Genomic DNA, 72,089 nt, shown 5'->3' on the forward strand with positions numbered 1-72,089 from the left:
TACTAGCCCTTTATCTTATATGTCATTTGTAAATATATTTTCCCATTCCATTTGTTGCCTTTTAGTTTTGCTGATTGCTTCCTTTGCTGTGCAGAAGGTTTTTATCTTGATGAGGTCCCAATAGTTTATTTGTGCTTTTGTTTCCCTTGCTTCTGGAAATGTGTTGAGTAAGAAGTTGCTGTGGGTGAGGTCACAGAGCTTTTTGCCTGCTTTCTCCTCAAGGATTTTGATGACTTCCTGTATTATATTTATATCTTTCATCCATTTTGAGTTCACTTTTTGTGTATGGTGTAAGAAAGTGGTCCAGGTTCATTCTGCATGTCACTGTCCAGTTTTCCCAACACCATTTACTGAAGAGACTGTCTTTAGTCCATTGGGTATTCTTTCCTGTTTTGTCAAAGATTAGTTGGCCATACATGTGTGGGTCCATTTCTAGGTTCATCTAAGTGTCTGTTTTTGTGCCAGTACCATACTGTCTTGATGATTACAGCTTTGTATTACATCTTGAAGTCCAGGATTGTGATGCCTCCAGCTTTGGTTTTCTTTTTCAGGATTGTTTTGGCTATTTGGGGTCTTTTCTGGTTCCATACAAATTTTAGGATAGTTTGTTCTAGCTCTGTGAAGAATGCTGGTGTTATTTTTGATGGGGAATGCACTGAACATGTAGATTTCTTTTGGTAGTCTCAACATTTTAACAATATTTGTTCTTCCTATCTATGAGCATGGAATCTTTTTCCATTTTTTTGTGTCTTCTTCAATTTCTTTCATCAGCTTTCTATAGTTTTCGGTGTATAGGTTTTTTCACCTCTTTGGTTAGATTTATTCCTAGGTATTTTATAATTTTCGGTGCAATTGTAAATGGGATCGATTCCTTGATTTCTCTTCTGCTGCTTCATTATTGGTGTATAGGATTTCAACCAATTTCTGTGCATTGATTTTATATCATGAAATTTGCTGAATTCATGGGTCAGTTCTAGCAGTTTTTGGTGGAATCTTTTCGGTTTTCTGTACAGAGTATCATGTCATCTGAAAAGTGTGAAAGCTTGACTTCTTCCTTGCCAATTTGGAGGGCTTTTATTTCTGTGTGTTGCCTGAGTGCTAAGGCTAGGACTTCCAATACTATGTTGAATAACAGTGGTGATAGTGAACATCCCTGTCATGTTCCAGACATCCCTGTCAAGGTTTCAGTTTTTTCCCATTGAGGATGATATTAACATTGGGTCTTTCATATATGGCTTTTATGATCGATTAATCTACTATTTTTATTATGCTTGTATTTACCTGTGAAATTTTTTCCTTTCCCAATTTTCTTCCTCCTGATTATGGCCTTTCTATTACACTCAAAGAATTCTCTTTAAATTTTTTTTGTAAGGCTGGTTTAGTGGTAATAAATTCCTTTAACTTTTGTTTGTCTGGGAAACTCTTTATCTCTCCTTTGCTGTATTCTTGGCTGCATGCTTTTTTTCTTTTTAGTGCTTTGAATATGTAATGCTAGTCACTTCTGTCCTGCAAATTTTTTTTTTTTTTTTGCTAAAGAGTATAAGCTGATAGCTCAGTAGAGTTTCCTTTTTATGTATGTAACTGTTTTCTCTTGCTGCTTTTAAAGTTCTCTCTTGGAGCACCTGGGTGGCTCAGTTGGTTAAGCGTCCAACTTCGGCTCAGGACATGGTCTCATGGTTTGTGGGTTTGAGCCCTGTGTGGGGCTCTATGCTGACAGTTTAGAGCCTGGAGCCTGCTTCAGATTCAGTGTCTCTTTCTGCCCCTCCCTGACTTGCACTCTCTCTCTCTCTTTCTCTCTCAAAAATAAATGGATATTTAAAAAGTTAAAAAAATAAACTTCTATCTTTATCACTACCTTTTGCCATTTTGATTACTGTATGTCTTCGTGTGGATCTCCTTCAGTTGATTTTGTTGGCGGTCTCTCTGTGCCTCCTGGATCTGGATATTTGTTTTCTTTCCCAGATTAAGGAATTTTTCAACTATTGTTTCTTCAAGTAAATTATCTGCCCCTTTTTCTTTCTCTTCCCCTTTTGGTATCTCTATAATGCAAATGTTTTTCTTAATGTTCATTTATTTATTTTCAGAGAAAGAGAGAGCATGTGAGTGGGGTCAGAGACAGAGAGAGAGAGAGGAGAGAGAATCTCAAGCAGGCCCCATTCTGTCAGTGCAGAGCCTGACATGGGGCATGATCTCATGTGAGATCATGACCTGAGCCAAAATCAATAGTTGTCCACTTAACTGACTAAGCCACCCAGGTGACCCATCTAAAATGCACATGTTATTACACTTGATGTCACCAAGTTCCTTTAACACATTTTCATTTATTATTTTTTTGTTCAGTTTGATTGCTTTCTATTGCTGTCATCCTTCTTGCTGATCTATTCTTGTTCATTTTCTAGTCTATTATTTATTCCCTTTAGTATATTGTTAATTTATGTTATTCTTCATCTCTGATTGTTTATTTTGTTACATTTTCAATCTTTTTTGAATGTCTCACTGAGATCCTCCACTCCTTTCTCAAGTCCAGTGAGTATCTTTATCACCATTACTTTGAATTCTCTATCAGGTATATAGCTTATCTCTGATTCATTTTGCTTTTTGACTGTGTTTTTTTTTTTTTTCCTTTTCTTTCATTTAGGACATATTCTTCTATCTAACTCTCTGTTTGTTTCTATGTATTTGGAAAGTCAGCCATGTCTCCTGATCTTGAAAATACTGGTCTTAGGAAGAGGTCTTGCAGTGCCTTGCAGTGCCATGTACCCTTGTGCACCAGAACCAGGTGGTTCAGTGGTGTCTCTTATGTGTGTTGCATGTACCCTACTGTTTGGTTGAGTTGTGTTTGTCTTCAGTTCAGTCAGCTGCAAAACCTCTTTGTTTTGCAAGAATGGTTCGATCCTTGTGCTTTTAATGGGTCAGGCTGGGACACTTTTGGGTTGTAGTTGGGTCAGACCAAAAGTATGCCCTCAGCCCATTTGCTGAGGTTTCGGTCACATTGAACTGCAGGGTGCTATTGCTGTGTTGTCCCTGAGAGGCTTCTTTTGGTGGGCAGGTCTTGCCGTCAGACCACATGTCTGCCTACAGTACATCTGTGGAGTTTTCAGTGACTTTAAACTACAGGGCTTTATTTTTATGCTTCTTTTTGTGAGGTTTTTGTTGGTGGGCAGGGCCTGAAGTCAGTTCAGTGATCTGCTTCTAGGCCACTAATGGGGATAAAGTTGAACTCATGTGGGTGTTTATCTTCCCGTTTTTTTTCAGGGCAAGCATCACTTTGGAGGGGTACTAGTCACTGTTGGGGTATATAGAATGAGAGCTGGTCAGAGCCACTTTGGAGGAACTCCTACAAGTGGGTTGGGTTTGGTGGGGCAAGTCTGTGGGAGACCATGGGTATGGTGAGCTCAGTGTTAGCAAGCTATGTGGCAAGTGTTCATGCTGGTTCATGCAGGTATCTGGGTATCTAGGTTGGAGGGTGGGTTGCAGAAATGGTGCCTACCCACTCTTTTGTTCTTGGATAAATCTTCTAAAGATTCTTGTCCCTCAAGTGCAAGTTCTCAGATTAGTAAATAAATCTCCATTCCATATAACCAGGTATTTTTCAGTTAGCTGCTTCTATGGTGTATCTTGCCAGAATTGTTTATTATGCTGTTTTTTTAAGGGTGGGGATTCATTTTCCTATCATCCTCCAGCTTTCCCAGAGCTAAGCCTGCTGATTTTTAAAATACCTAAAGTTAAGCCTCACTGATTGTAATAACTCATGAAGTTAAGCTCCACTGGTTTACAAAACCAAGTTTTATGTGGACTTGTCTTCCCATTGCAGGTCCTCATGTCTGGGGTGCCTGTTTTGAGGTCTGTTCCTCTTCTTTCTTTGTGTTTGTGGTATCCCTCTCATTTGTGGTTAGTCTCACCAGAAGTTTGGTTTCAAACTGGGTGTCTGACTTTCCTGCCATTTTTGATGTTGCCTGCTCTCTACAATTAACTGTGGACAGTTTATTCTTCCAGTCTTTGGGTAATTTTCTGGGTTAGTTGCACTGAGGTGGCTGTTATTTAGGTGTCTCCATGGGATGGGGTAAGCTTAGGATCCTCCTACTCTGCAATTTTCCCAAAATTTCCTCCATGTTGCTGTTTTAGTATTGGACCGAGGCAATCTAACCCAGGATGTACACATGAAGATGAATAGAATAAGTGAGCTTCTTTTCCTACCTCCAGTACAGTACTTACTAAAAAGGGCCAACAAATTTACATTGCTCTAAAATATAATCTCATCTTTCAAGTTCCTAAAAAATTTTCACTGTTGGGGTTACTAAAGGATTAGTAAAAGTTAGATATTGAGGTATATATTTAATTATCTCAAAAGGCCATTTAAAAGTCAATTAAAAACGAAAAATCTTTAGAGTGAAAGCCAGGTGATTTTGAGAACCCCAAATCCCAAAGTTTAGAGTCTGAGATGAGTATACAAAGCCATTTATGTTTATTCTGGAGAACAAAATACAAAACATTGCTTTAACATTTGAAATCGTTTTTTGAGATACAGACCTATATTAGCTGAACAAAATTAAAAAAAGTCAAGTGTATAATGAAAATGAACTTGAATAGCTGATGGGATTTCAAAGAACTGTTATAGACCAAATGTATGTGAAGACTGTGTCATGGTAATGCCACAGGGTATTATATAGTCATTAGAAATTATAAACATTAGAGTCCTTCTAATGTCAATATTCTAGGATAGCATACAATATTCTTAAGATTTTTTTTCTAAATAAAATCATAGGCTTTAGTTCATGGTTCATGTGTTCATGTAAAGAAATTAAGACTGTAGGTTATTTAAATGTATTTTGTCAAATAAACAAATAAATCATTGAAAAAACCCTTGCTTCTACTCTTTATTTTGAAGATAGAACATGGTCTAGCAGGGTAGCATAGAAAATTAAGGAATTGAGCTCTGGAGTCAGACTACCTAGATTTGAATCTTAGTTCTGATCCTTACTAGCTGCCTGACAATGGACATTTACTTAATTTATTTGTGCCTTGGTTCCTAAGTCAGCAAAACAGGGATAAGAATGTTATATATATCACAGGGCAATTGTAAGAATTAAATGAGTTGATATAGATAAAGCACTTAAAACAGAATAAAAGCTCAATAATTATTAGGTACCATGGTTAAAAGGCATATTTTTCAACCTCAAGGAATTTATAATCCCATAAAATGATGATTCCACTTTGGGAGAAAATACATACACATATTAAAAACAGGCAAATAAGTACTAAACAGTTTCATATAAGATACAAAAATAAATGACATTAAAGAATAACAAATCATGGTTAGATTGTAGGTGATTGAATTATGGTATGTTTCTATGTGGGAGAAAGTGGACTGCTAGTGGAAGTGAAAACATAGGAAAACACCTAGAGGTGGGAATAAGTAAGATACAAGTTTCTTTTATGTGCATTAGAATTTCATTATGCCTATATTTTGTTCTAATTCTTTCAAAATTTAGAATCCATGTAATAAATATGAATCATTATTTTTAACAAAACCATCTATATACTTTAAAATTATTTAAAAGTAAAGCTTTAACATCTGTATGTTAACATCTGTATGTATGTTATGATCACATTTGAGTTTCAAAAATGCCCTGTAATAAGGCAGGGCATTAGTATTCTTATTTTATAAATGAGGAAGCTGAAGATCAGAACTCATGTCACTTGCTTAAAGTTACACCACTTGTAAGTAATAGAGACAAGATTAGCAACCAGGTGTTCTAGCTTCCAATTTAGTGCTCTTCTACCACACTATACTTACTGAATAACAGAAAGCTTAGTACATGATAAATGAGGACTGATTTTTTTGATAAATAGTATGTTTGATCTTTGTCTCAACCAAGGAAAAATGGTATAGGATAAAAGTGTAGATACTGCTAAATCTCAGGTATGTTAAAAATAAAAATAAGTAGGCACCAGTTATTACTATGCCTTAGAAGTCCTCTTTATTTCTGTTTTGAGTGTTTTCCTAAAGGGCTGCAACATTAGAAGTGAAATAGAAATAACATACACATGGAAGATTCAGATAGAACTTCTCCTTTCATAACTTTCTTTTTTTCTTCACCATTATCATTTATTTCCTCTGAGGTAATGTGCCTTTTGAAACACAGAATAAAGGAACAGACCACACTTCAGCAAAACCTTGCCATTAATATTATATTTCAGCTATAATCAAGTTGTGTCTTAAGAACAAAGATTCCACTGTAATATAAAACCCACTGTAAATATATCCTTGATACTCCTGTCAATATGCCAATGAAGAAGTAAAAAGTATAAAACAATAATAAAACATAACTTCTACTCATAAATGTATATCATAGAGCAAAATCTCTGACATAGTTGTATAAATATAAGTACTTCTTAAAACAATTTGTAATATCAACATTCAAATTTTTATTCAGAAACCTATTGGAGCTAGTTTTGATACCAGTAATAAGCATGTAGAAGAAAAGTAGAATCCCTTCTCTCTTCTTTAGATAAATTTTAAATTACTTTTGTTCATATATGGAGGTGCCAGTTGTCTAGTTTCTTAAGGAAGGATTGTATGTCATATAGGGAGAGAATTACCTATAATAATGTCAATAAGCCACAAAAACTCCACTATTCTCTTTTGAGAGCCTGGGGTTAGGAGCAGAAGAAAACTGGACACAAACTGTTTTTTGACCAGGTTTATATTCTTCAGTTTCCAGATTGCACATTGCATGGGGCCTTTAGGAGTATTTGGTTGGATATTACTGTTCTATCACTTGCATATTCTATTTTGGAAAAAAAATTGCCCTACTTTGCCTAGTCAGTCAATATTACAAAGAAAGAGGGTGATGGGACATTTTATGTAGGTCCTTGGTTATTCCAGTTCTCATCTGATGACATGCCTGCAAAGGGATATGTTAGGATGATTGGGGACTAATTGCTAATTTTGTATCTTAAAAAGCTATTTCTTATCCTTTGTAAAGTTTTTATTTGAGGAGAAAAACTTTGATCTCAGATCCATTTTTTTTAACAATGCCAAGACAAAAATATTCTTCACCTTTTGGTGAATGATCAAACAAACCACTTATAATTTATTTCATGGTTGTGGACCGAATTTTTAACACTTAAAATATCTTTACGACCCCTAACAGTGTGGATTCATAAATGAGATATATTTATAGGCACACATTCATTTAAGTATTTGTAAATTATTAATGGAAATTCTTATTTTTATTACAAATAGTTTGAGATAATACTTGTTTGGGAAACTCTTTTCATTGATTTGCATTAGAAATAGGTTTAAATTATTCTTCACATATTTCTTCTTCTTTCTCTGGCAAAGAGGCCTTTTTCTTGGGTACATAAGTCACACTGGACAAAGAATGCTTTCTAATTGTAGACAGCCTTCTCCTAAAGTTCCCCCCTGAAAAGAAATATAGGAGAGGGTCAAAGCAACAATTTGATGCAGCCAGAGACAAGGTTATGACCACTGACTTTTGCATTCTAAGAACAGAATCACAGGGTTTAGTTTCATTGTGTAAAAAATGAAGGTGGATGGTGCGTTGAATATGATATGGCATGAAGCTGATCAAAAAGGCAGCTGTCACAACTATGATCATTCCTATAGCTTTTTTACGGCTTGACATTTTTTTGTTCATTGAATTTTTCAGTAAGGTTAAAATGATCATTGTGTAACAGACAATTATAATAACAAAAGGAATAATAAATCCGACAAACAATGACACATAATGCAAGACCAAAACATGATTTTTAGCCTGATTGTCCTGTGGAGGCTCAAAGCACTTGGTATTGTTTTTCTCATCTTTGTAAGATGTGGACATTAAAAATGGAGAACTGGTCAAAATTACAAAAATCCAAATGCCAACACACACAAATTTGGCTTTCTTATGTTTAACCAAATTAATGTTCTGGACTGGGAAAACAATTGCAATGCACCGGAAAAAACTCATGGCTGTCATAAAGAAGATACTACAATAGAGGTTGACATACAAGGCATAGGTGCTGAGGCGGCACAAAAAGTCACCAAAGAGCCAAATGCCTTTGTGAACATAATAGACCACACGGAGAGGCAGTGTACACACGCACAGTAGATCTGCTACTGCTAAATTAATCATGTATACTTGGAAAGCTGACTTCTCATGATATGTTTTTATGAGGACATAGAGCACAAAGCTATTGCCAAAGAAGCCCACAACGGAGATCATAGAGTACAGGGTAGAATACACTTGATTGCGGAAGTCATCAATGGTATCATTGCACGTGTTATTACTGGCAGAAGAAACTGTCAGATTTCCAACTCCATCCATATTTCTCTAGGAATGTCTGCTTGGTGCCTAAAATACATACACACATATATATATTTTTTTTCTTGCCATTTTTTACCAGATAATAAATTACAGGAAGTACTAAGATTTCACTTTGTAGTGTCATTATATATACTTTTTGACCATGGTAGGAAGCACAAGTGGTGGGGAAATGAAGAGATATTCAGCTGCATCTTGCCTCCAAGAGAAGGGTTCGGGTCCTACAGGCTCAAAGGAAACTCTTTTTCCCCTCTTTTTTCCATCCAAGTTTGCCTAATGGACTTACTCTTAATCTTCAAGACCTAGCTAAAACATCTCTGCTTTTCTTTAAGTCATATTACTCTAGTACTATTCTGTAAATCTTCCTTTTAATTGAGTTTGTTTCTCTATTAGATAAAATCTTTAAAGATAGTAGTTTCATAAATATAAATTTCATCTATCTTATATCTACCTATAGTTATATATCTATCATCATCTACCTATTGGAAGAGCATTGAATTCACTTGGAGAATATGATCTAGGTGAAAATGCTTGTTTTCTTCAAGAAAGATGCCTAGGTAACATCTACTGGTTGATGCTCATCCAATTGCTTTAATTAGAGAAAAAAGTTCCAGAGGTAAAACACATTTCTAAAATCTGCACCATAAGTTAAGGCTCTGAGGAAAGATGTAGCATAACTAGTTGAAATATACTTTCTGGGTAAGTGTATTGTTGTAACTGTTTATCCTTGTTCTCTTCCTAGACTCACTCTCAAAGTCATACTATTCAACAATACATTATCATTTCTCTTTATACCAAGGGGTTGTTACTTGGTCTAATTTAGTTAAGTTATATCAAGACAGTCAATTAAGGCAGTAAACAAGCTCTGATCAGATAGAGCTAGGGATGAGACAATGTAGAAGTAATGATTTCTAGTGTTCCTCCAGATTCTTTTATTCTTTAAGAAAGTGGGAGCACCTCATCAATGTATAATATGGTGGATAATTTTTTACTGAAGTCTTATTTCTTGGACTTTTACACAGTTTCTGCTCCCTAGTAAGAAAGAGTTGGTTGGGGGTTGTAAGGTGGAAAGACTGAATATAAAGAAGTCCCAACAGTAGAGGGGACTGATCTTGTCTCTGAATTATAAATACAGAAACAGACAGCTATGGTAGTGGTTGTAGGTGGGATATAACTTCCCGGGTTTACTACTGCTAACAACTTGGCCAGTTCCATTTTTTCTTTGATTAAAAAATTTCATTATTTTTCACCAAGAACTGTTAGTATATGACAAAAACAATGAGGGTGGATATCTAAGATCAAAGAGAAAAACGAGGTGACTATTCCCAACTTCTGGTTTATTTCTCAGGTTTTTTTCCAGCTACCCACCTCTTTCACCATTGGCTCCCTGAACTCAGGTGCAATTATGGGAAAAAGGGAAACCACCTAAGCTTAATCTAGTCTTTTTTTGTTAGCCCTATTACTAGGTTTTCCACAAACTGGGCAGTGTTATGCTGAGGCACTAGATGGTGCTGTTGAGATTTTTGATATAACTTTTGTTTTAAGAACTACACTTGAAAGATATTAGATAATTACCATCTGTCTTTCCTACCACCATCTTTACTCACTACATCATTATTTACAGAATAATTTCCCTATATTGGAGCTTTCAACTATGTCATGCTCTGTTCTAAAACCTTCAATGGTCACTGAGTGCCTTCAGAATAAAATCTAAACTTCTTGGCCTGATATTTAAGGATCTCTGCACTCTAGTTGCAACTGAATTTTCTTAGCTTCTCTTTCACTTTTCCCTTTTACACACTTTATATTTCTTTAAAAAAATGTTTATTTATTTATTTTGAGATAGAGCATGAGCAGGGGAGGGCAGAGAGAGGGAGAGAAAGAATCTCAAGCAGGCTCTGTGATGTTAGCCTAGAGCCTTATGCGGGGCTTGATCTCACAGAGAGATCATGGCCTGAGCCAATATCAAGAGTTGGATACTTAACGGACTGAGACACCCAGGCACCCCTACACACACTGTACTTCAATGAAACAACTATTTTATTATGCTAGGGACATGTGTTACATATTTTCCCATCTGCTATCTTTTTTCATGGTATTTATTTTTCCCTAAATGCTTTTTGTTTCATCTATGTATATGCAAAAACTACCCCCCCTTTAGCTCAAATTACACCCTCCTTGACTAAGAATTTCCTTATCCTCCTTCCACAGTAATTTCTATCATATTCTCTTCTGGGGAACTTTAAATTTATCTTTCAGATCAGCAATTTGTACATATGTGTTGTCTTCCCTTACAGACTATCTTGTTGATATATAAGAAAGCATGTCACACAGGGCTAATACATATATACCTTGACCATAAGTGCTCAATAAATTTTGGTTGAATGAATGAATACATGAATGGTGAACAAGTTTGTTATCTTAAAGTTTTTTTTTAAGTTTATTTACTTATTTTAAGAGAGAGAATGAGCAGGGGATGGGCAGAGAGAGAGGGAATCCCAAGTAGGCTCTACACTGTCAGAGTGGAGCTTGATGCAGGGCTCAAAATCCATGAACCTTGAGATCATGACCTAAGTCAAAACCGAGAGTTGGACACTTAACTGACTGAGCCACCCAGGTGCCTCTTAAAGTATTATTTATAATTTAAAACCACTTAGAGTTATCTTTGCATTGCAATATCATTTAAAATTATTCCACCCTCAGAGCCTAAAGCAAAGTTGCTTCCTAAAGTATTAAGGAAAGCACTAAATAATAAAGCTAACTGTAAGATTAAAAAACATTCATATCTTGACACAGAATGCCCATTTATTTTTCTGTTAAATATTAGAAATTTGAAATTCCCAGATCTTTGAATAAAAGATGCCAAATAAAACTGATAAATAAATTAATGAAAAACAGATGGTCATTTGTTCCATTAATAAACTTTCCAGCCCTTACAGACCAACTTAAGTTTTCCTAGTAATGTTTGTATTTAGTTTCAATTGTTTATTTATAATTAAGTCACATCCATGACTTATATTAGATTATAAAAAGAAAATTATAAAACTTTCAAACAAGTAATGAATCCTGGAGGAGTAGAGATCACTTAGTCTAGGGCACTCATTTCACAAATGATGGCTTTGCTTATCTTAAACAGCATTTAATTCATTTTTATAGAACTTACTATGTATGATACCCCAATAATGAGATCTATGCTGTAAGGATACATAGATACCTAAGATCCCATCCATGCCTTCAAGCAGCTCATAGTCTGTTCATGGAGAGGAGTGATAACTGAGAAGTATGGAGAGGTTACAACACAGTATGATAAGAACTATCTTAGAACAAAGCAAATGGGCTATTAATTGGTTAATATAAACAAGCAATAAACATACATAAAATTAATTTTTGGTGCAGATGACAAAAAAGGTTACTTTGTTAAGATAATTTGCAAGTTGAAGAAACAAGATTGATTTAGAAAATGGAGCCATACCTCTTTCTGACACTGCAGTGCCTTTCACAAATGTTCCTAGTTAGTGGTCAGTGCTTCTTATAATGTAATTTCAGATGAAGCCTAAGCTGAAATCATAAGATTGAAAAAAAAGTTAATGACATTAGAAGTATTCTGGAAGGGTCATGGGAGCTTAGTGGCCTTAAGTACAGATACAGAGTGTGTCATGGGACATCACTGCTTTAGGACAGATTTAGGGCTAGTTATTGGATTCCATGCTTCCTTCTTTTCCTTCCATTCATTTTTACATCCCCAGGGGAGAAACTTGGAATACAGGCCAGGGCTGATCACAGATATTTGTTTCTGTGTGCAGGAAGCTTCCATATCTAAAGATGAACACAGTATCATAAAAATACTCCTCTCTCTATGAAACCATGATATTTTCCCTATTTTCTTTTCTAAACCATTTGGTATTAAGTGTAAAGGGGAAATAATTTGGAAGTTCATATCTGAAGATATAGTTTGCTAGAAAGAAGACTTAGAACATTAAAAATTTCAAATATATCTGTCTGGAATGGTTTAGGGACAATTTTCCTTTAAGGAATAATAGATTAGAGGACCTTGGACTCTTCTCCCTAAAAATCTCATAATAGTAGTTATTGTTTATATCACTAATTTGGCATATATTATATACCTGCAGAAACCAACTGTTTTGTAGTTTGTACAGTTAACTTTTCATGAGTATATGCTTCTTCTCTTCAATTAAACCATATCAGAAAATCTAACAAAGTATACCAAATCTCCAAGAAATGAACAAAGAAGGGTTTTCATGAAACATTAGCAACCTGGACACTTCCCCCCTAAATTTGTATTCCTCTATGGCAATTTCATCCCTGTCTGCAAGGACTACGGAGACTTGCCACTTTTTTATTTATCTATGGTCTAAGTACCAACAAAATAAACACCTTCCTCCAGTTTATTCCTAGCAAGTATAAACACACTGGGCCTTTGTAAAGAACTCTGCTGAAAAAAAGGAAATCACAAGGAAAATAAAGGAAATTCAGAAATATAAAATATAGATATATTTAAAAGTAAGAATCTAAACCTATAGCTATAATATTGTGTTTTGAATCCACCCTGTGTTCAGATAATCATTTTTAAGATGTTCTCCAACTTCTTTTCCCTTTCTGAATTTCCCTCCTTCTCCAGGTAAGGAGTTGACATAGGTAATGTACTACTAGAAGTCTGGATGAAGTATGGACTGAAGGTGGGGAATTAGTCAAATTAGTCAAACTGTGTTGGCTTTTATTCAGCAAACTTTTTTTTTGCTTAGCTTGTCCTAGGTCTCTGTAATCAATAAAGGTATACTGACAGAATATCGAATGAAAAAAGTCTTCTCTGAACCTTAAATTATATAATTCCATTCATTTATAGAGAAAATTAACTTTGGCTCTGTCACAATTTTGTATTTAGACAAAACATATTTTTTCCTAGTGTGGAAAGAGAAAGAAAGTTTATGAATTTCCAAGACCTATCTGTGAGAAATATAATATTACCAGGCTAATGTACTAGTTATCCATTTCCATGGTAGCTGTGCAATTATAACTTAATTCACACTACATGTACAAATAAGTAAATGTCACATTGTCTGGGCAACAGTGTAGTGTTTCCTCAAGTTTGGGATTCTGAGGTGTCTTCTATTTCCTAAGAAATTCTGAGCTTTGCACATAGTGGGCATTCAATACTTTGACTCCTTACCTTTCTTTCTTTTTTTTTCAGTTTCCTAGAGGATTCTTGTCTCTGACAGCAGCTTCTGCCAAAATTAGATTCTACCATTCTTATCTGGGTGATTGGGTGGGTAGACGTCAGACAAAAAAGTAAGAGTATGAGTATGTGATTTTTTAATTTTAATTATTTAATTCAGGAGTTGCTCAGATCTTTTATTTGGGTCATTTGAAGTCCATGAACATGTGTGTGTGTGTGTGTGTGTGTGTGTGTGTGTGTAAATTTCTTTCCTTCAGCCCTTAACTTCCATTGAACCTGTAACATGGTCAAGCTCCAGTGAATGAGGGAAATAAGAGATACAGAGATAATCTGAGAATACAAGGTCCCAATTCATGTACCATAGTCTTTATTGTTGCTGCATTAGAACTACCTACAAACAAGAATGACTTATACACTTTGTGTTCTCTAAGCGTGGTCTGGGTAGAGCTGATGATCTACAAGTGTCCCTAGGCTTGTGTCTTCTATCAAATGAAGATAGTAATAGTGATTCTTTTTTATTTCTAATAAAAAAAGTCATTCCTGTTCTTCTCAATCTAATTTAGTATCTTTCTCCATTAAAGTTCTGCAGTATTTTGTTTTTACTCTTCTTGATCATTTTCATTTCTTGTTTTGTGTCATAGTCATCTCCTGGTTTTTCAATTTAAACTTCTTCATAATTCCCACCCCAGTTCCACTAGAATTAAATAACAAAAAACAAGTCTTATTCTTTTTGTATTTCATGCTATGTACAGTTCAATGTGTTTTAAATATTGGGTGATTTGAATTAATTTTTATATACTTTCATTAATGTCTTATGAAAATAAGAGAGAATCTTTGCATGGAGAAAGACAATGAACATGGTACAAAGTTTGTAGAACTGATAGGCATAAGACCTGGACCATCCTCAGACTATGGTGGGTGATTAATTGTGTGATCTTGAATAAATCACTTCCACTCTGTGATCTTTTCACTTATTTGCAATTAAGTAGGTTTATATTATATGATCTCTGAATTTCCTTTCAGTTTCCCATTGTATAAAACTATGAAGACCAGGGTACTTTTTTTTCCTTGGTTTACTTTAATCCTAGGGAAAAAAGAGCAAGTAGGATGAGAAATCTATGGCTTTACTGAAGAGAAATATGGACAAAAGTTGTTTGAAAGCTTGATTTAAGACTATTAAGATATTCCCTGAGTTTTAGGTTAACATCTGAAAATACTCAATTCTTCTTTGAATGTATTAGCTGCTCTCAGGATATTAACTTGGTCAGAACCTCTAAAGGCAACACAAGCATTTTTAGTGGTTTCTAAACTAGTGCTAATCTTATGATGTAAAGCTGTCCCACTTTCTTTTGTTTCTTTAATTTTTAATTGTTTTAAATTTACATCCAAATTAGTTAGCATATAGTGCAACAATGATGAAAGGAGTAGATTCCTTAGTGCCCCTTACCCATTTAGCCTATCCCCCCTCCCACAACCCCTCCAGGAACCCTCTGTTTGTTCTCCATATTCACGACTCTATTCTGTTTTGTCCTTCGCCCTCTTTTTATATTATTTTTGCTTCCCTTCCCTTATGTTCATATGTTTTGTCTCTTAAAGTACTCATATGAGTGAAGTCATATGATTTTTGTCTTTCTTTGACTGACTAATTTCACTTAGCATAATACCCTCCAGTTCCGTCCACGTAGTTGCAAATGGCAAGATTTCATTCTTTTGATTTCCAAGTAATACTCCATTGTATATATATACCACATCTTCTTTATCCATTCATCCATTGAAGGACATTGGGCTCTTTCCATACTTTGGCTATTCTTGATAGTGCTGCTATAAACATGGTGGTGCATGTGTCCCTTTGAAACAGCACACCTGTGTTCCGTGGATAAATGCCTAGTAGTGCAATTGCTGGGTTCTAGGGTAGTTCTATTTTTAGTTTTTTGAGGAACCTCCATACTGTTTTCCAGAGTGGCTGCACCAGCTTGCATTCCCACCAACAATGCAAAAGAGACCCTCTTTCTCCACATCCTTGCCAACATCTGTTGTTTCCTGAGTTGTTAATGTTAGCCATTCTGACAGGTGTAAGGTGGTATCTCATTGTGGTTTTGATTTGTATTTCCCCGATGATGAGTGATGTTGAACATTTATTCATGTGTCGGTTGTCCATCTGGATGTCTTCTTTGGAGAAGTGTCTATTCATGTCTTTTGCCCATTTCTTCACTGGATTATTTGTTTTTTGGGTGTTGAGTTTGATAAGTTCTTTATAGAATTTGGATACTAACCCTGTATCTCATATGTCATTTGCAAATATCTTCTCCCATTCTGTTGGTTGCCTTTTAGTTTTGCTGATTGTTTCCTTGGCTGTGCAGAAGCTTTTTATTTTGATGAGGTCCCAGTAGTTCATTTTCACTTTTGTTTCCCTTGCCTCCAGAGACGTGTTGAGAAAGAAGTTGCTGCGGCCAAAATCAAAGAGGTATTTGCCTGCTCTCTTCTCAAGGATTTTGATAGCTTCCTGTATTACATTGAGGTCTTTCATCCATTTTGAGTTTATTTTTGTGTATGGTGTAAGAAAGTGGTCCAGGTTCATTCTTCTGCATGTCGCTGTCCAATTTTCCCAGCACCACTTGCTGAAGAGACTGTCTTTATTCCATTGGCTATTCTTTCCTGCTTTGTCAAAGATTAGTTGGCCATACATTTGTGGGTCCATTTCTGGGTTCTCTATTCCTTTCCATTGGTCTGAGAGTCTGTTCTTGTGCCAGTACCATACTGTCTTGATGATTACAGCTTTGTAGTATAACTTGAAGTCTGGGATTGTGATGCCTCCTGCTTTGGTTTTCTTCTTCTATATTGCTTTGGCTATTCGGGGTCTTTTCTGGTTCCATACAAATTTTAGGATTATTTGTTCTAGTTCTGTGAAGAATGTTGCTGTTACTTTGATAGAGATTGCATTCAATATGACGATTGCTTTGGGTAGTATCGACATTTTACCAATATTTGTTCTTCCTATCCAGGAGCATGGAATCTTTTTCCATTTCTTTGTGTCTTCTTCAATTTCTTTCATAAGCTTTGTATAGTTTTCAGTGTATAGATTTTTCACCTCTTTGGTTAGATTTATTCCTAGGTATTTTATGGTTTTTTGTGCAACTGTAAATGGGATCTATTCCTTGATTTCTCTTTCTGTCGCTTCATTGTTGGTGTATAGGAATGCAACCTATTTCTGTGCATTGATTTTATATCCTGCAACTTTGCTGAATTCATGGATCAGTTCTAGCAGGTTTTTGGTGGAATCTTTCGGGTTTTCCATATAGAGTATCATGTCATCTGCAAAGAGTGAAAGTTTGACCTCCTCCTGGCTGATTTGGATGCCTTTTATTTCTTTGTGTTGTCTGATTGCAGAGGCTAGGACTTCCAATATTATGTTGAATAACAGTGGCAAGAGTGGACATCCCTGTCTTGTTCCTGACCTTAGGGGGAAAGCTCTCAGTTTTTCCCCATTGAGGATGATATTACCGTTGGGTTGTTCATATATGGTCTTTATGATCTTGAGGTATGCTCCTTCTATCCCTACTTTCTTGAGGGTTTTTATCAAGAAAGGATGCTGTATTTTGTCAAATGCTTTCTCTGCATCTATTGAGAGGATCATGTATTTCTTGTCCTTTCTTTTACTGATGTGATGAATCTCGTTAATTGCTTTGCGGATATTGAACCAGCCTTGCATCCCAGGTATAAATCCCACTTGGTCGTGGTGAATATTTTTTTAAAATTTTTTGTTGGGCCCGGTTGGCTAATATCTTGTTGAGGATTTTTGCATCCATGTTCATCAGGGAAATCTCTCTATACTTCTCCTTTTTACTGGGGTCTTTGTGTAGTTTTGGAATCAAGGTAATGCTTGCTTCATAGAAAGAGTTTGGAAGTTTTCCTTCCATTTCTATTTTTTGGAACAGCTTCAAGAGAATAGGTGTTAACTCTTTCTTAAATGTTGGCTAGAATTCCCCTGGAAAGCCATCTGGCCCTGGACTCTTGTTTTTTGGCAGATTTCTGATTACTAATTCGATTTCCTTATTGGTTATGGGTCTGTACAAGTTTTCTATTTCCTCCTGTTACAGTTTTGGTAGTGTATATGTTTCTAGGAATTCTTCCATTTCTTCCAGATTACCCATTTTATTGGCATATAATTACTTATAATATTCTCTTATTATTGTTTTTATTTCTGTTGTGTTGGTTGTGATATCTCCTTTTTCATTCTTGATTTTATTTATTTGTGCCCTTTCCTTTCTCTTTTTGGTCAAACTGGCTAGTGGTTTATCAATTTTGTTAATTCTTTCAAAAAACCAGCTTCTGGTTTCATTGATCTGTTCTACTGCTTTTTTGGTTTCGATAGCATTAATTTCTGCTCTAATCTTTATTATTTCCTGTCTTCTGCTGGTTCTGGGTTTTATTTGCTGTTCTTTTTCCAGCTCCTTAAGGTGTAAGGTTAGGTTGTGTATCTGAGATCTTTCTTCTTTCTTTAGGAAGGCCTGGATTGCTATATACTTTCCTCTTATGACCACCTTTGCTGTATCTGAGAGATTTTGGCTTCTGGTGTTATCATTTTCATTGACTTCCATATACTTTTTAATTTCCTCTTTAACTGCTTAGTTAGCCTATTCATTCTTTAGTAGGATGTTCTTACATTTCCAAGTATTTGTTACCTTTCCAAATTTTTTCTTGTGGTTGATTTCGAGTTTCATAGCATTGTGGTATGAAAAGACACACGGTATGATCTCAATCTTTTTGTACTTACTTAGGGATGATTTGTGTCCCAGTATATGGTCTATTCTGGAGAACGTTCCATGTGCACTGGAGAAGAATGTATATACAGCTTCTTTAGGATGAAATGTTTTGAATATATCTGTTAAGTCCATCTGGTCCAGTGTGTCATTCAAAGCCATTTTTTCCTTGTTGATTTTTTGACTGGATGATCTGTCCATTGCTGTGAATGGGGAGATGAAGTCTCCTACTATTATGGTATTACTATCGGTGAGTTTCTGGATGTTTGTGATTAATTGATTTATATATTTGGGTGCTTACACATTTGGTGCATAAATGTTTACAATTGTTAGGTCTTCTTGGTGGATAGACCCTTTGATTATGATATAATGCTCTTCTGCATCCCTTGATACAGTCTTTATTTTAAAGTCTAGATTATCTGATATAAGTATGGCTACTCCAGCTTTCTTGTTGACCATTAGGATGATAGATGGTTCTCTATCCCCTTATTTTCAATCTGAAGGTGTCTTTAGGTCTAAAGTGGGTCTCTTGTAAACAGCATAAAGATGGATCTTTTTTTCTTATCCATTCTGTTACCCTATTTTTTTTGATTGGAGCATTGAGTCCATTCATGTTTAGAGTGAGTACTGAAAGATATGAATTTATTGCCATTATGATGCTTGTAGTGTTGGAGTTTCTGGTGGTGTTCTCTGGACCTTTCTAATCTTTGTTGCTTTTGGTATTTATATATATGTATATATATATATATATATATATATATATATATATACATATATATGTTTTTTTTCTTCATCTTTTCTCCCCTCAGAGAGTCCCCCTTAAAATTTATTGGTTTAGTGGTCACAAACGGCTTTAATTTTTGTTTGTCTGGGAAACTTTTTATCTCTCCTTCTATTTTGAATGACAGTCTTGCTGGGTAAAGAATTCTTGGCTGCATATTTTTCTAATTCAGCACACTGAATACATCCTGCCACTCCTTTCTGACCTGCCATGTTTCTCTGGATAGGTCTGCTGCAAACCTGGTCTGTCTTCTCTTGTAGGTTAGGGACTTTTTTTCCCTTGCTGATTTCATGATTCTCTCCTTGCCTGAGTATTTTGTGAATTTGACTATGATATGCCTTGTTGATGGTCGGTTTTTGTTGAATGTAATGGAGGTCCTCTTTGCTTCCTGGATTTTGATGTCTGTGTCTTTCCCTAGGTTAGGAAAGTTTTCTGCTATGATTTGCTTACATAACACTTCTAATCCTATTTCTCTCTCTTCCTCTCTGCGACCCCTATGATTCTGATGTTGTTCCTTTTTATTTTTTTTTTCAACGTTTTTTATTTATTTTTGGGACAGAGAGAGACAGAGCATGAACGGGGGAGGGGCAGAGAGAGAGGGAGACACAGAATCGGAAACAGGCTCCAGGCTCTGAGCCATCAGCCCAGAGCCTGATGCGGGGCTCGAACTCACGGACCGTGAGATCGTGACCTGGCTGAAGTCGGACGCTTAACCGACTGTGCCACCCAGGCGCCCCTGATGTTGTTCCTTTTTAATGAGTCACTGATCTCTCTAATTCTTAAATTGTGCTCTTTTGCCTTAATCTTCCTCTTTTTTTCTGCTTCATTATTCTGCATAAGTTTGTCCTCAATATCGCTAATTTTCTGTTCTGCCTCATCAATCCTTGCCGCCACTGCATCCATCTGTGATTGCAGCTCAGTTATAGCATTTTTAATTTCATTCTGGCTATTTTTTACTTTTTTTTTTTCCCCGCAGAAAGGGATTCTAATCTGTTTTCGACTCCAGCTAGTATTCTTATTATTGTGATTCTAAATTCTGGTTAAGACATCTTGCTTGTGTCTGTGTTGGTTAAATTCCTGGCTGTCGTTTCTTTGTGCTCTTTCTTTTGGAGTGAATTCCTTCCTTTTGTCATTTTGAATGGAGAAAAGGAATTAATGAGGTAGAAAAATTGAAATTACAAAAAAAATAAAATTAAAAAATGTAAATATTAAAAATTAAAAACACATCCACAGAATAAAATCGAATAAATGTTGATAGATCCTAAGTGTGTTTTGTTCTGGGTGTTGAAAGTGCTTTGACAGATTAGAGGAAAAAAAGTGTGAAAAAGAAAAAAAAATGAAATTGTTTGAAAATTTGAAAAAACGAATACACTGAAGTAGACTAAAATCAGATGGTGGGGTAAAATAGAATTTGAAAAAGTATACACAAAAGTAAAAATACAATAGAAAAAATTAAAGAAGAATATTTTTAATAAAAGTGAGAATAAATATGAAGTTTTTCTTTTTCTGTATTCAAGAAAAAAGAAAAGAAATTAAAAAGAGAAACTATTTAAAAAAGAAAGAAGGGGCGCCTGGGTGGCGCAGTCGGTTAAGCGTCCGACTTCAGCCAGGTCACGATCTCGCGATCCGTGAGTTCGTGCCCCGTGTCAGGCTCTGGGCTGATGGCTCAGAGCCTGGAGCCTGTTTCCGATTCTGTGTCTCCCTCTCTCTCTGCCCCTCCCCCGTTCATGCTCTGTCTCTCTCTGTCCCAAAAATAAATAAACGTTGAAAAAAAAAATTTAAAAAAGAAAGAAAAGGAAAGGAAATCATTTGAAAATTTAAAAAAGTGAATACACTGTAGTAGACTACACAAAATAATGAAAATAAAATAGAATTTGAAAAAATTTACGTAAAAGCAAAAAATATAGTAAAAAATTAAAGATATTTTTAATAGAAATTGAAAGTAAAATGAAGTTTTTCTCTTTCTGCATTCAAGAAACAAAATGAAAAGTAGAAAAAAGAAAAAGAAAAAAGTAAAAAGGAAATTGCTTGAAAATTTGAAAAGTTGAATACACTGAAGTAGACTAACATAAAATGATAGAAGTAAAATAGAATTTGAAAAAAAAATTTACACAAAACTGAAAAGTATAGTAATAAAAATTAAAAAAAAATTTTTAATAAAAATTGAAAATAAAAATGAATTTTTTCTTTCTGTATTCAAGAAAAAGAAAAGAAGTGTAAAAGAAAAAGAAAAAAAATAAAAAAGAAAATTGAATAGATGAACCTGCTAACAGATTGAAGTAGGACTGAAATTACTTTGTTTTCCCATAGAAGTCAGTCTATGTAGCAGTTTGTAGTCCATAATCTAAGCCGGCAGTAAGACTTGTGTTCTTGAAGAGTGAAGTTGGCCCAGTTGGGAGGGGCTCAGTGTAACAGCTCCGCTCGCCTTTAGATAGCACTGCTAGCCTACTGGGGTGGATTGTTGCAGTGTTTGTAGGTGCTTATGTGCATGAGCAGGAGTGGTGAATATGTCACCACCCAGCTACCCAGTGTCTTCCGGATCAGCAATCGTGCACCTGTCCTCTGTCTTCAGCTCTCGTCCACTCCCCGCCTTTTCACTCTCTGTGACCAGGTCCCAGGCAGTACCTCTCTCCCAAGTTTTGTCTCAGATGTGGCTGTTTTCCCTGGCGCCTTACTTCTGAAGGACTTCGGCTTTGACCCGTTCTGCCCCTCTGCAGGAGGGTCTCACTGAGCAATGGCCGAATGTTGGCTGCACCCAGGATTGCTTGCTGGACCCTGTTGCTGCCGGTGCCCCGAGACTGCGGCCAAGTGCCAGCCCACCCCAGAAAAAGTTTTCGAGATAGTGTAGCAGCAGCATTTCAGGGATTACAGAAAATCACAACATACATCTGTCACCAGGCTTCACCCTTAATGGCCTTGTTCAAGCACCAGTGAATGTGGCCGTTTTCCGAGGTCTGCTGGGACTAGGTGGTTTCAACAGTCTTCACCAAATGTCCTTCCAGCAGTGGAACCGCTTTTTCCTGTGTGGCCCGAGAACCTCCTGGACCCCACTCTGTGCCTGGGGATTCACCCTTCCCACCAGAGCACCTCCAGGTATTGAGCTGTGGAGTTGCAGACTGCACTCCCCTTATTTACAGTCTTAACGGAACTTAAACCCTCTCCTTTCTTCTTTCTCCTTTTTTAGTTTAGTCCCTGCGGATATTTCCAGTTTTTCACTTTCTCTCCAGCTGCTTTTGGGGAGGGGTGCTTTTCCCGTATGCTCCCCTCCCCAGTCTCTATCCTCTCTCCACCCACAAAAGGGGTTCCCTACCTTTTGCGGCTTCTCACCCCCCAAATTCACCTCTCCACGCCACGTACCTGCTGAATTCTGTGGTTCAGGTTGTGCAGATTATTGTGTTAATCCTCTAATCAGTTTTCTAGGTGTCTGACTGTATTTCATGGACGTGAGACACCCAAAAACCTTCCATGCTATTCTGCCATCTTGGCTCCTCCCCCAAGATGTCCCACTTTCTAAGGCTCAGAAGTCTTTCTAGCCAACCTTACCTTTTTTGTTTTACAATAACAAGTTACACCATCTCTTGTTCTGGTATTATGAACACCATTCTTCTTGTTCTGGTAGTATGAACACCATTCTTCAGATCTAACAGAGAAGCCCCTAAAGTCATCTTTGCTGTTTCCTTTTTGTCATCTCTTGTATGAGATGCCCATCCTACTTGATCATATGGTATTAGGGTGCCAGGATGAACAGCACATCCATTCATATCTTAGCTAATATGTGAAATTTATCCTGCAGAGTATATAACAAGCCTTAATTTCTGTTAAAATGACATTGTCTTTAGGTCATTCAATCCCCAAATTTATCAGACTCTGTCATTGCCGTTAGATGGAAAGAGTCTGGAAGAGTTTTGTTAAAGCTGATAGTGGCAAGAGGAAAATAGCAAAAAGGCACTGGAAATCTGAGACTTGAAAACACTGAAGTTAAAATTACAGATAAGGAAAACACCATAGATGCTGGGGGTGGGGGACGGGAGGAGGAATCTGACTCCTTCCCAATTTTGCTCCAGTTCCAGCTAACTTTTATATAGTCTGATACTAAGTCTTAATCTTTCCCTCTTCATTTATCTTCATTCCTACTGTTACTTCTTCACTTCTGGCTCTCATTACCTCATACATAGATGACATTATTACCTACTTTTTACATGCACTTTGTATTTTAACCATGCTGAACTTTTGTAATTCCTGGAGATGTTTCTCATACCCCATTAATTTCAGGCTCTTTTCTCTCAAAATCATCTTACACACCACTGCCACACTGGTCATTCTTTTTATTCATTTATTTATTTTTTTACAGTGGTCATTCTTTAACCTTTGGATACACCAATCTTTTTGCTGTTCAAGAGCCTACAATGACTATAATAAAATGCCAACCTTATATTTCAGGCAACCCCCTCCACAATCTAGCCTTAATCTCCTATCCAACCTTCTGTCTTACAGAGAAAGAAAATAATGGAAGAGGCCAAAGAACTACCAGCTGGAGAAAGGAAAAATCCACTAGTAAGTACGAAAGAGTGCTTAGAGTTCTCAGACAGAGAGCCCTGAAATAATATGTGGCATCTTTTTGGATGTACAGTTTTCTCAAACTAAGATATTCTGTATAATGAAAGTGACAGTTCAACTATTGTAATAGGGACTCTTGACAAACTTTGGTCAGGTACAAGGTTACTCTGACATGCTAGTTTAAAATTCTGATTGTTGAGACAGGCCTGTGTCTTGTGTGTAGTATAGGAATGAACCAAAGTAAGCTAATATCCTTGCTCTTCAGATCAGTGATTTTTTTTCCTGAGACTATGTGTTATAATACCATTGTTTAATTTATTCTTAATGTTATCTTGTCATCATTTATAAGTATCCATTGTTTTTACCCAACCCCTTCCCCCCAGGTCCACTTCCAGCTTTGCCCCACTTGAATCATCTTTTGAGAAATGAAACATCTATTTTGAAGTTGTTATTTATCCAATATAAACAAATCAGAAACATTTTTGTTTACTTATAGGTAACATCTTGAGAGGTAGTCAAGTGTACGTGATGTCTCTAATAACCCTAATTAGGGGAGATGCCAGAGCCAACTTTAATCAACAGAATGACAGGTGGGAGTTTGTGTTCTGGCATTTGGACTCTAAAATGATCTTAGGAGAACTTAATTCTGAAATTTGCTCCCTAAAGACTGTGAAAAAGAATTTGAAAACACAAAAATAAGAGCAGCTGTATTAATCTGAATTTGGGGACTTTATACTACTGATCGCATTTTGTTGGAATAAAGCAAATTACAAATCTTTTTACGTGGGAAAAATGACTCACTCATTTGGATTATTAAGTGCCCAAGGAAAAAAGTTAGTCTGCATTAGGGGAGAAACATACTTTCTATAAGGAGCAAGGAGATGATGTGAACATTTACATTGAGCCCACTTTGTTTTCCAAAATATAGGAAACCAGTGAAATATTTCAAAATTAGAGGTAAAGGAACATGGTTGATTTTAAGATAAGTTTGTTTGCTTTAAAAATGTATGTTTTTGAAAGGTAGATATTGGTTATGGTGGTGAGGGGATAGCAGAAAATTTCTTCAGTTTACATCCTGAACAAGCAAGAGGACTACTGTTGTTTAAAATACCCAAAACTCACAGTTAGGTTATAAACTGTAGTTATTTTAAAGTTTACAATTTGAAAGAAACATCCAAATAGAAAATATTTAGATTTAAGAACAATCTTAAGGAAAAATATGGCAATTGATTTTAAATGTTTCCAAAAGACCAAAGAGAATGAAGTTCATAAAATAGTGATTGGATTAGGAGGTCAGTGGTGACCTTAGAGAATACATTTACAATATAAAGATATTGGTAAAAATACAAGACCAGTATGTAGTAAATACTAAAAGAGGAGCAGGAAGATGGCAGCAGAGTAGGACCCTAGGCTTACCTCATCCCACAAACACAACTAGATAACTATCACATCATCCAAAATACTCCAGAAATTGACCTAAAATTGGACAGAACAAACTCCACAACTAAAGGTAGAGAAGACTGTACACTTAAGAAAGCAGGAAGTGTCAAGACATGGTATAGCAGACAAATGGATTTCACGTGCTTTGGAAAAAAAGGTTCTATGGTCCTTGGAGAAGGGCAAGAGAGAGATAAGAACACAAGGAAATTCACAAGGAGAACATTTCCCCAAAGCCATTGGTGTGGAAAACAAGAGGGGCTGAATTTCGTGAGTTCTTGCAACCAGCAGGGATTAAAATCTAGAGTTTAAAAGGTCAGCAGGATTGGCTGGGATAGAGCCCGGAAGGCACTGAGCTGCTCCTATAGAGAAGACAGGCAAACAACCCCAGAGGAGGACAGCATGAAAGCAATCATTTGAAGAACACTTGGGGCACACAGTGGGGATATTATTTGCTCTTATCAGAGCACATCACTGAGAGCATTTATGGACACACCTGTCAGGGAAAGGAACTGGTTGGCCACCATTTCCTTTCCCTACCCCTCAGCATAAACACAGAGCCACCTACAGGAAGCAGTACAGCACAGACACTGGCTGCCTAACTTGCTTATACCAAGCTCCAACCCTTTGGCTCTGGTGGAACTTCCCTTCTCAGTCATGCTTTCCTTAGTCTGGCAGGACTTTCCACTGGAAAACCAGTAAAATCCCTACACATGCCATGTCTCCCAACCAGAGAGTTTTACAAGGCCTCAGTTCCAGTAAGGGTTGTGACAGGTCTCATTTCACAAGCAGACCAGAGCACACCTAGCTAAAACTCATCACATTCAGATCAGAGACCAAACATTGCCCGCAGTAGGCAAGGAGAGCCTCTGTAGATGACTGGGATGAAGGACACAGGAGCCAGAATATAACAGCAGAGCACACACAATACACAATGGAGGCATTTACTGAAAGCCGACCTGGGCATTACATATCTTCTTCATAAGACCATTACTTTCAGGAGAAGAAGATATAAATGGCTTTTCTAACACAGAGAAAGTAGAGACTTAGACAAAATACGAAGACAGAAGAATTTGTCCCAAATGAAAGAACAAGATAAGGTCACAGCTAGAGATCTAAGTGAAACAGATATAAGTAACATATCTGATGGAGAACTTAAACAGTGATCATAAGGATACTCAGTGGGCTTGAGGAAAGAATGGAAGACATATGGGAGGCCTTTACCACAGAGATAAAAAAGTTAAAAAAGAATCAGAGATGAAGAGTGCAATAAATGAGATCAGAAACATGCTTGATGGAATGAACAGCTGACTAGAAGAATCGGAGAAACAAATTAATGACCTAGAAGACAAAATAATGGAAAGCATAAAGCTGAACAAAAGAGAGAAAGAAGAATTATATAGCACAAAAACAAACTTAGGGAACTCAGTGACTCCATCAAACATAGTAATATTCATATTATATGAGTCCTAGAAGAAGAGAGAGAAAAGGGGGCAGAAAATTTATGTGAAGAAATAATAGCTTTGCATAACACTCTCCAGTTCCATCCACGCTGAAGAGTGTTATGCTAACTGAAATAAGTTATACAGAGAAAGACAGATACCATATGTTTTCACTCTTATGTGGATTCTGAGAAACTTAACAGAAGACCATGGGAGAGGGGAAGGAAAGAAAAAAAAAGTTAGGGAGGGAGGGAGCCAAACCATAAGAGACTCTTAAAAACTGAGAATAAACTGAGGGTTGATTGAGGGTGGGAGTGAGGGGAAAGTGAGTGATGGGTATTGAGGAGGTCACCTGTTGCGATGAGCACTGGGTGTTGTATGGAAACCAATTTGACAGCAAATTTCGTATTAAAAAAAAGAAATAATAACTGAAAACTTCCATAAACTGGGGAAACAGACATCATTTTGAAAAGGTTCCATCAAAATCGACAAAAGCAAGTCAACACCAAGACATAATTGTTACTAACTTTGAAAAATAATAAAGAAAAATTGTAAGAGGAGCAAGACAAAATAAGTCCTTAACTTACAAGGAAAGCCCCATAAGGCTAGCTGGAGATTTATCAACAGAAACTTGGCAAACCAGATGGGAGTGGCATGACATATTCAAAGTACTGAATGGGAAAAACCCACAGCCAAGAATATTCTATCCAGCAAGGCTATCATTCAGAATAGAAGGAGAGATAAACGGTTTCTGAAACAAAACCTAAAAGAGTTTGTGACCACTAAACCAGCCCTGCAAGAAATATTAAAGGGGACTCTTTGAGTAAAAAGAAGAGACCGAAGGAAACAATATAAATTCAGGAAACACAAAAGCAGTAAAAATGAATATTTCTAAAAAAATAAGTCAGGGAATTCACACACACACAAAAGGGATATAAAATATAATAACATACATCAAAAATGTGACAAGGAGAGGAGAAAGGAGTGAGTTCAAACTTGAACAACCATCAACCTAATATACACTGCTATTTGCAGAAGAGGTTATATGCAAACCTAAGGTTAACCATCAAAAGCCACTAATAAATATGCAAAGAATAAGGAGAAAGAAATCCAAATATATCAATAAAAATCAGCAAAACATGAGAGAAAGAAAAGATCAGAGTAAATCTCTAGGAACAAGCACAAAAAAAGTAATGAAATGGCAATAAATACATATAAAAATAATTTTGATGTAAATGGACTAAACACTCCAATGAAAATACATAGGGTGTCATAATGGATAAAAAATCAAGACCCATCTGAGGCGCCTGGGTGGCTCAGTTGGTTGAGCATCCGACTTTGGCTCAGGTCATGATCTCACAGTTTGTGGGTTCGAGTCCCGCATCGGGCTCTGTGATGACAGCTCAGAGCCTGGAGCCTTCTTCAGATTCTGTGTATCCCTCTTTCTCTGCCCCTCCCCTGTTTATACTCTGTGTTTTTCTCTATCTCTCAAATATTAAAAGAAATCAAGACCCATCTGTATCCTGCCTCCAAGACTCATTTTAGACTTAAAGACACCTGCAGATTGAAAGTGAGGAAATGGCGAAACTATCATGCAAATGGATGTCAAACAGAAAGCTGGACTAGCAATACTCATAATCAGAAAAAATAAACTTCAAAACAAAGACTGTAACAAGAGACAAAGAAGGACGCTACATAATAATAAAAGGGACAATCCAACAAGAAGATAAACCAATTATAAATATGCACACAATGTGTGAGCATCCAAATATATAAAACAATAATAAACATAAAGGAATTGATAATAACATAATAATAGTAAGGGACATTAACACCCTAACTTACATCAATGGACAGCTCATCTCAGCAGGAAATCAACAAGAAAACAATTTCTTTGAATGAAACACTGGACCAGATGGACTAAACAGCTATATTCAGAACATTCCATCATAGAACAGCAGAATGCACATTCTTCTCCAGTGCACATGAAACATTTTCCACAATATATCACATATTAGCTCAAAAATCAAGCCTCAACAAATTCAAAAATATCAACCTCATATCATGCATCTTTTCTGACAACTATGCTATGAAGCTAGAAGTCAACCACAAGAAAAGATGTGGAACGACCACAAATACATGGAGATTAAATAACATGCTACTAAACAATGAATAGATCAACCAGGAAATCAAAGAAGAAATAAAAAAAAACCTAAATAGAAACAAAAGAAAATTGAAACACAATGATCCAAAACGCTTCAATTTTTTAAATGTTTATTTTTGAGAGAGGGAGAGAGAGAGGGGGAGAGAGAGAGAGAGAGAGAATCAGAAGCAGGCTCCAGGCTGTCAGCACAGAACCTGACACAGGGCTCGAACTCACAAGCTGTGAAATCATGACCTGAGCTGAAGTTGGATGCTTAACCGACTGAGCCACCCAGGTGCCCCTGATCCAAGACATTTCAGATGCAACAAAAGCAGTTCTATAAGGGAAGTTTATAGGAATATAGGCTTACTGACAGAAGCAAGATAAATCTCAAATAAACGATATAAACTTACACATAAATGAGCTAGAAAAAAACCAACAAACAAAACATAAACCAGCAGAAGAAAGAAAAAATAAAGATTAGAGCAGAAATAAATGATACAGAAACTAAAAAAAAAACCCAAGCTAACCCCCCCCCCAAAATAATACAGCAGATCAATGTAACCAGGAGCTGATTTTTTGAAAAAATTAATAAAATTGAAAAAGCTCTACCCAGACTTATAAAGAAAAAAAGAAAAGACTCAAATAAATAAAATCAGAAATTAGGAGAAATAATAATGAGTACCACAGAAATACAGATAATTAGAATATTATGAAAAACTATATGTCAATAAATTGGACAAACTGGAAGAAATGAATAAATTCCTAGAAGCATATAAACTACCAAAACTGAAATAGGAAAAAATAGAAAACTTGGAGAGACCAATAATAAGGATAGAAATTGAATCAATAATCAACTCCCAAGAAACAAAACTGAAGGGAGCAGATAGCTTCACAGGCTAATTCTACCAAACATTTAAAGAAGAGTTAATACCTATTCTTCTCAAACTATTCCAAAAGATGGAAAAGAAAAGAAAATTTCTAAATCCATTCTATGAGTCCAGCATTACCCTGATACCAAAACCAGATAAAGACACCACTAAAAAAAGAACTACAGACACTAATTCTGCCTCAACAAAATACTAGTAAACTGAATCCAATATTACATTAAATAAGTCATTCAACATGATCAAGTGGGATTTATCCCTGGGTTGGAAGTGTTGTTTAATATTTGTATATCTATCAACATGATACATCACCTTAGAAAAAGAAATGGTAAGAATCATATGATCACTTCAGTGGATGCAGAGAAAGCATTTGACGAAATCCATTCATAATAAAAAAAAACCTCTCAACAAAGTAGCTTTAGAGGGAACATGCATCAGTATAATAAAGGCCATATATGAAAAACTTCCAGCTTATATCATCCTCAATGGGGAGAAACTGAGAGTTTTCCCTCTAAGGTCAAGAACAAGACAGGGATGTCCTGTCTCATCACTTTTATTCAACACAGTACTTGAAGTCCTAGCTAAAGCAATCAGACAGCAGAAAGAAATAAAAGGCATCCAAATTGGCAAAGAAGTAAAACTTTAACTATTTGCAGATGACATGTTACTCTATATAGAAAACATGAAAGACTCAACCAAAGAAGCTGCTAGATATGATAAATGAATTAAGTAATGTATGGAAATATGTTTCATTTCTATACAGCAATAACAAAGCAGCAAGAGAAATCAAGTAATTGATCCAATTTACAATTGCACACAAAACCATAAGACACTTAGGAATATACCTAACCAAAGAGGTTAAAGAACTGTACTCTGAAAACTGTAGAACAATGATGAAAGAAAATGGAGATAACACAAAGAAACAGAAGACATTCCATGCTAATGGATTGGAAGTACAAATATTTTTAAAATGTCTATATTACCCAAAGCAATCTACACATTTAATGCAATTCTTGTCAAAATACTAACAGCATTTTTCACAGAACTAGAAAAAATAATTTCAAAATTCGTATTGAACCACAAAAGACCTCCAAAAAGAAGCAACCTTGAAAAAGAAAATCAAAGCCACAGGCATGGCAATTCCAAACTTCAATTTATACTACAAAGCTGTAGTGATCAAAACCACATGGTGCTGACAGAAAAAGAAACACATAGACCAATGGAAAAGAACAGAAAACCCAGAAATGAACCCGCAACTATATGGTCAATTAATCTTCCACAAAGCAGTAAAGAATATCTAATGAGAAAAGTCTCTTTAACAAATAATGCTGGGAAAACTGGACAGCAACATGCAAAAGAATGAAACTGGTCTACTTTCTTGCATCATACACAAAAACAAATGCAAAATTGATGAAAGACCTAAATGCAAGACAAGAAACCATCAAAATCCTAGAAGAGAACATAGGCAGTAGCTTCTTTGACATAGATCATAGCAACTTCTTTCTAGATATGTCTCCTGAGGCAAGGGAAACAAAATAAAAAATAAACTATTGAGACTACATCAAAATAAAAATCTTCTGCACATCGAAGGAAAAATATCAACAAAACTAAAATGCAACCTGAGGAATGGGAGAAGATATTTGCAAATGACATATCCAATAAAGGGTTAGTATTCAAAATATATAAAGAGCTTATAAAACAACACTCCAGAAATGAATAATCCAATTAACAAGTGGGCAGAGGGCATGAATAGACATCACATGAAAAGATGCTCAATATCACTTACCATCAAGGAAGTGCAAATCAGAATTACAATGAAATATCATCTCTCTCTGTCAGAATGCCTAAAATGAAGAATGCAAGAAACAATAGGTGTTGGTGAGGATGGGGAAAGTGGGCAACCCACTTGCACTGCTGGTGGGAATGCAAACTTGTTCAGTCACTGTGGAGACGAGTGCAGAGGTTCCTCAAAAAGCTAAAAATAGAACTGCCCAGGGGCCCCTGGGTGGCTCAGTCCGTTAGGCATCATATGTCAGCTCAGGTCATGATCTCACTGTTCATGAGTTCGAGCCCTTCGTCAGGCTCTGTGATGACAGTCCAGAGCCAGGAGCCTGCTTCAGATTCTGTGTCTTCTTTTCTCTCTGCCCCTCCCCAGTTTTCTCTCTCTCTCTCTCTCTCTCTCTCTCTCTTTCTCTCTCTCTGAAAAATAAATAAACATTAAAAAAATAGAACTACCCTATGATCCAGCAATCTTACTACTAGGTATTTACTCAAAGGATGCAAAAATACTAATTCAAAGGGAAACATGCACCCCAATGTTTATAGCAGCATTATCTATAATAGCCAAAGTATGGAAACAAAAAAAACAATTATGAAAACAGCTCAAATGTCCACTGATTCATGAATGGATAAAGGAGATGTAACATATATACTCAATGGAATATTAGTCATAAAAGAGAATTAAATCTTGCCATTTGCAACAATATGGATGGAGCTAGAAAGTATTATGCTAAGCAAAATAAGTCAGTCAGAGAAGGGCAAATGACAAATGATTGTACTCATATGTGGAATTTAAGAAATGAAACAAATGAGCAAAGGTAAAAAAAAAAAGTGAGAGAAATGCAAACCAAGATTTAGACTCTTAACTATTGAGAACAAACTGATGGTTACCAGAGGGGATTTGGGTGGGGAATGCATTAAATATGTTCTGGAGATTAAGGAGCGCACTTGTGTTATCATTGGATGATGTATGGAGGTGTTGAATCACTATATGGTATACCTAAAACTAATATTATGCTGTATGTTAACTAACTGGAACTTAAATAAAAGCTTAAAAAATAAATAAGAAAATATAGTAAGAGTGCTAGTTGTATTAAGAAGAAATTAAGGGGTGCCTGGGCGGCTCAGTTAGTTGAGCATCTGACTTTGGCTCAGGTCATGATCTCATGGTTCATGAGTTCAAGCCCCATGTCGGGCTCTGTGCTGACAGCTCAGAGCCTGAGGCTTGCTTTGGATTCTGTGTCTCCCTCTCTCTCTACCCCTCCCCCACTTGCACTATGTCTCTTTCTGTCTCTCAAAAATGAATAAAAATTAAAAAAATTTTAAAAAAGAAGTTAAGCTGACTTTGTAAACAGAAGAGCCAATTAGCCTGTTTTAAAATTTACTTTTATTCTTCATAACACACTCAATAATAAAGCAAAAAAATGTGGTATAACTATAGAACTTATTTCTTTATGCCTAATATTATATCAATTTATTAAAAGTATTTTCTAAGCCTCTGTTATTTATATTTATGTACCTGGCTTAGCTCTTCTCACCTGAAGCTTTTGGGGCAGGTACCATGTCTTTCTCATCTTTGTGTTCTCAACAATCTTAGTCCAGGCTTGGGACATGGTAAGTCCTCAAAGGTGTTACTGATTGGTATTGAATTGGCAGGAATATTCTTGAGAATAACTGATCTGCATTGGTCTGAGACTGGAATAAGCCATATTACACAGTGTGGGCCTTGGCCAATAACTCTAAACTGATATCCTTAATAATAGGCAAGGAAACAGAATCATTACTTTATGCAGATGTAACCAGTTGGTAGCTACACGTTAAAACTGAATAATTTTGAAAAATGAGTTAGGAGATGTAACTAGGGTGAACGCCTAGTAAGTTTGTGTAGTTTCCTTTTTGTTGTTATTGTTTCAAGTTTTCTTTTTATTCCAGTTATTTGACATATAGTGTAATATTAGTTTCAGGAGTAGAATTTAGTGATTCATCAGTTGCATATAATACTCAGTGCTCATCACAACAAGTACCTTCCTTAATAACCATCACATATTTAACCCTTCCTGCCACCAACCTCCATCCAGCAAACTTGTTTGTTCTTTACAGTTAAGAGTCTGTTTTATGGTTAGTCTCTCTCATTTCCCCCCTTTTTTTCATCTCTTTCATTTCTTAAATTCCACATATGAGTGAAATCAATATGGTATTTGTTTTATTTCACTCAGTATATTTCACTTAACTTATTGTTTATTTCACATAGCATGATGCACTAGCTCCATCCATGTCATTGGTAATGGCAGTATTTCATTCTTTCTGATGGCTGGGTAATACTCCATTTTATGAAATATATGTATACATATTCTTTATCTGTTCATCAGTTGATGGACATTTGGCTCTTGATAATTTGGCTATTGTTGGTAATGCTGCTATAAATATTGGAGTGCATGTGTCATTTTGAATCAGTATTTTTGTATCTTTTGAGTGAATACCTAGTAGTGCAATTGCTGGGTCATAGGATAGTTCTATTTTTAACTTTTTAAGGAAACTCCATACTGTTCTCCAGAATGGTTACACCAGTTTTCATTCCCACCAAGAGTGTAGGAGGGTTCCCCTTTCTCTGTGTCCTCATCAACATCTGTTTTTTCCTGTGTTAATTTTAGCCGTTCTGACAGGTCTGAAGTGATATCTCATGGCAGTTTTGATTTGTATTTCCCTGATGATGAGTGATGAGCATCTTTTCAAGTGTCTGTTGGCCGTCTGGATCTCTTCTTTGGAAAAGTGTCTATTCATGTCTTTTGCCTATTTCTTCACTGGATTATTTGTTTTTTCGGGTGCTGAGTTTGATAAATTCTTTATAGATTTGGATACTAACCCTTTATCAGATATGTCACTTGCAAATATCTTTTCCCATTCTGAAGGTTGCCTTTTAGTTTTGTTGATTGTTTCCTTAACTGTACAGAAGATTTTTATTTTAATGAAGTCCCAATAGCTCATTTTTGCTTTTGTTTCCCTTGTCTCAGGAGACATATCTAGTTAGAAGTTGCTATGACAGATGTCAAAGAGGTTTCTGCCCGTGTCTTTCTCTAGGATTTTGATAGTTTCCTGTTCCACCTTTAGGTCTTTCATCGATTTGCATTTATGTTTGTGTATGGTGTAAGACAGTGGTCTAGTTTCATTTTTTGTATGTTTCTCTCCAGTTTTCCCATTTGTTGAGAAACTGTCTTTATCCATTGGATATTCTTTCCTGCTTTGTTGAAGATTAGTTGACCATATAGTTGTGGGTCCACTTCTGGGTTTTCCATTCTGTTCCATTGATCTATGGATCTGTTTTTGTGCCAGTGCCATACAGTCTTAATGACTACATACAGCTTTGTATTAAAAACTTGATGTCCAGAATTATGATGCCTTCAGCTTTGCTCTATTCATTTTTGTTTTTTTGTGGTTTCATACAAATTGTAGGATTGCTTGTTCTAGCTCTGTGAAAAATTCTGGTGGTGTTTTGGTGCAGATTGCATTAAATATGTAGATTGCTTTGGGTAGTTATAGACATTTCAACAATATTTGTTCTTCCAATCCATGAGCATGTAGCATTTTTCCATTTCTTTGCATTATCTTCAATTTCTTTCATAAGTGTTCTATAGTTTTCAGGGTACAGAACTTTTGCCTCTTTGGTTAGGTTTATTCCTAGGTATCTTATAGTTTTTTGGTGAAATTGTAAATGGGACAGATTCCTTGATTTCTCTCTCTGCTGCTTCATTTTTGGTGTATAGAAATGCAACAGATTTCTGTACATTGATTTTGTATCCTGCGACTTACCTGAATTCATATCAGTTCTATCCAATTTTTTTCGTGGAGTGTTTCTGGTTTTCTACATAGAGTATCATGTCATCTGCAAATAGTAAAAGTTTGACTTTTTCATTCCCAATTTGGGGGTCTTTCATTTCTTTTTGTTGTCTGATTTTTGAGGCCACGACTTTCAGTACTATGTTGAATAACAACGTTGAGAGTGGACATCCCTGTCTTCTTCCGATCACAGTAGAAAAGCTCTCATTTTTCCCACATTAAGGATGATATTAGCTGTGTGTCTTTCATATATGGCCTGTATGATGTTGAGGTATGTTGTCTCTATCTCTACTTTATTGAGGGATTTTTATCATGAATGGATGCTCTACTTTGTCAAATGCTTTTTCTGTCTGAATCAATTGAGAGTAGCATATGGTTCTTAACCTTTAAAAAAAAAAAAACGTGGTACTGCATGTTGATTGATTTGCAAATATTGAACTATTCTTGCAGCCCAGGATTAAATCGCACATGATAGCAGTGAATGATTCTTTAATGTACTGTTGGATTCAATTTGCTAGTATATTGCTGAGAATTTTTGCATCCACGTTCATCAGGGATATTGGCCTGTAATGCTCATTTTTAGTAAGGTCTTTGTCTAGTTTTAGAATCAAGGTAATGTTGGCCTCATAGAATGAGTTTGGAAGATTTCCTTCCATTTCTATTTTTGGGCACACTTCAAGAAGAATGGGTACGAATAGGTTCAAATATTTGGTAGAATTCCCCTGGGAAGCCATCTAGCCCTTTACTTTTGTTTGTTGGGAGATTTTTTGATTAGTTATTGAATTTTTTTGCTGGTTCTAAATCTGTTCTAGTTTTCTATTTCTTTCTGTTTCACTTTTGGTAGTTTATATGTTTCTAGGAATTGCTCCATTTCTTCAAGATTGCCCAATTTGTTACCATATAATTTTTCATAATATTCTCATAGTTGTTTGTATTTCTCTGGTGCTGGTTCTGATCCCTCATTTCTTATTCATGATTTTATTTATTTGGGTCCTTTCTCTTTTCTTTTTGGTAAGTCTTGGTAGAGGTTTATCATTTTTTTAAAATTCTTTCAAAGAATCAGCTTCTGGTATCATTGATCTGTTCTATTTTTTTTTGTTTGTTTCTGTATCATTTACTTCTCTAATATTTATTATTTTCCCTTTTCTGCTTGCTTTAGGCTTCATTTGTTATTTTTTTCTAGGTCTTTTAGGTGTAAAGTTAGTTTGTGTATTTGAGATTTTTCTTGCTTCTTAAGGTAGGTGTATATTGCTATATACTTCCCTCTTATGACTGCTTTTCCTGAATCCCCAAAATTTTGTACTTTAGTGGTTTCACTTTCATAGTTTCCATGTATTTTTTAAATTTCTTCTTTAACTTTATGATTGACCCATTTATTCTTTAGTAGGGCGTTCTTTAACCTCCATGTATTTGTGGTCTTTCCAAACTTTTTCTTGTGGTTGACTTCAAGTTTCATAGCATTGTGGTTGGAAAATATGCATGGTATAATCTCAATCGTTTTTTACTGATTGAGCCTGATTCGTGACTAGTATGTTATCATTTCTGATGAATGTTCCATGAGCACTTGTAAAGAATATGTATTCTGCTGCTTTATGATGAAATGTTCCAAATAAATCTGTTAAGTCCATCTGGCCCAGTGTGTCATTCAAAGTCATCATTTCCTTGTTGATTTTCTGTTTAGATTATCTGTCTATTGCTGTAAGTAGATGGGTTGTTAAAGTCCCCTACTATTATTTCATTATTATCATTGAATTCCTTTATGTTTGCTAGTAATTGTTTTACATATTTGGGTGCTCAGGTTGGGGGGCATAAATATTTACAATTATTAGATCTTGTTGGATAGACCCCTTTATTATGATATAATACCTTCTTCATCTCTTGTTAAAATCTTTTGTTTAAAATCTAGTTTGTCTTCTATAATATAGTTACTTCAGCTTTCTTCTGACATCCATTTGCAAGATAAATATTTCCCCATCCCTTCAATTTCAATCTGCAGGTGTCTACAGGTTTAACATTAGTCTCTTGTAGGCAGCATATAGATTTGGTCTTGTGTTTTTATCCATTTTGGCACTTTATGTCTTTTGATTAAAGCATTTAGTCCATTTACAGTCAGAGTGAATATTGATAGATATTAATTTAGTGCTATTTTATGATTATCTTTGTTGTTTCTGAAGGTTTTCTCTTTTCCTTTATAGTCTTCTTAACTTTTAGTCTTAATTTCCTATTCAAAGAGTCCCGTTTAATATTTCTTATAGGGTTGGTTTAGTAGTCATGAACCCCTGTAGTTTTTGTTTGTTTGGGAAACTCTTTATCTCTCTTTCTATTCTGAATGACAGCCTTGTTGGATAGAGTATCCTTGTCTGCATATGTTTCCCATTCAGCATGTTTAATATATTATGCCACTCCTTTCTGGCCTGCCAAGTTTCTGTGGACAGATCTGTTGCTGACCTTATGTATCTTCCCTTGTAAGTTAGGGACTTATTTTTTCTTGCTGCTGTTAGGATTTTTTTTATTTATCTCTATATTTTGCACAATTAACTATGATATGTCTTGGTGTTGGCCTGATTTGTTGATTTTGATGGGAGTTCTCTGTGCCTCCTGGATGTGGATGTATGTTTCTATCCCTAGAGTAGGGAAATTTACAGCTATTATTTCCTCAGATAAACCTTCTGCCTCCTTTACCATCTCTTCTTCTTCTGGGACTCCTATGATATGAATGTTAGTACATTTGATGGAGTCACTGAGTTACCTACATCTACAATAATGGTCCAATATTTTTCTTTGTGTCTTTTCAGCTTCATTATTTTCCATAATTTTATCTTCTATATAACTTATTCATTCTTGGCTTCTTTCATCCTTGTGGTCATTACACCAGTTGATTTTACATCTTGGTTATAACATTTTTGTTTCAGCCTGATTAGTTTTTAGATCTTTTATCTTGTGGTTACAAACTCCCTGGTGTCTTCTATGTTTTTCTCAAGCTGAGCTGGTACCCTTGTGGTTGTTGCTTTAAATTCTGGATCTGGCATATTACTGATATCTGTTTCGATTAGATCCCTGGTGAGAACTTTTCTTGTTCTTTCTTTTGGGATGAATTCCTCCATCTTGGCATTTTGTCTAGGTCTCTGTCTTCCTCTGTGTTTTAGGTTTGGGAAAACCTGTTATGTTTCCTGCTCCTGAGAGTAATGACTTTAAATAAAAGAGGTCATATATTGTCCAGGACTTGGCACTGCAAGAAGTAAGTATCTGTGGTGTTTCCTGTGTGCATTCTGTTATTGTGTTTTGGCTGCTGTTTTCCCCATGTCTTTCTTGTGCAGTGTTTCTCCTTGACTGCAGTGGGGAGTGTTTGGACCTTGGCCAGATTGTGGTAGGTTTCTTCTAGACGAGCTCTTGTCTGCTTGTTAAAAGAGATCTGATGTGATTTCCACTAGAGCTGAAGCCTTGTGGCACTCTATGGTCAGTAGACATGGTGTGTGTGTGGGTGTGTGTGTGTGCTGGTCTTCTGTGTGAAGGGCCTGCTGCTCTGGTTCTCAGGCACACTTGCCCAGAAAAACAGCACCTGCAGAGTGCAGGGGGCAGACCTTGTTGTAAGCGGTTTTGGCCACTAGTGTTGGTGCCATCTGTTCTGCTTACAGAAGTTAGTTTATGCTGAAGGGTGGAGGACAGAAATGGCACCAGACCCTTCCCTCATTCTGTAGAGGGGATTTTACACCCACCACTGTCCAGGAAGCCCTCCAAGATGAGCAAATAATCTCCATTCTTGTGCCTTTGCATCCCTTAGATCCCTGCATTCACCCTGTTTGTGTCTGAGCTGTGTGCCTTCCCAGTAGTGCATTGCACATGTGTTTTATTCCAGGCAGGCAGGGTGTTTTAAAACTCTCCCAAACTTTAAAGACTTGGCATTGTGTATATATACCACAATTTCTTTATCCATTCATCAGTTGATGGACATTTAGGCTCTTTCCATAATTTGGCTATTGTTGAGAGTGCTGCTATGAACATTGGGGTACAAGTGCTCCTATGCATCAGTACTCCTGTATCCCTTGGATAAATTCCTAGCAGTGCTATTGCTGGGTCATAGGGTAGGTCTACTACGTGGCAATGAGAAAAAATGAAATATGGCCTTTTGTAGCAACGTGGATGGAACTGGAGAGTGTAATGCTAAGTGAAATAAGCCATACAGAGAAAGACAGATACCATATGGTTTCACTCTTATGTGGATCCTGAGAAACTTAACAGGAACCCATGGGGGAGGGGAAGGAAAAAAAAAAAGAGGTTAGAGTGGGAGAGAGCCAAAGCATAAGAGACTGTTAAAAACTGAGAACAAACTGAGGGTTGATGGGGGGTGGGAGGGAGGGGAGGGTGGGTGATGGGTATTGAGGAGGGCACCTTTTGGGATGAGCACTGGGTGTTGTATGGAAACCAATTTGTCAATAAATTTCATATAAAAAAAAAAGACTTGGCATTGTGGGGATTCATGCTTGTCTGAGGGAGGGTCTTGCTGCACTGGGACTGATATAGGTTTGTCCCAGAAGGGCAGTTGCATCAAAGTGCAAGAGCCTGGATTTTGTAGTAAAGCACAGTAAAGAGTCAGTGCCTAGGTTAACTGCCCTCAGCAGGTACCTCTGCACCTATGCTGAGGAGTGGGGGCTCCTGATGGTTCTTGTCCCCAGAGAGGCAATGCCACCTTTACCTTCTGTGCTCCAAGAAGGGGGAACCATCTCTCCCAGTGTGTCACAGGAGATCCTCAGATCATGCCATCTGTTACTGGGCTATCTGCCCCCTTTCTCCACAGGAACACTTCAGCAGCACCTGCCAGGCTCCATACTGGCCATGTTATGGATCTCTAAAACTCCAGTCTTTGAGCCTCACTTGTTGTAAATCTCAGGAAAATCAGCCCCTCTAATTTTACCAACCAATGGCTTTGAGGTAGTGTTTTATTTGTGTGATCTCCTGTGCATTCCTCTCTCTGTCTCTGTCTCTGTCTCATCTCTCCCTGTGGCTAGAGATGCCTCCCCTCCACAACACCTGTGTTCCATTTCTCCTCCAAATCACATATCCACACCTCCTACCTTCCACAATGTGGCCTCTTCTCTCCCTCTAGTTGTGTAGTTTGTTTTGTACATCCTCAGATTAATTTCTTGCGTATTCACAATGGTTTGATATTTATCTACCTGTGTTGGAGTGAGGAGGCAAGCCTATGGTCCTCCTACTCCTCTGCCATCTTAGCTCTTCCCCACCCCCAAGTTTGTATAGTTTCTTAAATACCAGTCAGGAAATGTAGTGTTTTGTTGCAAGTAGAACTAGGAAGGAGGGAAGGAAGGAAGGAAGGAAGGAAGGATGAAAAAGCTAGGTATACATGTGAAAAGCAAGCTTTAATTTGTTCATAAATCAGCAGTGAGGAGGTAGTTCTCACTGAACACCATCTTGATCATACATTTCAAAATTTTTCAATGTTTATTTATTTTTGAGAGAGAGAGAGAGAGAGAGAGAGAGAGATAGCCAGCAGGGAAGGGGCAGAGAGAGAGGGAGGCAGAGAATCCAAAGCAGGTTTCAGGCTCTCAGCTGTCAGCAAAAAGCCCTATATGGGGCTCAAACTCCCCAGCTGTGAGATCATCACCTGAGGTGAAGTTGGATGCTTAACTGACTGAGCCACCCAGGCACCCCCTCCTCAGAATCTTCTAATTGCCTATAGGAGCAAATATAAATTTTTTCCCACTAATTTATACTAAGTTGCTTCTTAGAGTCCCTTTTGTTACTGTAAATCTGTTAGCATAATATCAGATTTGTTTCTCTAAGACATATCCAATTATTTGAAAAATTTTACCTGTGATACCTGGGCACTCTTTACAATAAGAAATGGCAGGAAAAAACGTAACTTAACAGTGTCCTAGTGTTCAGGCTTTCCTGAGGATTTGAGACCAAACGTGATCACAGATTGAGTCATATGAGAAGGGGTAATAGTTATGTTCCCACACAACTGTTAGGTGAAACCAGGTCACTGTGAACAAGTCAATAAAAAAGGAAGTACATGTCAGGATACTGAAAACAATTCTTAAACAGAAATACTCCATTGACTGAAGGTTCCCTAAAGGGAAATAAAAATCTCTGATTAGGATTCAATGACGTAGTTTTATAGAATTTTAGAGGTAGAACAAAACTTAGAATGCATCTAATTCAACTCTCTTTATGACCCAGAAAGATAAAATGATTGCAAAAGTAACACACAGAATTAGTGGCAGAGTCAGGATGCTTGACTCACTGTCCACTGCTATTTTTACTACACAACACTGTTACGTTATAGATAACACAAGCTCTAGCACTAAACACTGACATAAGACAAATTCAAATACTGGTACAAATCATGGCAGTTGAACAAACTGTTGTGAAGACAACTGCACATAAGCCAAGGATCGATCTATTTCTTGATCCTCTTTTTGGTTATAATATGAGACTATTTTTAATGAATATTAGAAGTTACAATTTTCATTTTAACTTTCTTGCTTCTCTTCTATTCAGTCTATTCTTATCACTTACGCCAGATTATTCATCTTAAAGCACAGTTTTAATCATATCACTTCCCTTTCAAAGGTCTCCAGTGACTTAAGTTAAGCTTGATGCAACATTTAAGACCACAATAATATTCTATCTTAACATTATAGTGTCACTCTCCATCATTTATTATATGTATATTATATAAATGTGAAATTATGACAAGCTCCATCCTTATTTGGTCTCTTTTCCTTTGCTCAGGCCATTTTGTCATCTGATATGTTCTTTTTCCTCATTGCTATCATATGTAATTCTAATAATCTTTATGACTATCTCTTACATCATATCCTTCTTAAAAAATTTCCTTGTCTTCTGTACCATTGTGATATGTTAGTCATATCAAAAAAGATGTATTAGCTGCTTACTATATGTCAATTCTATCCTAGACACTTTGGAAAATAAGACACAAGCCCTGCCCATCAAAAGTTTACACTCCACTAAAGGGAGACACAGATGTATTAACAAATTAATTCACTGCACCACTACAGCTGTAGCAATAGAAGAATATAAAGGACACAGAATGGAAATACAAATTGTTCATGTATGTTAGTAAAGGCTTCATAAAATATAGAAGAGTAGGGCAGGTGGAGAAGAGCATTTTAGGCAGGGTTAGAAAGTAGAATGAACAAAGCCTTGGAGATAAGAAATAACCTGATATGTGTAGGGAAAAGTAACAATGTGATAAGGATGAAATATAAGATAAAGGTGTGTGCAGCTGTGCATATTTGGGTGTATGTATCTGTATGTCATTGGACTATGGGGTTTGAAATTCTAGAGAATTTGGGTTTATCCTCTAGGGATTAGGGAGCTATTAGAGGGTGCAGAGTGAGAGAAAGTACTGACATGTAAATGAAAGTGGAAGTGGAGCAGAAAAAAATAGAGGTTGGTCATCCCTGAGGTTTAATTTTCTTGGTAAAATAAGAAATGATGGTGTCTGGTGAGAAAAAGATGGCTTCACTTGGGTTCAGGTCTTCTGACAATTGGTAAAGGTTTGAATGGTAGCTCTGGGAAATGGAAGAGAACTATGACCAAGACTCTGAAGGCCCAAGAGAAATTGGATAGTGTAGATTTTTAGTGGCCCCAGTCTACACAATTATGTGATTTATCCCAGTGGTATTCAACAGCCTGCATGTAGGAAAGAAAAAATACAAATTGTTAAATTGGTATAAGATTGGGAGTAACAGAGAAAACTTACGGAAGAACAATAGGTAAGGAGATTGATTGAGAATGCTACCAAAAGGGTGGTTAACAACGAAACTATGAAGTTTTAACAGATTGGGAGAAAAGGGAGGGACCAAGGGACTGGAAGATTCACTGAGATTTAAGAAGTGGTGTAGTAGCAATAAGGGTGTGAGAGAACTGAAAGTCTAGGAGTTTGTGGTGAGAGTGTGGTACAATGGAGTTTCAGATTTCAGTTGTGTGATAATAAATTGAGGTTCCAATTATGGCCATGGAATGAGTAGGTAAGGTAGAATGTGAATGCATATTGTTATAAATAAGGAGGTCAAATAAGTTAAAATCAGTTTCCTAGGTTGGTTGTTTATATGGAATATGAAGTTACAAAGGTGATAGCAGGATTTGGGGTAAAGAGGAAAACCACAAGCCAAATGCTAAATTATTCAGTGAATTAGGGAAAAATAACTAGGAGGTCAATAGATGGTGATATTAATAAGGAAGATTAAAGGGTGGCAGAAGTGAATGGCTGTTTGCATTATAGTAGAAAAGTAATGATTTAAAATGGCACTAGGAAGCCAGGAGACATTGAACAGACTCTCTAGGTTTCACAGTAGATGAGATGTAGAAAAATAAGCAGCTTACTTTTGATGGGGAGGATCAAGTTTTACATAAGACAATGAAGCGGTGGGAGAATTATTTGAAGCGATTTAGGATGTAGGAGAACTTATAATGAAAATGGTGTTGTAGAGGGCACAGTGAAGAGTTTGTAGAAAGGTTAAATGTGGAAGGAAGAATCAGGAAGTACAGGGTATTCTCAGGACGACAGAACCTTGGAGAGCAGTTGACCACAGTGGCCAATGGTTCAATTACAGAATTCAATTTTGTATTTCTACCTGTTTTTATTTTTTCTTATAGTAATTTGTATATTTACATAATGTCCACTACTAACTTTTAGACACTTTTGAGGACAAAGATAAGATATAATTTATAATAAAATAGTTTCTGTAGAACCTAGTAAGGAACATTACACTTGTTGCTCAGTAAATATGTTGAATCAGACCAACTCATTTCAGAATTGTTTTACTGAGTCACCTTAGATGTATGGTTCTTTTATTATATTACTACTTATTTTTCCTTTGTTGTAACTTTTGAAACAGGAGCAGGGATTTTTTTCCAGAGCATTTTATCAAAGCAAAAAATAGGTACAACTTTGTATAAGAGATAAATTTAAGCTGCTTGTTTCTCATCAAACTACAGTGATACACAAGTATGGGGACACCTTGGTGACTCATTCGGCTAAGTGTCTGATGCTTGATTTGTGCTCAGGTCATGATCTCATGGTTTGTGAGTTCAAGCCCTACACAGTGCAGAGCCTGCTTTGGATTCTTTGACTCCCTCCCTCTCTACCTTTTCCCTGCTCTCTCTCTCTCTCTTTCAAAATAAACAAATAAACATTTAAACAAAACAATATAAAAAATGATACACAAGTCTGGCAGCAGAATTATGACTTACTGTGCATAAGCTGAATGTGAGGCCAGTAATTTCAACTAGATTTCAAGTTCCTTGGAAACAGGGATTATATCTTCATGTTTTCTTTTCCCACTTTACTTCCTTTTATACTTCCCCAGTTTTCTTCTAGAGTGGTTACCATAGTAATTTGCATGCACAGCAGGAACACAATGAATGTCTAGTGAGATTCTATGCCATTATTTTTTTAAAGTTTTTTTTTTTTTTGGGAGAGAAAGAGAGAGAATCCCAAGCAGGCTCTGTGCTGTCAGCAAAGAGCTCCATGTGGGGCTCCATCTCACAAACCGTGAGATCATGACCTGAGCTGAGATCAAGAGTTGGATGCTCAATGGACTGAGTCACCCAGGCACCCCTCTATACCATTCTTTTAAAAGAAAATTGTATTACTGAGCCATGTCAGTAGAATGTGCTTTTTGCTATTCAAAGAACAGGTGCCAGATTGAGTCGAAGTGATTTTAGAGATCCTGTTCCAATGTACTTTTACGTGTTTAAAAATGAAACCTATGAATGGGAGTGAAGTAGTGATGACTTGCTCAAGAGTGTATTGATAATGACAGGGCTGGGACTAGAACCCAGGCACTACAGCCTTCAGTCCAAATCTGCTACTACCACACTGATACCCCAATACCCACTCTTCCCTTTGGTCTTCTTTCATCAATGACAGTTTTTTTCAGATAGCCAGTTGAGGTTGTTAGCGTATCTATGATCTGTGAAATGTGAATGTTTGGCATTTATCTCTTTGGTTCTCTCTTTCCCTTGGATAACTTAACTCTCATGTTTTAAAATGATCACTTTCATGTGGATGACTCAAATCTCTGTCTCAGCCACAAACTATTCACCTGAACTTTAGTCTTTCATTTTCAACTGCCTAGAATATTGCTCTTCTTGAATCTTATGTTTTTCCCCCTCAATTTAAACATGCTTAAATACAAATATATTATCTTCCCTCCCAAATCAACTCTTCCAAAGGACTTTTTTTTTCATTGACATTAAACATCTTCCAGTCACTCTGGCACAGAAGCTCATAGTCAGAGTTGATCTTTACTGACCTCATTTCTCATGTGTAAATTCAAAGTTCTGTTGAGGCTTATCTTGAAGTTCTCCTGACCTTCTCTCACCAACTTAGATCAGGATCCTTATATCAGCATATCTTGTCTACTTGAAGATACTCAAACTATGTACCTTCTTTCACTAGACAAAGAGGTGAACTTGGAAAATGTATACTTATACTTCAAGATTTAAGTTGAAGTTTTTATTATTTGTAAATGTTCCCTTGTTTGTGGTACTATTACCATATTTATTAGAGTGCTGAAATCACTCTTTTTGATTACATATCTGTCATATCCATTTAGACAGTGAGCCTATTAATGACAGTGAGTCTGCTTTATTCAGTTTTGCTCTCTTCCTCTCCTAATTGAGCAACTTTGGAAGAATAACTGTGCAGTATTAGGCACTTTTGAGTAATACAGTATTTAATTCCTCAGGATGGGTGTCTAGGGGTGGAGGGAGGAGCAAGTTTTTAGTGTGGAAACACAGATGCTATTGTTCAGGAATCTAGATAATGGCATAAAGTGGAAGTAAAATATGGACTTCGCTAGCAGGGTAGAGTCTATTAAAAAAGAAACCTGAAAAAAAAGTGTAAGGGACCGTGACCTGTGGATGAACACTACAAATCACTGGAGAAGAAAGTAAAAGGGGTGGGGCAGAAGAATCCACATATTTAGGAAGGAACAGAAGGCAAAGAACATAAAACCAAAAAAGCAAAAGTAGTTTAGTGGGACTGAAGGAGAAATCAGAAGTGGTATAGGTGAGAGATTGATGAGAATCCCAAGACCCAAGGATGTGTCTGGCTATACAAGGTTTGGGGTTTGGGGGTTTATGAGTATTTTTTAATTCAGCCTCCAGGAGAGACTTAAAGATTAAATCAATATTTGGGGGTAGTTTATGATTACATTAAGCATAATGCCTCACTCAAGACTTCCTTTACCTTTCTAATAAATGCTAGCATGCACCGGATGGTGTGTGCATGTGTTGGACGACTGCCAACAAGGATAGGGTGAGGAGGGCAGGGCCAAGGCAGAAGAGGAAGTGGGGGAGGTTAGGACATAGGGTTCAGTCTTCTAAGGCAGATACTTCTGCTGAGCAGCGGCAAGATGCAGGAAGCTTAATTTTCATGAAAGTACAGCTCAGTGGGGCCCTACTTTTATTTGGCCAATGCCACAGTGACATTTTTGCTTTCTTTATGATCCTATTATTGCCAAATGATAAAAGTTAGTTGTTCTGTTTACCCTATAAAGGTAATCTCAAGGAGGTGAGGTACAATTTTTCCCCAGCTTTATTAAAGTATAATAGACAAATAAAATTGTAATGTATTTAAAGTGTACATATACATTATGAAGGGATTCTCCCCATCAACTTAATAAATGGGGACAAAGTTTAGTTAATTTTTTAATACAGCAGGTGTTTGTTGAATGATGCATAATAAATAGGAGAACCAGCAAATATAAACGTTTTGTTAACTGTAGAACACTACACAAATGTAAATTTTTATGACTCTTTTTCATACTCATACTAGGCTCAGCTCAGGTTCTATTTCTTGACACCTACTTTGACCACCCCATTCTACACTAATATCTCTCTTCCTTCAACTTGTATTATGTTTATTGTCTTTACCAATAATATGGCAGTCATTATTCTATTATCTTGTATCTTTTAATGAGAATAAACCTTGTCTCTATAGGTAGATTGTGAACTCCCATAGGGTGGGAGAAAAAAAGTCCAGCCTTTTTATTCTTAAGCTCTGTGAACCCCAAACCTAGCCTGTCACAATGTTTTGCAAATGGAAAAATGTGTAATAGAGGCACCTGGGTGGCTCAGTCGGTTAAGCATCTGATTTCTGCTCAGGTCATGACGTGGTTCCTGAGTTCAAGACCTACATTGGACTTTCTGCTGTTAGTGCAGAGCCTGTTTTGGATCCTATCTCCCTCTTTCTCTACCCCTCCCCCACTTGTGTGTTTTCTCTCTCTAAAAAATAGAATTAAAAAAAGAAAAATGTGCAATAAGTGCTTATTGAGTGATTGGTCATTAATTGGAGCAAAGCTACACATCCTCCATAAGGTTTTAATCTATAAACAACATGGCTTGTATTAATGATTTCAGTGGCTTTCCTCCATGGCAATAAACAATTTTGGGGAGGGGAGCAGAAAGACCCTCCTCTCATCACTATAACTTTATTATCACAATAAGTAGCTTTTTAGGTTGGCATTTCCATGGAAATGCTTAGCGGCATTCTCACTGGTATTAGAAACTACATGGGAGTCACTACATTGTTGACATTTCTAAGAAGTTTTTCCCTCCAATAGCTTATTTACCATTAAGGGGAGAACATTACATTAATAACACTGGGCCACTCTGTTGTCAGACAGCTGGATTCCAAACCCAGGACAGTGTTAAGCCCCAAACGAACTTGGAATGTGGTATTCAGAGCTAAAGACACAGTGTGTCCCTTTACATAGTACTGTGACACAAATGTTTTATCCTGTATAATCAGAATAAAGTGATAGGGAACATACCTGAAGGGATACACAAGTCACAAAATAGCAATAGAGATATTTAGGAGTGCATGGGTGTGGTGGGAGTGCATAGTGTGAAGACAGTTCTAACTTTAGTATGGGTGATAGAAATATGTTACAGACAGCTTACATACTTTTGGACTTTTTATAAAGCACTAACTAGAGGGCCTACTTTCTTCCAGGGATACCTGTTAAGTCTTTACCTAATTACCAGCAACTTGGAATCCCCCTATGTTCTGAAACCATTGATCACAGCTGACTCTGAGGCCTGCCTCTAACTTCTTGGAATTTAGATGCCTGGATCTTAGAAGCAGGATAACTGTTTTCTAGGAGACTGTTTTTTATTGAAGGCCCAAATAAGGTCTTCAAATAATTTAAATTCAGATTAAACAAATAGGTAACCAATTTATGATGAAAAGAAACTTTTTATATTTTCTGAGGCCTGAATTTCCTATGAACTTTGGAATATTTACATAAGGTGTGTCAGAGAGGTTTGAGTGTTGTTATTGTTAGCTTAATTCCACTTATTTTAAATCCATGACAACACAAATACAGCCATATGTAAAAACAGACTGTTAATCTCAAATAGATGAGAAATTTTAGGATTCTTACATGTTAGAGATCTTAAAATGTGATACCAAATTGGATTTTTCTTTCCTTTTTAAGGAGGGAATTAAAAAATAATAAAAGAAAGCCTGAATGTTCCAGGGGACTCTAGGTCTAGATATCAGCTCCTTTTCTTTTTCCATTAGCTACATTTAAGTAGGATCTCAAATGTCTGGGATGTATTGATTCTACAAACACTGTAAATATGATAATGACATTTTATTCATCAAAAGGAAAACCACCTCTGTGTTTAAATGCTCAGAGGTCTATGTTTACTTTTCTGTTTTGTGTCTTTCCCCCTATTTCTACCAGAGCCCATCTCTAACTAACTTGCCCCAAATATTTAAATATTTTTGTTTCTGTTTTCTCTCCTAAATCCAGAAGAAAAACTGGTGGGGCACAAAGAAAAGAGAAGTTATGATAGGATGTAGTAAAATGGGATGGAATGAGGAAGCAAGATAGAAGAGTTTTGCTGTGCACAACTTGTTTAAACAGTGGTCTTTTCTACCGGCCTATGAAGAATTATCAGTTGAAAGCAAAAGTAATTGTAACTAACACCAGTACTGTAACATGAATTAATGGATCTGAGATGTCTGGATTTATCAAATCAAGTTAAATGGCTTACTTTGGTGCCTTTTCTGTAAGGATGAGAATGTGCCACCACCTGCTATGAGTACAGCAGACCTCTTAGCAGTTGTATTTCCTCAATGCAAATCAACAAATTGGCGTGCACATTGAGGACTGCATAGGTATGGTAGAATTAAAAGTAACCAGAGAGTTGGCTCCTACTGGCATCCTAAAAATAGGATGCTTACTTAGAATTGCTGATTGCAGTTGCTGATGCTTACTTAGAATGAGGCCCCTGTTTAGAGGTACAGTATTGGGAGCAGAAAGTATCTGGTCCTACTCAGTCCACATGCAGTCTTGTTATGTGTCTTATTCTCCTAGAATGGAATTTAAAAAAAATCCTTTTGGATGATGGTTTGTATTTTCAAGTCCCTTTCACTTTATCATTTTAGCAGATCTGAAAAATATCTTTATAAGCTCATTATTACATTGGATACATGAGGTAACCAAGAAATACTGATGTTCAACAATTTGCTAGAGGACACACAACTGATTAAAAGGCAAATCTAGGATAAACTTCCAGTTACCCAGGCCAAGTTTCCTTCCCATTGAAATACATGCAGCAAGGTAGTTTAAAGATACCACTGTTAGGTTGCAGAGTTTATGACAGAGTCCAGTTTCAAAGATAACTTGAAACAAAATATCTCCATGCTTGTTTATAGTAGAATAACAATATTTTTTTGGGTGCTCATGGTATGTATAAGGCATTATGCTAGTTATACTTGGGGAGAGGAAGTTTAAAAGAATATATAACCTGACACCTTTTGTCAAGACTCTTGGTATATTTTGAGAAGAACTATATTTCTGTGGCTTTTATTTCTCAGGACTCTTTTCTTTCTCTTGACCGAAAATGTATGCACTGCACAAGTTTCAGTCTTTGGTCATCTCTTAGATTTGCTTTCTCTAAGATGGGCCAATCTTATGGCCTTGGTTGTCACATGCCCCAGATTTAATTTTGGCTTCCACCACTTAACCATCACTCACAGTCAGGGTCATTATTTCCAACTATCCATAAGACATTGCTTCTTGGAATTTTTGCCATCTCCTCAAACTTGACAGGTCAAAAACAGAACTCATCACGTCTTACATTCCCAATTTCCATCCCCAAATTACCTATTGCTGTGTATAGTGTAGCACCACTTCCCAGATCCCACGGGTTCAAAATTTTAGGGACAGCTCTGACTTTCTTATGCTGCCTATATCTAATCACTCACCAATTTCCATCTATTATTCCTCTTAAATGTCTCCTTGAGTGTTTCTCCATTCCATTTCCACTGGCATCCACCTATCCTATAGTCTAATTAATTTCTACTCTTTAAGTGGCTTCTCCATCTCCAGTTTTCTCAAATGTACTTAAGCCTATGAAACTCTGCTAGATTCATCAACTAAAAATGTTTTTCCATCATATACTCGTTTATTCAAAGCTTGCTGATATGATTTCCCATTAAAAAGTGCCCGGAATTCAAAGTCTAATAATCTGGGCTTACATTTCTATCCAAATTTATTTACTGTTACTCCTCAACTCAGTCCCTTTACTCTAGCCAAATCAGGTTCTTTGGTGTACACTACAGGTACCAAATTCACTTTTGATACAATGTATTTCTGTCATTTCTATGACTAGAATTAAATGCAAACAACATACATTGAACACTTACTATGTGCACAGAAGGTTTGTTTAGCATGGTCCCATATTGTAGACGTTCATTTAAGCCTATCTCATTTTATCTCCTCTATGAAGCCATCTCAATTCAGCCCAACCCACTGCTATCTTTCTTCTCCAAACCCCTTTGCCATTAAAAATATAACATTGGTTTACTGTCTCATATTTTTATGTTCTGTAAGTCTTATATCCCCACCAGCATTGTAAGTTCCCCAAGAGCAGGAACTTCATCTTACCTTTGTGTCACACACTGTATTGAGGTTAACTGACATTTGTGTAACTGGATTACAATAGATTCTAGATATTTTAATAAGAACATAAGAAATAACAAAATGGATCAAAGTAGATCAATGCAGAGCTATGTTATTTAAGAGATTATGATAGTTACCTTTCATGGCATCAAATCCACAATATTAGATATGTCCCTTAGGATCAGTGCCATCCTTTAATGCCTTATTATCAGTCAGTGATTCACAAAGGCAAATTTATAATTTCCTGCACCATGGTAGAATCTTGCTTTTTCCCAGATAAGTACTTCCTAAACACATCAAAAGTTTGATTAAGAGTAAGAATGCAAAGTAGTAGAAAATGAAATTGATGATTTTGGGCTAGGAAGACACAAAAATGCTGGATTCAGACTGGACTCAATCTGGAAACTTTCTTTTACCTATACTGTTTGGGTTCACTGTCATTTATAGGAACTGATTGGCTAGTGCAGTCATTTGATTATTTTGGGGACCAGGGAAACAGTTTTTATTAAGGGTGTATTAAGGATGTAAATGTAGTACCTGAGGTCATTAATTTGATATATAAACAGAGACCACCTTTAGTTCTAATTGGGAAATTAATAGCAAAACAACAACAGAAAATATTTTTGAGTGCTTGCAATAGATACCAAAACTTAAAATTATCTAGAAGCAAATTTCACTAATGTATTTGAAACATAGTACAGTCTGAAGTCCAGGTTTACTTACATTTTATTTTATTTTTTATTTATTTATTTATTTTTTAATTTTTTTTTCCAACGTTTATTTATTTTTAAGACAGAGAGAGACAGAGCATGAACGGGGGAGGGGCAGAGAGAGAGGGAGACACAGAATCGGAAGCAGGCTCCAGGCTCTGAGCCATCAGCCCAGAGCCTGACGCGGGGCTCGAACTCACGGACCGCGAGATCGTGACCTGGCTGAAGTCGGACGCTTAACCGACTGCGCCACCCAGGCGCCCCTACTTACATTTTATTTTAGAATAATCAGCTGATAATTATATGTCATGGCCTCTCTCTAGTCTTCAAAACAATCAGAGTACTGAAAGGCAGAACCACTAAATTCAAGGATTTTTTTTCTTTTTATCTAGGGGTGGGACTCACCGACTCATTTGTTTACCCTTGAAAAAAGCTTCTTTGCTGCTAAGTAGAGTTATGTTCCTGGTCAAAAATTTTCATTGAAATGTATACAGTGTTGGCTCTGTGGAAACCTGGTGTATGTCAGATATGTCTAAATTACTAAATAGATCATGTAATTTCCTTATATCGATTTATAGTTGTGAGAGCTTTCTGTTTGCAGTTGCTAGTTAGAATCTGTTAGAAAATTTATTAATGCCTCTGAGTCTATTTCCTTATTTGCAAAACAGGGATAGTAACACTTACCCTGTCTAAAATGCATGATGATGAGAGGTTCAAGTGGGATAATGAATGTGAAACTACTTTGTGAATAAGCTAGGTCATTCTTCACTATTTGTTTTACTTTTATCAGCAATGTGGAAACTTGTCTGCTTGGCCAAACTTGAGAGTTTGCATGTATACTCAGGATAACCCTTTATAGTTTTTTTTTTCCATAATGAAAGAAACTGCCACTACAGATTAGAGAAACTCCTCTGAGCCCTTGAAATAAGATTCTAAAATATGCCTTATATTTCTTTTTCTTTTTTAAAATTATGAGGTACTTTATTTATTTATTTGTTTATTTTATTTTATTTTTTATTTTTTTTAATTTACATCCAAATTAGCATATAGTGCAACAATGATTTCAGGAGTAGATTCCTTAGTGCCCCTTACCCATTTATCCCATCCCCCTCCCACAACCCCTCCTGTAACCCTCAGTTTGTTCTCCATATTTATGAGTCTCTTCTGTTTTGTCCCCCTCCCTGTTTTTATATTATTTTTGTTTCCCTTCCCTCGGCAATCAAAAAGAATTAAATCTTGCCATTTGCAACTACGTGGATGGGACTGGAGGGTATTATGCTAAGTGAAATTAGTCAGTCAGAGAAAGACAAAAATCATATGACTTCACTCATATATTTCTAACTTAATTGCAAATGTGCTGGAGTCTTGGGTAGTGTCCCCTCTATATTTTGCCATATTGAGCCCCAACAGAAGCACTGAGCAACACTTGTTGACAGACTGATTAGATTATCAAATCTCTGGCCAATAAGTAAAGTATAAGGAATTCATAGTAGCAGTCTAATTTAAAACAGGCAAGGCAGATTAGCTACCCTCAAACTCCTGGGAATTTGCTAAAATCCCAAAAAGCCAAAAGCCAAAAAGCCAAAAGAAGAATTTTACTACAAACTATTTTAGTCATAGCATTGAAACATCAAATCTTCTTACCTGCTACCTTCAAGACTGACAGTTTAGGGTCCTTTTGCATTCATTCTCAGAGGCAAGCTCCAAGTCTTCCGTAAATCGTCCTTTGGAGAGGTAACCTTCTTAGTGAGCTCCACAATGAATTTGAATACCCTAGAGGGTTCTAAAAGCACACTCCATTCACAGGGTGCCTGTTCTTTAGGCAGACTTCTTTGAAAAGATGAGTTGCTGCGATTTTCAAGAAGAGAGAGGGCAGGGCACATATGCTAGCCAATGTATACAGATTCTTCTTCCTCTTTCAGATTAGTCCTCATACTGTAAAGCACGCCTAAATTTGGCTTCTCTGGTACAAGGTGGGGGAGGGGAAAGCAGAGGGAAGGAGGAGGAATAGAAACTGGAGACGTGCAGGTTGTTGTGTATATAAATGAGATTTTATGCCTAGCTCTAGCAACAGAATCCTCGGGAAATCTTGTAGCTGCTCTGAGATGGGAAGCAGGAAGGCGTATACTCTGTGAAGCTTAGTTCTAATTTTTACGACTTAAGGGTGGTTAGAGTATTTGTAGGCAGAGAAAGATAGAACTACCAGGATATGCTAATCTAACTGCCATTATGTGAAACTTGATTTTAGGCAAGATAAATTTCACCTCTCTTTCTCTCTTTTTTTTCCTCTGTCTCCCTCACCCTCCTTGTATCTCTCTCTGTCTCCCTCACCCTCCTTGTATCTCTCTCTTTCTCTGACTCTTTCTCTGTGTCTGTCTCTCTTTCCTTAATTGTATTTGTGGCTCTATCCATACTCTAAAAAATTCTTTTTCTTTTTGGTGACTTATGTTCTGGAAAATAATTGTCTTAGTTTGAGTTTGATTTCCCAAAATCTCCATGACAGACATTGCCTCCATTGGATTAAAGGTAGTTTTGTTTCCATCACGCTGAGAATGACCTGGAATGACTAGACTTGCCATCAGTAGTCCTTTATTAAGAATCTGGAAGGCAGGTAAATACTCTTAGATTTTGGTTAGGCTCTGGTGTTGGAAAAATGGGATGCCCTGTCTGTCTTCTGGGGAATAGGGATATGGCAGTCTGCTATGCCTTGATTGGAGCTTGGGGTGGCACTTTGATATTATAAACAAAATGGATGAGAACAACAAGGTGTGAGTTGTTTACATCAATTATATTGAGCTACATTAGGGTGGTATATATGGGGATGGGTACAAGTGTGTTCATTTTAACATCTTTTAAACATGTTCCCATAACTAATAATTAATAATTAATTTGGTACTCAGTAAAACATGAGCCCAGTAACAGCCCTCTGTTTACTACTTGCTGTAGATGCAAAGCCATTTACTCAAACTTTGCATATGTAGGTACCTGAATTATATGACAGGAAGCTTGAGGCAAGGGCACTAAAAATTCTGAAACCTACTTTTTCTTTCATAGAATTCTTAGTTATGGTAGTGGATGAGAGAGAAAGCTGTCCAAGCAAATTAAAGGGAGAGATAACATTTGGATCCAAGACCAGACTCTTCAATCCTCCCCTGGGGCATTTACTAGCTAAAGTGACATTATAACTAGAATTTTTTCAGCTGAGTTTGGAGCCCCAGAGGCCTAGGGGAAAGTTAATAAGAGAGGCAGAATATGAGTTATCACTTCCTCTCTAGTCTGGACTATTACAGTCATCTTGAGCTATGGTGGAAAAGTAGTTTGTACTCAGATAATGAAGAAAAGAGAAAGGTTTTAACATATTTGAGCTTCAAGATGTCACCACAATAGCTATGACAGAGAGGGGATGCCATGTGATGCTCATGTGTGCTCCCCTACTTATTTCCTTCCTTAGCTGCTTCTCTGCTTCCTGAGTGATGGGAAGGGCAGTGCTCCATCCATCCACAATTGGGTCTTTTCCCTGTATAGCTGCATCAATTTATATCATGTTTGATATAATAACTAACATTTTTTTTTACCATTCCAGGAAATGATGAAATGCCAAAACTGATACCTCTTTGCTGCCTTCTCTCTACTCTTTCCCATTTTCCCAGATTATTTCAGTTCTTATTTTATTACTGAGTTGGAGAGGACCAAGTAGGGAATGGTGAAGAAGAGGGGGAATAACATATAGTTGGATGGAGACACTGTGTTAATTAACTAGGACTTTGGTACAAGGTTAAAGGATTTTCAGTCATAGAATGTTTACTCATTAATTATGAGCTACAGGATTCATAGTTTACATGAGCTTATAGAGCTGAAAAAGGAGCCTTAAAATCATTTTGCTTAGACTTTTTATTCAATTGAGTCCCTGAGGGTATAATTGATCACAGGTCTAATTTATCATGTGTCACCAGCTGTTAGCTTTCTGCCTTGTTTGTTTTGTCAACTAAATAAATCTAGTCCAACTCTCTCATATTAGAGATGAGGAAACTGAAACCAGAGAGAAAGAGACTTTCTTAAGATGTATTCATTTCACCATAAAATCAAGAGGAATCATTTTTTTTCCTCCAATAACTGAAATTGTTCCACAGTAAACACTAATGGCACTTTGGAAAGGAAGATAAAGAGTATTACTATACTCATAGCACAGTGATATACACACATGTACATTCATTCACAGAGACCGAGATAGCTGTGATTCATCCTTTTGTTTCAATTCATGGAAACTCAGAGACAATAAAAATATATCAGTCTAAGCTGTGAAAATATGGAATTCAACACTTTCTTCCTGCCTCAGGGCCCACTCACTGCATGAGTATAAAGCAACCCCGGATTTTCACTTCTGGTGAGGTCAGGGTACACTAACAGAATTTTAGATGAGTTTGAATAAAACTTGTACATAATAGCATAGATAACCTAGGACAGATCGTACAGATCATTAAAGTCAACATCCTTATGTTATTCTGTGCTGTCCAATGTGGTAGCCACTAGTCAAAGTGATTATTTAAACTAAAATGTAGAATAATAAAATAAAATAAAATAAAATACTTCAATAAAACTAGCCATCTTCCAGATGCTCATAGGCACATGTAATGTGGATAATGGCAACTGCATTGAAAACCACAGATTTAAAATAGATTTTAGTGACGATCAATGGTGAAAAACTGGGAGCTTCTCCCATAAAGTCAGGAACAAGATAAGGATGTCCACTTTCACCACTCTTATTCAGCATAGTATTGGAAATCCTAGCCACAGCAATCATACAACAAAAAGAAATAAAAAGCGTCCAAATTAGTAAGGAAGAAGCAAAAGTTTCACTATTTTCAGATACATGATATTATATGTAGAAAACTTTAAAGACTCCACCAAAAAATTACCAGAACTGATAAATGAGTTCAGTAAAGTTGCAGGATACTAAATCAATTTACAGAAATCTGTTTTGTTCCTATACCCTAATAATGCAGCAACAGAAAGAGAAATTACAAAAATAATCAAATTTATAATTGCGCCCCAAATGATAACATACCTAGGAAGAAAGACCTGTACTCTGAAAACTAAAACATTGATGAAAGAAATTGAAGATGATATAAACAAATGGAAAGATATTCCATATTCATGGATTGGAAGAAGAAATATTGATAAAATTCCCATGCACCCTAAATCAATATACAGATTTAACTCAATCCTTATCAAAATTCCAACAGCATTTTCACAGAACTAGAAAAAACAATCTTGAAAATTTTTATGGAACCACAAAAAACCCAAAATAGCCAAAGCAATCTTGAAAAAGAAAAACAAAGATGGATGTATCACAATTCCAGATTTCAAGTTATACTAGAAAGCTGTAGTAATCAAAACAGTATGCTACTGGCATGAAAAAAAAACCCACATAGGTCAATGGAATAGGGCAGAAAGCCCAGAAATAAACCCACAATTATATGGTCAATTAATCTCTGACAAAGGAGGCAAGAATATGCAACGTAAAACAAAAATCTCTTCAGCAAATGGTATTGGGAAAACTGGCCAGCCACCTGCAAAAGAATGAAAGTGGACCACTTTCTTTCATCATATACAAAAATAAACTCAAAATGGAAATCTGAAACCATAAAAATCCTAGAACACAGGCAGTAACTTCTCTGACATATGCTATAGCAACATTTTTCTAGATATGTCTCCTCAGACAAGAGAAAAAAAAAACCAAAATAAACTGGTGTGTCTGGTTAGCTCAGTTGGTAGAATGTCCAACTTTTGATTTTGGCTCAGGTCATCATCTCATGGTCGTGAGATCAAGCCTCACATCAGGCTCCTTGCTGGGCATGTAGCCTACTTAAGATTCTCTCTCTCTCCCTCTCCTTCTGCCCCTCCCCTGCTCAAACATACTCTCTCTCTCTCTCTTTCTCTCTCAAAAAACAAAAACAAAACAACTATTGGGACTACATCAAAATAAAAAGCTTCTGCACAGCAAATGAAACAACCAACAAAACTGAGAGACAACCTATGGAATGGGAGAAGATATTTGCAAATGACATATCTGATAAAGGGTTAGTATGCAAAATATAACTTATCGAACTCAACACTCAAAAATTAATAATCCAGTTAAAAAATGGGTAGAAGGTATGAATAGACATTTTTGCAAAGAAGACATTCAGAATGGCCAACAGACATATGAAAAGATGCTCAACATCACTCATAATCAGGGAGATATAAATCAAAACTACAATGAGATATCACCTCACACCTGTCAAAATGGCTGAAATCAACAACACAAGGAATAGCAAGTGTTGGCAAGTATGTGGAAAAAGGGGAACCCTCTCGCACTGTTGGTGAGAGAATGTAAACTGGTGTAACCACTGTGGAAAACAGTATGGAAGTTCCTCAAAAGGTTAAAAATAGAAATATCCTATGGTCCAGGAATCACACTACTTGGTATTTACACAAAAAGTACAAAAACACTAATTCAAAGGGATACATGCACCCCTATATTTATTGCAATATTATTTACAATAGCCAAATTATGGAAGCAACCCATGTTGTCGACTGACAGATGAATGGATAAAGGTGTTACATAATTTAGCCAGAAAAAAAAGAACAAAATCTTGCCATTTGCAACAACATGGATAGAGCTAGACAGTATAATTCTAAGTGGAAGAAGTCAGTCAGAGAAAGAGAAATATTACATGATTTTGGTTGTATGTGGAATTTAAGAAACAAATGAACAAAGGAAGAAAAAGAGAGACAAGCCAAAAAACTCTTCACTGTAGAGAAGAAAGTGATGGTTACTAGAGGGGAGGTGGTTGGGGGAATGGTGAAATAAGTGAATGGGAGTGAGAGTACATTTATCTTGTACACTTGAAACTAACATAACACTGTATGTTAACTGTACTAGAATTAAAATAAAAAATAGAATAGATTTTATTAAAATTTTTTTTATCTCTTGAAGTCCTCATATGAGTGATATGATTTCACTCATATGAGTACTTCAAGAGACAAAACAGATGAACATAAGGGAAGGGAAACAAAAATAATATAAAAACAGGGAGTGGAACAAAACATAAGAGACTCACAAATATGGAGAACAAACAGAGGGAGGGGGGTGGGCTAAATGGGTAAGGGGAACTATGGAACCTACTCCTGAAATCATTGTTGCACTATATGCTAACTAATTTGAATCTAAATTAAAAAAAAATGTTGCTTCCAACAGTATATGACATTTTCCAAAAGCACTGTAAGTAAAACTTTACAGCTTTCATTAAAATAATTGATAAGTTAGAACTTAAAAAAATTAATTTTTATTTATTTCTGAGAGAGAGACAAACAGCATGAGCAGGGGAGGGGCAGAGAGAGAGAGAGAGAGAGAGAGAGGGATCCATCCATGCTCTGAGCTGCTAGCACAGAGCCCAATGCGGGCTGAAACTCATGAACTGTGAGATCATGACCTGAGCTGAAGTCGGATGCCCAACCGACTGTGCCACTCAGGCGCCCCAAAAATAGAACAGATTTTAAAATAAATATCTAGATTGGAGTAAGAAATATCACAAGTGCAAGGTCATATAATTAACTGCCAAAATTGGAAAAAAGAATCAGGTTTCAGAATTCCCAATCTAAAATGAGCAGTTTGGGGCATCTGGGTGGCTCAGTCAGTTAAGCATCTGACTTAAACTCAGGTCATGATATCATGGCTCCTGGGTTCGAGTCCCGTGTCAGGCTCTGTGCTGACAGTTCAGAGCCTGGATGGAGCCTGCTTCAGATTCTGTGTGTGTGTCGGTCTCTCTCTGAACTCCTCCACTCATGCTCTGTCTCTCTCTCCCTCAAAAATAAATAAACATTAAAAAAATAGAAAACAAAGAGTAAACAGATTTATTTCCACACCCTGCAGTTATTTCTATCTCATTGTAGATCTATGGGCATAACTGAGGTACACTGACTGTATGTGACTTTATTTGTGGGTTTGAAGTTTCGGGAGGAAAGCATCTAGTTAGAATGAATGAGGGACCTCCTTTACATGGATTTGTACAGTTCTTATCTGTCTTCCCTGACAGGACAAAAAGCGATAGTATACATAAAAGTGGAGTGAAAAAAAAAAGGTATACAAATGGAAAGTGTAGTAATGATGATCAACTCCAGCTTTACTTCCTTACATTTAATGCCCCTGAGTTCAGCAGAGATGGGTGTTTGTGGGGAAACTGGCTGGACTGGTAGGTCAGTTTGGCCACTGAAATAAGAGAGAGTATGCTGGATGTGTGTGGTCAGGGAACCTGCAAATAGACTGCAAACCTAGGAACTAGGGCTGGTTGGACTTGACACCACCTCAGCTTTTGATCCAGGAGATGACCAGTAATGGAGTAATTAGACAAAATCTTTAGTGAGAAGTAGGTCTTTCCTTAATTGGAGTGATTATCTACAACAACTTAAAAGTGTATTCAGGTTTCTTCAGGGAAACAAAATTTTCTATGAAATCACAGTAGTATAAATTGCTGTTGAGACTGGCAACTACTAAGAGTTATTTTAGGAGTATTTAAGAAATCCACAGTTCCTCAAAGCTCTTGCTACTCCATACTTGCTAGCATAAGCCTGAAATACTATTAAATGTAGTGCACACTGAGAGCCCTCTCTTAGATGACTTTAAAACCAAGTTCATTAAGGAGAAGTGAACCAAGAACTGATTCTCATAGGAGAGGTCATCCACTATGGATGGGGAATCTAAGTGTCCTTATTAGAAAAAAATATCAACAATCCCTATTTTGTAACATTTAAAATTAAATAAAATGAGAGCCATAAAAAAGCTTTATAAGCTATAAGGAAATATGCAGATAAAATTATTTCATTAACTATTTCTCCATTCTCTTCTACACAGTGCTACTTCTCACCTAAAATATTGCGTGAGTTCTCATGCAAATTTTTTGAGGGAAATTTAGGTAACTTTGAGATAATTTGGGACCCTGTAGGGTGTTATAATCCAAGAGCAGAGAATTGATGCCATTGAGGATCTAGTTGCAAAAGGCTATTTTTATACCTGGAGGTAAGTTTGCACAGAGACAATATCTGACAGGCCTACTTGTATGTGTTTTCTGTGTGTATGGGCTACTGAAGTGCTATTTGTAAAACTGCCTTAGCTACCTGAGATTTCTGAAGGTAAAGTGAAAACATTCATTTGACTTGAAAATGAAATCCCAAAACCTGGTTTCATTGTGGCTACATCACTTTTGGTGTGACCCGGAAGAGAGAAAGTCACTTGAATTTTCTGAGTGTCAGTTCTCCCATTTGTAATTAATAACAGTAAAGGGTTAATAATTGCGACTATATCACTTCACTAGAAATAAGAGTGAGCTAATGCATGTGAAAATGCTTGTGAACTGTCAGTAGCTATACAAACAACGTAATTGTTATTTCCTAGTATCTTGGGAAATGCCCCAGGGACGTGTTTAGAAGCTGTCTTTGATATATTTCCTTTATTTAGGCAGGGACCAATCAATTCTCTGACCAAGAAGGGAAAGTGCTTCAATGGAAGTGTTTTCAATGACTCCCCTTTTTTATTTTTCCTTTCAGAACCCCTCCTTTAGATGGAGTAGTTGGTAGCAGAAGTAACTATATTCTGAGGCATTGTATGCACTAGTAGTTAATAGTGTAAGCTCTGGAGACAGACAGATCTGGGCTCAATCTTGGTTCCACCATTTACTATTTGTGATCTTGGGTAAGTTATTCAACCTTTTAGCTCCTTAAATTCCTGGTCTGTAAAATGGAAACAATAATTACACTACCTCATGGGGTAGTTACAAGGCTTAAATGCAATAGTGCCTGGCATAATGTTTCCAATAAATATAGCTTTATTTTTATTCACACTATGGTTTTGCTCACTCAGAGTTATTATATTTTAAAATTACCAAGAAGGAATTAGACACTGTCCTGAAGAATGACTTCTGGTTTGGAGTGTTAAGAACTTTCCCACATTCTAGCCTTGCTGGTTTGGTGATTTGGTGATTTGTACAAGTGAGCCAACCCTCAGGAAATATTAGGCACAAATTTGAATACAATGTAGAATCTTTACTTTTTGTTTTCATTTCTATTTCCACAGTTTTTCCAATTTACACTTTTTGGTAATTTTTTTTTACTTTTGCTTTCAGGTGATCAAAGTGCTTTACTTGATATTGATTATATCCTAATAAATACGTGCATCACAATTTAGCCCAGAAGGCTCCTCACTACTAAATACCTAGTACCTAGTACCTGGTACCTAGATTCACTGCTTGAAGCTTTGAACTGGACTAAAACAAACAAAAATGAAGATTTTGTTTACTGTTCTAAAAAAAAACCACACAGAATATAGTATTTGTCTCATGGGACTAAGCTGAATCCCTAGAAGTATAATAGATATGGTTATGGAAAAAAGGGATTAGTTTGTTTAATTTCATGATTTTTGATTTTGAACATACTTCTATGGATCAACCTCAAGTTCATTTTGTTAGTTTAGAGATTACCTTTTGTTCCATGAAGTTGTACATGACAATTTATTTCTCACCCATAGAGAAGAAATATGGGAAAGGAAGGAGACAAATGTGTGGTTACTGGTTGGTTGAACATTTTCCTTATAGCAGGAAAATACACTTAATAGGATGAGGAGTAAAGGTTCATCTGGTGTTCAGGAACATAAACTGATCGCTTTTGTTACATCCATTTTCTTTCTTTTATTCTTTTTTAGAGAGAGAGAGAGAGAGAGAGAGAGAGAATGAATGTGATCCAGGGAGAGAGGCAGAGGGAGAGAGAGAGAATCTCAAGCAGGCTCCATGCTCAGCACAAAGTTGGACATGGGCTCAATCCCACAACCCTGGGATCATGACCTGAGCCAAAATCAAAAGTTGGTGCTCATCCGACTGAACCTTCCAGGCGCCCCTATTACATCTCTTAGCATGGAATCTGAACTGTTATCTTCCAATTCTTCACTGTTGATCAAATGAAGTTTATGAAAGCACTTTAAAAAATAGGAATTCACTGTAAAATTCTGAGATCATTATTTGTTATTAGCTTAATGTTGATGGAGAAATGCTCTTGTTAGAGAATATTGAAATTTCTCATTTGCATAAAGATATTATTGGTATGCTCCCTCCTCTGAAATGGTTCTAATGTCCACTTTTTTCTAAATGAAGCACTTTTTTTCTCTTTGGAATTTGCACAAATATTATTTGTTTATTCTTACTGCCAATAAAATTTCCACATACAGAACATAATCAGATGGTAACTATATTTAGGTCAAACTCAATTTATAAATAGATTAAAAATTTTTGACTTATTTTTAAGATTTTTCTTAAAATTTTCTTTTTATTTGAATATAGTTGATACAAATGTTGCATTAGTTTCAAGAGTACAACAGAGTGATTCAAATTCTCAATGTTATGCTATGCTCACCACAAGCGTAGCTACAATCTGTCACCATACAATGTTATTATAATATCACTGTCCGTATTCCTTATGATGTGCCTTTTATTCCTGGGACTTTTTCATTCCATAACTGGAAACCTGTATCTCTCACTCTCCTTCACCCATTTTGCCCATCCCCTCACAACACTTCCCTCTGGTAAACATCAGCTTGTTTTCTGTATTTATAGGTCTGATTCTACTTTTTGTTTTTGAATATGATGACTATTCAATCTCTAGGCTGTCTTGAGTCCATTATCATTTAAACAAATGAGGAGTCATCAGGATTAGTCAAAATGGTACCTGTAAAAGTCTGTCTCTTTGTTTCTGAGATAAAGAGGACTCATAATTTACTTATTTTTGTTTTATAACTGTCAGTCCTTCTCTTCCTTCCTGTTTTAAGCAGGAAGTGCTGGTAGCATTATATGTAAATAAGCACTCCATGTTGCATAACTGTGCCTGCTTTCAGACTTTTAAGAATGTATCAGATAGTTTAGTTGTACTTAATAGGTTCTCAGGGCAGCAAGTCAGAAGAACATTTTAAACACAGAAGAAAGAGGCTAGAAACCTAAAAATCTCTTCATACTACATTTTTATTGGGGCCATGTTTTGTCTACTGCACATGTGAAATTAAGTCAGAACTTGTCAGTCCAATAGGATAACCCCTGAAGAAAATTAGGAATAAGTGAAGTGAGCATTTCTTGACTTCTGTTTTATTTAAAAAACTATTTTCCTTTTTAAATTTTAGTATTTTATTAAAGTATATTTTTAACTTTTTTGAGGAACCTCAATACTGTTTTCCAGAGTGGCTGCACCAGTTTGCATTCACACCAACAGTGTAAGATGGTTCCCCTTTCTCTGAATATGGGCCAACATCTGTTGTTTCCTGTGTTGTTAATTTTAGGCATTCTGACAGGTATGAGTTGGTATTTCTTCACAGTTTAGATTTATATTTCCCTGATGATTAGTGATATTGAGCATCTTTCATGTGTCTGTTGGCTATCTCTATGTCAATTTTGGGAAAATGTTGATTCATGTCTTTTTCCCATTTCTTAACTGTATTATTTGTTTTTTGGGTGTTGAGTTTGATAAGTTCTTTATATATTTTGGATACTAACCCTTTATAAGATATGTCATTTGAAAATATCTTCCCCCATTTTGTAGGCTGTCTTGTAGCTTTGTTGCTTATTTACTTTGCTGTGCAGAAGTTTTTGATCTTGATGAGGTCCCAATAGTTCATTTTTGCTTTTGTTTCCCATGCTTCTGGTGATGTGTATAGTAAGAAGTTGCTTAGGCCAAGGTCAAAGAGATTGCTGTCTGTTTTCTCCTCTAGGATTTTGATGGTTTCCTGTCTCACATTTAGATCTTTCATCCATTTTCAATTTATTTTTTGTGTATGGTGTAAGAAAGTGATCCCATTTCATTCTTTTGCATGTTTCTCTCCAGTTTTCCCAACACCATTTGTTGAACAGAGTGTTTTTATACCATTGGATATTCTTTCCTGCTTTGTTGAAGATTAGTTAACCATATAATTGTGGGTTCATTTCTGGGTTTTCTATTCTGTTCCATTGATCTATGTGTCTGCTTTTGTACCAGTACCATACTGTCTCGATGACTACAGCTTTGTAATATAACTTGAAGTCTGGAATTATGATGTCCCCACTTTGCTTTCTTTTTTCATGATTGCGTTGGTTATTTGGGGTCTGTTGTGGTTTCATACAAATCTTAAGATTGTTTGTTCTAGCTCGGTGAAAAATGTTGGTGTTATTTTGATAGGGATTGTATTAAATCTGTAGATTGCTTTGGATACTGTAGACATTTTAAAAATATTTGTTCTTCCAATCTATGAATATTCCAAACATGGAATGATTCTTCGTGTTTTTTCAACCTCTTTCATAAGTGTTCTTTAGTTTTCAGAGTGCAGATCTTTTACTTCTGTGGTTAGGTTTATTCCTAGTTATCTAATGTTTTTGCTGAAAGTGTAAATGGGATTGATTCCTTGATTTAATTTTCTGCTGCTTCATTATTGGTGTATAGAAATGCAACAGATTTATGTACATTGGCTTTATATCCTGCAACTTTGCTGAACTCATGTATTAGTTTTAGCAATTTTTTTCATGGAGTCTTTCAGGTTTTATACATATAGCATCATGTCATCAGCAAATAGTGAAAGTTTAACTTCTTCTTTGCCTATTTGGATGCTTTTTATTTCTTTTTGTTGTTGGTTGCTGAGGCTAAGACTTCCACTACCATGTTAAATAGTAATGGTGAGAGTGGATATCCTAGTCTTGTTTTTGACCATAGAGGAAAAGCTCTCACGTTTTCCCCATTGAGGATGATACTAGCTGTGGGTCTTTCATATATGGACTTCATGATGTTGAAGTATGTTTCATTAATAACTACTCAACTGAGAGTTTTTGTCAAGAATGGATGCTGTATTTTGTCAAATAATTTTTCTGCACCTATTGAGAAGATCATATGGTTCTTTTCTTTTACTAATGTGATTTGTCACGTTGATTTGTGAATATTGAACCACTCTTACAGTCCCAGAACAAATCCCACTTGTTCGTGGTGAATAATTCTTTTAATGTACTGTTGAATCCGATTTGGTAATATCTTGTTGAGAATTTTTGCATCCATGTTCAAGCAATATCGGCTTGTAATTCTCTTTTTTATTGGGATCTTTGGTTTTGGAATCAATGTAATGTCTCATAGAATGAGTTTGGAAATTTTCTTTCCCTTTCTATTTTTTGGAACAGTTTGAGAAGAATAAGTATTAACTCTTTACATGTCTGGTAGAATTCCACTGGGAAGCCATCTGGCCTTGGATTTTTCTGTTTTGGGAGATTTTTGATTACTGATTCAATTTCTTTACTGGTTATGGGTCTGTTCAAATTTTCTATTTCTTCCTGCTTCCATTTTGGTAGTTTGTATGATTTGAGGAATTTATTCACTTCTTCCAGATTGCCGAGTTTGTTGGTGTGTGTGTGTGTGTGTGTGTATAATATGCTCTTATAATTGCTTATAATTATGTGATGTTGGTTGTGTTCTCTCCTCTGTCATGTATTAGAGTTTTCTATCTTTTCTTTTTGATAATTCTGGCTAGGGGTTTATCACTTTTATTAATTCTTTCAAAGAACCTGCTCTTAGTTTTGTTGATCTGTTCTACCTGTTTTTTATTTCCATATTATTTATTTCTGCATTAATCTTTATTATTTCTCTTTTTCCGCTGGCTTTAGTCTTTATTTGCCATTCCTTTCTGTAGCTCCTTTAGCATAAAGTTATGTTGTGTATTTGAGACTAGTTTTACTTCTTTAGGTAGTCCTGTATTGCAAGCAATATACTTCCCTTTTAGGACCACCTTAGTTGCATCCCACAGGTTTTGGACTGTCATGTTTTCATTTTCATTTGCTTCCATGTATTTTGTAATTTCTTCTTAAATGTCCTGGTTGTTAGCAATGGACAGATCAGCTAAGTGGAAAATCAATAAAGAAACAATGACTTTGAATGACACACTGGAACAGATGGGTAACAGATATATTCAGAACATTTCATCTGAAAACAGCAGAATATACATTTTTTTTTCAATTGCATATGGAATGTTCTCCAGAATAGATCACATACTGGGTTACAAATCAGCCCTCAAGAAGTAAAAAAAGATTGAGATCATACCATGCATATTTTTAGAGAACAACTCTTGTTAAACTTGATGTCAACCACAAGAAAAAAAATTGGAAGGAACATCCTACTGAAGAATGAATGTAGGCTGGCAGAGCAGCAGCAGGGTCCCAACATGGTGGGGCAGCATGGAAGTTCTTTGCTTCTCTCCTCCCTGAAATGCAGCTAAATCAGAATCAAACCATTTTGCACACCTAGAAAACTGATCTTAGGATTAACACAACAATCTGCATAACTAGAGCTGCAGAACTTGGCAGACACATGGTGCAGCGAGGTGAATTGGGGGATAGAGAAGTTGTGGGAGGTAATGAGCAGTATTTGTAGAGAGAAGACAGAGAAAGTGGGGAGAGTACAGGAAAAGCACTCACCCTGAAAGTAGCTGGGAGAAAGAGAAAGAGTGGAAACATCCACAAGTGACTGAACAAGAAAGGGAGAAAGGAGAGGCTTCCAATACCATTAGGACTCTATAAAAAAGGCAGAGCAGTGTTGGAATTCCACTGCCCAATGGCTGGAAACACTCTGTTTGGAAGGGCAAATCCTCAGGAGCTGGTAGCAAGGTCCGAGGGGTCTGTGGGCCACACTGGGATAAGGGGGTCCCCTACTAGGAGAGAATTTGGTAGAGGCTGTACAGCCTCCCCACAGGCAAAGGTCCTAGGGGACCCTAGGGAACACAGTTGCCAGTATTGGAACAAAGTGTCTAGGGTGCAGTGAAACCTGGAGCTGGTTGTGTGTTGTGATTTACCATAATCCCTGAACCACTGTCTCTTTGTGATATCATGAACTTATTCTGGGGCAAGCCAACACCTGGCCACAACTTCTGAGCCTCTGCAACATTGTGATCACAAGTATGTTCCCAGGGGCATTCTGGCACTTGGCCATTGCTTGGTGAGACCCTCCCCCAGAGGGTCAGATTGGGTCCTAGCAACAGGGCCCTCAGAAGTGAGGGGTTTGGAAACACAGACCCATCTGAGATAAAATTCAGGGGGGAGGTGCTGCTTGACAGGCCAATGGTTTGGAGGCAGACAGTAGAGAAGCAGGGAGTGCATGGAAGCCAGAGATGAAGGGGGGGGGTGCTTGATTGCCAGTTGGTGAGAGCACAGAGTTCTGGTACTAGAGACTGGGAAGTTGGGTGGCGCCATTTTCTCCTCTTCTACACATGTACACACACAGGCTGGAGCACCACACTGATCCACCCCAATAAACTAAGAAGCACCACTTAGTGGAGAATGGAGCCGTTACACCAAGCCCCATCCAACTTCACCAACCAAACCTTAGAGGACCATCACAAGTCTGTCTACCTGTTTAATGTATGGACAATAAAGTGCTTCATAGTTTGACTTCTAGGGGAAAGTGGATGTAATTTCATTCAGATATCATTCTGTTTGCTGGTCCATCTATTTTTTTTCTTATTCTTGGATACAGAAAAAGATTTATTTTTATTTTCTGTTTTTATATAAAATTAAAAATTTTTTGCTATATTTTTATTTTTATAAATTTATTTTTTATTCTATTTTACCTTCTTCAATTAATTTTATTCTATTTTATTGTATACATTTTTTATTATTTAAGAAAATTTTAATGTTTTATTATTTTATTATTTTTGAGAGACAGAGTGCAAGTGGAAGAGGGGCAGAGAGAGGGGAAACACAGAATCCAAAGCAGCTCCAGGCTCTGAGCCATCAGCACAGAGCCCGATGCAGGGTCTGAACCCACAAGCTGTGAGATCACGACCTGAGCTGAAGTCGGACACTCAACCAATTGAGCCACCCAGGCACCCCTGTAAACATTTTTTAAAATTTTAGATGTTTTCTTATTTTTTTCTTTTCTTTTTCCCTTTCTTCTCTATTCAGTCAAGCTTATTCCAACAATCAGACCAAAACATACATAGGATATAGGTTCTTTTATTTGATTTTATTGTTTTGCTTTTGCTCTTTTTAATTTTTAGTTTTTATTTTATTAATTGTTTTTCTTCCTCCAAAATGACAAAACAAAGGAATTCACCCCAAAAGAAAGAACAGAAAGAAAATACAGCCAGGGACTTAATCAACACAGATATAAACAAGATGTCTGAATTATAATTTAGAATCATGATAATAAGAGTACTAGCTTGGATTGAAACAAGCATAGAATCCCTTTCTGTGGAGATAAAATAAGTGAAATTTAGTTTGGACTAAATTAAAAATGCTATAACTGAGATGCAATCTTGAGTGGATGCCACAGTGGCAAGGATGGATGAATCAGAGCAGTGAATAAGAGATATAGAAGACAAAATTATGGAGAGTAATGAAGCAGAAAAAAAGACGGAAACTAAGGCAAAAGAACATGATATAAGAATTAGAGAAGTCAGTGACTCACTGAAAAGGAAGAACATCCAAATCCTAAGAGTCCCAGAAGATGAAAAATGAGGAAAAGGTGTAGTGGGTTTATGCAAGCAAATCATAGTGGAAAAGTTTCCTAACCTGGGGAAAGACACAGACATCAAAATCCAAGAATCACAGAGAACCTCCATTAAATTCAACAAAAACTGACCATCAACAAGGCATATAATAGTCAAATTCACAAAGTACACAGACAAGGAAGGAATCATGAAAGCAGCAAGGGAATAAAGTCCTTAACCTATAAAGGAAGACAGATCAGGTTTACAGCAGACCTACCCACAGAAACTTGGCAGGCAAGAAAGGAGTGGCAGGATATATTCAACGTGCTGAATTGGAAAAATATGCAGCCAAGAATTCTTTATCCAACAAGGCTGTCATTCAAAATAGAAGAAGAGATAGTTTCCCAGACCAAAACAAACAAACAAACAAACAAACAAAAAAAACCTAAGGGAGTATGGTGAACACTAAACCAGCCCGCAAGAAATTGTAAGAGGGACTCTCTGATGGGAGAAAAGACAAAGCAAAAAAGATCAAAAACAACATAGACTAAAAAGGACCAGAAAACACCATCAGAAACTTGAACTCTACAGAAAACACAGTAGAATTAAGTTCATATCTTTCAGTATTAATTCTAAATGTCAATGGACTAAATGCTCCAATCAAAAGACATAGGGTAGCAGAATGGATAAGAAAACCAAATCCATCTATATGCTGTTTACAAGAGACCCATTTTAGATCTAAACACACCTTCAGATTGAAAGTAAGGGGATAGAGAACCATCTCTCATATTAATGGTCACCAAAAGAAAGCTAGAGTAGCCATACTTATCTCAGACAATCTAGATTTTAAAATAAAGACTGTAACAAGAGATGAAGAAGGACATTATATCATAATCAAGGGGTCTATCCACCAAGAAGATCTAACAATTGTAAACATTTATGCCCCATTAATTAATCACAAACATAAAGAAACTCATTGATAATAACATAATAGTAAGGGACTTCAACACTCCACTTACAACAATGGACAAATCATCTAAATAGAAAATCGACAAGGAAACAATGGCTTTGAGTGACACACTGGACCAGATGGACTTAACAGATATATTCAGAACATTTCATCCTAAAGCGGTGAAATAAGCATTCTTCTCAAATGCACATGGAATATTTCGGAATAAATCACATACTGGGACACAAATCAGCACTCAACAAGTTTAAAAATATTGAGATCACACCGTGCATATTTTCAGACCACAATGCTAAGAAACTTGAAATCAACCACAAGAAAAAAATTTGGAACAAGAAATACTTGGAGTTTAAAGAACATCCTAACATGGGGTGCCTGAGTGGCTCAGTTGGTTGAGTGTCCAACTTCAGCTCAGATCATGATCTCACTGTTTGTGGTTTTGAGCCCCACGTTGAGCTCTGTGCTGACAGCTCAGAGCCTGGAGCCTGCTTAAGATTCTGTGTTTCCCTATGTCTCTGCCCCTCTCTGGCTCATTCCTCTCTCTCTAAAATAAATAAACATTAGAAAAAAAGAACATCATACTCAAGAATAAATGGGTTAACCAATAAGTTAAAGAGGAAATTAAAAAGTACATGGAAGCCAATTAAAATGATAACACGACAGCCCAAAACCTCTGGGATGCAGCAGAGGCCATCATAAGAGGGAAGTATATAGCAATCCAGACTTTACTAAAGAAGGAAGAAAGGTCTCAGATACACAACCTAAACTTACACCTAGAGTAGCAAATAAAGCCCCAAACCAGAAGAAGACAGGAAATAATAAAGATTAGAGCAAAAATCAATGCTATCAAAATAAATTTTAAAAAAGTAGAACAGATCAATGAAACTAGGAGCTAGTTCTTTGAAAGAATAAACAAAATTGATAAACTTTTAGCCAGATTGATCAAAAAGAAAAAGGAAAGGAACCAAGTAAATAAAATGAATTGAAGAGGAGAGATCACAGACAACACTGAAGAAATACAAATAATAATAAGAGAATATTATGAGCAATTATATGCCAATAAATTGGGCAATCTGGAAGAAATGGACAAATTCCTAGAAACGTATAAACTATGAAAACTGAAACAGGAAGATAAAGATAATTTAAACAGACCCATAATCAGTAAAGAAATTGAGTTAGTAACCAAAAATCTCCCAACAAACAAGAGTCCAAAACTGGATAGTTTTCCAGGGGAATTCTATCAAAAATGTAAATAAGAGTTATTAAATAAGCTTATTTTTTTGAAGCTGATCAAAAAATAGAAATATAAGGAAAACCTCCAAATGCATTCTATGAGGTCATAATTACCTTGATTCCAAAACCAGAGACCCCACTACAAAGGAGAACTATATATAGACCATTTTTTCCTGATGAATACGGATACAAAAATTCTCAACGATACTAGCCAACTGGACCCAACAATACATTAAAATAATTATTCACCATGATCAAATGGGATTTATACCTGAGATGCAAGGCTGGTACAATATCCACAAATCAATCAATGTGATCCACCACATCCATAAAAGAAAGGACAAGAACCACATGATCCTCTCAATAGGTGCAGAGAAACCATTTGACAAAATACAGTATCCTTTCTTGATAAAAACCCTCAAGAATGTAGGGACAGAAGGATCATACCTCAAGATCATAAAAGACATATACAAAAGCCCCATCCCTAATATCATCCTCAATGGGGAAAAACTGAGATCTTGCCCTCTAAAGTCAGGAAACTACAGGGATGTCCCCTCTCAC

General features: G+C 36.5%; 1 protein-coding gene across 5 annotated transcripts; it reads right to left on the bottom strand.

Moving 5' to 3' along the window:
* Positions 1 to 4,442: 4,442 nt before the first annotated feature.
* On the bottom strand, positions 4,443 to 53,959 carry CYSLTR1 (cysteinyl leukotriene receptor 1). 5 transcript variants are annotated; one of them, XM_030305182.1, is made up of 5 exons: positions 53,470 to 53,959; positions 51,253 to 51,402; positions 31,318 to 31,375; positions 11,803 to 11,888; positions 4,443 to 8,360 (listed from the first exon to the last, which is right to left on the bottom strand). In XM_030305182.1, exon 5 carries the CDS (start codon positions 8,331 to 8,333, stop codon positions 7,311 to 7,313), a length of 1,023 nt encoding a protein of 340 aa, XP_030161042.1. In that variant the 5' UTR covers positions 8,334 to 8,360; positions 11,803 to 11,888; positions 31,318 to 31,375; positions 51,253 to 51,402; positions 53,470 to 53,959; the 3' UTR covers positions 4,443 to 7,310. The 5 variants fall into 5 exon arrangements, with proteins under 5 accessions (XP_030161042.1, XP_030161045.1, XP_030161043.1 ...); XM_030305185.1 differs by lacking the exon at positions 51,253 to 51,402; XM_030305183.1 differs by lacking the exon at positions 31,318 to 31,375.
* Positions 53,960 to 72,089: the final 18,130 nt, after the last annotated feature.

The sequence above is a fragment of the Lynx canadensis genome, chromosome X, assembly GCF_007474595.2.
Source record: "Lynx canadensis isolate LIC74 chromosome X, mLynCan4.pri.v2, whole genome shotgun sequence".
NCBI classification, from domain to species: Eukaryota; Metazoa; Chordata; class Mammalia; order Carnivora; family Felidae; genus Lynx; species Lynx canadensis.

Coding starts and splice junctions, on each gene's coding strand:
- CYSLTR1 (XM_030305184.1), bottom strand. CDS start 8,333: ATGGATGGAGTTGGAAATCTGACAGTTTCTTCTGCCAGTAATAACACG.